Source organism: Phlebotomus papatasi, chromosome 1 (genome assembly GCF_024763615.1).
Source record: "Phlebotomus papatasi isolate M1 chromosome 1, Ppap_2.1, whole genome shotgun sequence".
Taxonomy (NCBI): domain Eukaryota; kingdom Metazoa; phylum Arthropoda; class Insecta; order Diptera; family Psychodidae; genus Phlebotomus; species Phlebotomus papatasi.
In genome coordinates, this window is record NC_077222.1 from 45,309,858 (window position 1) to 45,370,805 (window position 60,948).

Sequence of the window (60,948 nt, forward strand, 5' to 3'; positions counted from 1 at the left end):
CACCTAAAAAGTGTAATATTTACACCAATTTTGGATCAATACTGTAGGGTTAAATTAACATTTCCGGAATGTTATTTTAACTTTTTCGGATTTCTCTCAGTGTAGGGTAAGTGTGCCAAATTCCGGCCAGCTTGCAATTCCGGCCACCCTTTTTGTTCTTTGAATTTCCATAAATTTTTACTTTTTACATACTCTAAAGATTATACAATGCGAAAGAATAGCAAAAACTGTAGCTTTAACAAACGAGAAGACGTGAAAAAGACATTAGAAGAATTCCCGAAGGGCAAGGAACTATGAGGATAAAGGTGGCCGAAATAGGGCACCAAAGCTATGTTTACATTTTTATTCATTTTAAAATGTATTACGAATGATTTTAGAGTAAATAAAAACGATAAACTGTCTAGAAGGTTCCAAGCAACGCTCCTGAAGAAGAAAGAATAAAAAAATCAATTTGTACTAAAAATATTACATTTCAAATTTGAGACTTTTTCGCTTGCATGCAACTATGCCGAAATTTGGCACACTTACCCTAGAACCTTTTTTATATCATTTAATTTAAAATGTGAATATTAAAATAATATTTAAATTCAGCATTTTTCTGAAATTGTTAGAATAGGCAAGGAGGGGTCTTGTGGATTACTTGATAAGAGTGTTCGGCTCTTGAGCGATGAGATCTGTCACCTGGCTGTCAAAGTCGCGAGTTCAGGTTCCTCCAGGTGCAAAAGATTCAAGCATTTTTTTTAGACAAATTGAATACCTGAATAAGCCTTCAAAATAAATAAATACATAAAGATTAGGCGAGGGTAGAATAGGTTTTTAAAAATTTTCAACAAAAAAGTAATTTAGTGGTGCCACGACTCTTAAAGTTCTGATCATTTATTGTTTGCATTATTCAATTATATTAAATATTTAAAGTATTGTTAAATTTACTACATACATAAACTGTCAAAATTTCTTCAAACTTTTGAAATATGGACATAAATTTGTCTAGTGTGTAGAGGTAATAAGGGAACGGACATTCTACTTAAATCAAGGAGCTGATATTAGCTATGTAAAATGTCACAACTTCTAATGAAAATTTTAATTCTTATACGCATATTATGTAATATGTTTATAATTAACTTGGTTAATAAATTAGCGTTCTTGTTGTAATACTCCTCAAATTTAACTTGACTATCACTTTATTACTATTTGTATTATTCTTTTTTTTAATAATTAACATTAGGATAAATAAAATTAGCTAACAATCTAAAAGAGTCTTTGTTTTAGAACGATAAGTGTAACTATTAAAACACTTAGAAAAGGGACAGATAATCCTAACCGGCTTATGTGGGTGAGATTCTTAACATAAGCTAACTAACTTGGAATGCATGCAAATTCGATTTGGAGCTGAAGTTGTGGGACGCCATTCAGTTATCTTGAATCAAATTCGTGAAATTATACAAATTTTGTATTTAAACCAAAATATTAAAGATTTGGATGGAGTGACAGAAAAGTTATATATGGGTGAAATGTAGACCAGAATGATCTCTATAATTTTGCTGTAGAACTTGATCTCATTGATTAATCAGAAGCCGAGATAATCGAGGTTGTTTGTTTCTGAACTCGTTTTTCGACGAGAGCGCCCCAAGTGTTCATTTGATGAACTTCAACTATATCAAAGAATTGTTGTATTTTGTGAGACTTCCCATTTAAAACTCTATTTTAAGTGTCTTGGTCGAGTAGAAGCAGTTAAATTGGTATCTGAGTGGTTTCAAAGCCTTATTATGGGAAAAGTCCATTTTTTTCACACTTAAACGGTAAAATCGGACAGATTGCATTATCTGATCGAAAAATAATGTATGGACGAAATGTAGACCAGAATTTTCTCTACAATTGTCTCGAAGTAATCATCAAAATCGGCTTAGTGGCAGTCGAGATAATTGAGGTTATGTGATATTGAAATTGGTTTTTCGACTGTGGCGCCCCTGATGTTGGTCCCACGAAGTTCAAATGTTCTAGAAAGTTGTAGCATTTGGTGAGATCTTTCGTCAAAGCCCTCATTCATCAAAATCGGTCAAATGGAACCAGAGATATGATTTTTTAAATTTCTTGAAATTTGACCCCTCATATCTCCGGTTCTACTATAACCACAGCACACATACGCACCATTTTGGAAACGTCCTTGACTGGACTATAACACTCTAAAATTTCATTAACTTACACAAAGGAATTATTGAGAAAAATGAGTATTAATTTCGATGAATTTTGACGCTATCGCAGCGCCACCTGTGGTGACTTTTTGAACTTCTATCTGAAAGTGCTCATCGAGGCGAAACCAAAAAGCCAAAATTGAGGTCGATATGTTAATTAGAACCGGAGATAGAGGCCGGTCAATATTCGAACTTTGACCCCTTATAGCTCGGGTCAGGGGTTATGGATCGACTTAAGTATTTTTTTGTTTGGTAGGTATAATCAGCGGCTACAACATACTAAAATTTCAGTCCGATTGCATAAAGGAATTTTGAGTTATGTAACTTAGAAAATTGAAAAATCTTCTTTTCAAAAATAGCGCCCCTAGCGATAGTTTTACGACCTTGCGATGTTAGAAGGGGAAGTGTAATTTCACGAGAGCTTTCCAAAAAGCCCTCACTTTTTGAATTATGACAATTTGAACCGGATTTATGGCAATTTTAAGAAATTTTTTTGGAACCTTATAGCTCGGGTCAAGGGGGTCGGGGGACCTTAAGTTTGGTATTGATCGAAAGCCCTAAGACCTAGCTATAACATACTAAAATTTGAGCCCGATTGATGCCATAGGGGCGGAGGTATTGAGAAAACAAAAAATGGGGGTATTCAAAATGGCGGAAGTAGGGGGGGGGGGTTGGGGGGTAAATGCACCAAGTTGCAATTTTCACCCGATATATAACTTTTGCCGAAAACCGCAAGTCGATATCTCTTTTAGTTTAGGAGCTATTAAGCTCCAAAGAGCGGCCGGACGGACGGACGGACGGACTGACGGACGGACGGACTGACGGACGGACGGGAACGGTTTTTAGCCATCCATATATTCGTGATCAGGAAGTGTCAAAACACATTCTGGCAATGTTTGGGGCCGATCGGAGGACATGAGATTTTGTTAGAATTATAGTAGGTGAGATTGTTAAGAATCTCACCTAATATCATGCTTCTAATTAAAAGTATAATTTGACTAAATTTCCGAAATTTCCTAAATTTCGTTAAAGCGTTCACATTTTTTATGTGGGTTATGTAAAATTATCCTAATAATATCTGAGTGCGAGTTTTGGAAATATATTTCTTTACTAACTAAATTATCATCTATAACTCTCTCATAGTAAGCAGTAAACAGCATTTCCTCGAATTCTCGACACCCCTGAGGTGAGACATATTGAAAAGAAGAAACTGGGGAATGCCATAAAATTTGAGAATGTGCAAAAAACAGCAAAAAATCCTCTCATTGCTCTAGCTGTTTTTATTGCTCCATTGGGAGAAAAGACACAAGGAGGATACCCGACAGGAAGCAGGATGTATCAGCAGAATTTTGATTGATTGCAACACTGAAGAGAACACCCTGAGGGACTTGTTGCATTGTAGAATGTGTCATTGCTGATGCGCCAGGAAATTCAATTGGTTCCCTGAGAGATCTGGTATAGCCACTTCTTTTATTCCCAGTCATCACTTCGAGAAAATATCACGTCAGAGGCTTTTTGAAGGATAATAAACAACTCATAAATTTCTTATTTTTCCCCCCAAAAGAATTCCATCGTGTGAAAATTTCATACGAGAAGTTGATTTGATGGGGATGAAGTGCTTTGTTTTGGGATGATATTTTTTTTCTGGGAGAAATATTTATAAAGTTCCTGATGTGGAAAATTTTATTTTCCGAGAAAAAAATAACAACAAATGTGAACTTAATGGTTTTGTTTGTTTGTTTTGCGTGAAAACCCGTCGAAAGCTCATTTGGCAGTGCCATTTGAAAAATTCACCAACAGAGCCAAAAGGCCAAGGGTTATAGGGAATGGAAATGAACAACCATCGGATTAATAATGAAGCAATTGAATTTCCTCCATCCCTCAATGAGGCAGCCACAATTGAAAGCAATGAGCCATTTTTGGGAAATGGAAAGAGCACTCCCTCTCGCTTTTCCCAAAATCCATTAATCTGGCAACCTTCTGCGCTCTAAGTTAGGAAATTGATAGGAAAGGGAGGTGCCCAAAAAGTGAAAAGTCAAATATGGTTTGTTGGCGATATTGTATTATACTTTTGGTAAATTACCCAAAGCATACCCAATACCTTCATGTGTGAGTGGGGAAATTGGTGGACGATTAAAAAGCTCCGACGGGCGCGATATGAGAAAAATCCCTAAAACGTGCCTCAAAGCTGTAATTGCTCCTCCATGGGTGTAAAATTGCCCCGGAATATTATGTGTAGGCTTCTCGAGGAGTGGTGTATTTGGTCGGGTCGGGGAAATTTAATTAATTTTCATAACCCAACCAGTCACCACATCATATGGAAATATGTGAGGAGATTTAATCCATTATTCCAATCTCTCTCTTTCTCTCTCCTTTTCTGCTTTCTCCTATTAATTTCTCAATTGCCGCACGTCTATTTGGTGAGCTTTAAGTCAGAGAGTGAATTGAAATGGATGGGCATGATCATGGAAAATCTGCCACACTCTCTATATCCAAGACAATCATCTTATGCCCTCGAAGAGAACATTTACACTCATTTACTTATTTATGAGTGTATCTTCAGCGCAATATTTTCTATGCCCAATTTTTTGCGTGAAAGAAAACTTGAGAATTGGTCAATAACTTACTATATAAAACATGGAAATACTGTTATATTTCTTTCCAAGAGATGAGCCTTGATATAATTGAGTTGGAGATTTTACTGGATTTTTCTTTCCAAATTCATTTGGGATTTAATTTTTTCCTTATTTTCAAACATCGTCGCGAATCTTACAAAATTGAGTGGGATTTAACCCAAAAAAACATTGAGCTCAATGTGCTGAGTCATGATAAAATCCCAGAAACTGCCTCAAGAGGAAATGTTTTTTTCCTCATTCAATTATTCAACATTTCTGTCAGACACACAAGATCAGTTACAAGAGCAAGGGGGATTTTATTTTATAGCCGCCACACGACTGAAACTGCGAAATGAGCAACTTCTGACGATGAGAGATGGAAAAATGCGAGCTGAAGAACTGGGTCAGAGACAAGGGTTAGACCACTCTTTTATGGATGCTAATGAAAAAATAAAAAAAAGTTTCTGCCTTTCGCACCCTTGATATCAATTCAAGTTCATCTACGAAATGGAAATAGTTAAAACAATTGACCTTATGGTGAATATTTTATAGGTGTATGGAAAACCACAGATTTATGAACTTTATGTTAAACTCTTTTATGTCACAAATAAAAACAAGTAAATCATTTATAACCAGTAAATTTGAAAATTTAGGGGTCAATTCCCAATAACATGTGTTATGTGTTACCGTGTGTTATCTCGAGATAACACATAAATTGGTATTCCCGATAACACATGTTATAATTAAAATGGTGAATGTGTTAAAAAAGTCTCCAAACATGTGTTATGAAATATTGGTATTCTCCATAACACACATAACACATCAATTTGTTCTACGACATGTGTTATCTGTAACACAACCTCTCGAGGAGCATTTATGATGTGTTAAGAAGTGATTCAAGGAAAAAACTGTTGAAATAATACGAAAAAGGATAATTATAACTCACGATTATTGATGAATATGTTTTTTTTCTATTACTTAATAATAAGTCACATTTTTTACCCCCAAAATTTCCACTTTTTTGTCCCAGGCAACTATTTTTAGTTATTCAAATATATCGTTTCGTTTCATTTTTGAAATGATGTCTATTTTTCGTTTTTAAAAATTATTGTTAATATTTGGTTTTTTTTTATTTTCAAAAATATTTCATATTTTCGTGAAATATGCAGATTTATTAATTAAAGATTTTTTTCTATATTTTATTGTCCGAAAATGTTTGACAATATTCATTCAAGTCCTAGATTTTTTATTTAAGCACAAAATTTGAAAGTATTTCAGAAATTTTATACCAATATCAACGTATGATATATCCCAGCATCAGCTGCAAATCAAATTAGCATGCAATCGAGTTTGCTCATGTCAAAAGTCTCATCAACAACAAGCTGATCTAGGCTTATCTGTCCATTTTTCTCTCACACTACTATACTGCTTTTCCGTTGGCTATGTATATTTTTTGTTTGCGGATTTTCTAATAATTGGGCAACAAAATGCCACACCAATTCATCCCCAGTGCAAAATAAAGCATCTTGAGACAAATAATAATGCATCTCGCTCCTAAACAAGTCTCTTTTAATTAAAAATTACCATATTTTGGAAAATATAAACATAAAAATAATTTGCAATTGGGGCTGTCAGAGGCCAAAACGTACAATGGATGGCGCTGAATGCGGGAAATGCTCTACATTAGATGGCGCAGTCAACAAGTCTCCATGTGTTATCATAACACGCCATAAAATTCTCCAAAATCATTTATTGGGAATTGCTCGGATGTGTTATGAGCTTAACATGTGTTAAGTGTTATAATAACACATATTACCATAACACATAACACATTTTATTGGGAATTGACCCCTTAGTTAGTAAAAAATTCAAGTTTATCAGTAGTTCATCAATATTGGTAAGAAAATGCCATTTTGTAAGATTAAGGGTTGGCAAAGCGTCCGAGGCTTTGTGAGCACCTCGAACTCCCGAGAAGGAGATCTGCCTTATATTCCTCTTCGCAAGTTTTCTGATCTATAGAAAATTATTTTCGAATTAAATTTGTCTATAAATCATCTCAAAACCAGCTTGAAGTTTAAAATTATTCAAGAAGAGGGTTTCAAAAAATTATTAACCTTCTAATTAATAAATTGACCAAATCGGGTGCAAATTATGCTTTTGAACTTGGACAATTCAAGATGGCGTTTTGTCCGGTGATAGGTGTCTAAGGACGAAATGTTCAGCGGGACTACCTCCAAAACATTTCCAAAAATGAACGAAATCGTCAGGGCCATTTTTTTGCAAAGTTAGAAAAACCTCATTTTTGGCCTATTTTTGGGGGATGGGGAACGCATGAAGAGGGAGGGGGAAAACTAAAGAGTTTGCGTTCGAGATAAGGTCATTTTTAGGAGGGGTCATCGAAGACCGGAAGTTGATATCTCTTACCGTTTGAATTTTATATGGGTCAAAAGACTGAAAAAGTGCGACAAACAGTATTTATAAAATTAAGCTATTACCGTTACTTTCCCGATCCATAACCGATTGTGACCGATGCAGTCCAATTCAGAATTAGAGACCTTTCGAAAAAGTCCAAATTTAATCAAATCCGTTGAAAATTAGACCCTCCAGGGTGGTTGACCTTTGACCTTAAATAATTCAATATGTCGATTTTTCTGGTGATAGATGTCGAAGGACTCTCCTGGAGTTCGAGCAGTTAAAATGGTTCATAATTTCTTAATTTTTCCTTTGTTAAATACTTCTCTACTTGCTACACTTAATGAACATTTTTAGCAAAATACTGCCCTATATACTACAAAGGAAATGATATAAATGATAAGGAAACTAATGATATAAATGGATATTAGGATAGGAATAGATATTAGGAAATGATATAAATGACTATATAAATGATAAGGAAAAAATAAGATAGAATTATTGATTTCGGTAATGATTTCACCAGGACTTATTTGAACTGTCATTTTAGAGTATTTTATTGCATAAAGTGAAAAAGGTTTTTAAATTAAAATCTTAATATATACTCCTCAATTATAATGCTCAGTTGCCGACGGATTCACTACGACCGATCCCATCAGGTATAAACAGCAGAAACCACTGGATCGCAGATCGTATATGCCAAGATTTTTATAGAAATTTAATTGTTTAAAACATGGTGATCGTTGTGTGAGGAAGGGACAAAAAGCAACAATTATTATTATTCTTAATAATTTGAATTATTATTATTATTTTTATTATTCTTAATTATTATTTTTAATCTTATTATTATTCTTATTAATTTTAATTACAATAAATCACAAAAGTTGTATGCGAAGGTCCAAAGGATTTACAAAAATTGCTATCCAATTCCAAAAGAAAAATTTTAAAATAACAACTTTTAAACATAAGTGCATTCTGCATTGCACATATTCGTAGCATAATTGGATCGCACACAATTGCATTTCATTAAGGGGGTTGTTACAGCGGTCGTGACATTTCACAAATTTTAACTTCCAATTTGGCAGATAGACAAAATATTATTCCATGTCAAAACACTTTAATTATAATTATGATCCATTACTCATTGTACAAATAACATCTCTCTAACGATGAAAAGTACACATTTAACAAGTGCCCTAAAGGGTTTAAAAAATATTGTGAAATGATAACTAAAAAATGATAATGGGACAGTTTTTTTTTCCATCATAATGCTGAATTCTAGATATATCGTCGGTTCCATCGTTCAATGTCCTAACTGCATTTGGTTTATATCTACATTTGGTGCAAATGAGGATACAAACGTCAAGTTTTGCATGAAATGCTGACACAAAAGAAACGCAGATACGATATTAGTCAATGCAACCAACGATATATATATATATATATATATATATATATATATATATATATATATATGTATTATACATACACAATACGTATTCTATTTTACTAACGGCAATAATAAATTATGCAGACATGGGAAAATCGCAGATGTCAGCCTCTCATATGAATTACAACCTTAAAACTAAAATTGAGTGAAAAATACATGGACTGGAACATTATGGAAAGCGTTTTAAATATTAGGAACAAACGTACACTTTTACTAAACTCGATGTTTAGCACTTCCTATAAAAGAGACAAGATGGCCAAAGCATCTGTAAAAATTTTTATGTCTCGACTAATAATTTAATATATCCAACTTAATACAGTTGATAATAAAGTAAAATTTCTTAAAATACATCTCACTTTAGTATCAACTCTGTTATACTTTGAGGATGTATAAAATCCCAGAAACCAACAAGTGTTTTGCTGATGAAATCGATACCGCACTAAATCGATGTGGTTTTGAAAATGAAATCTGTAAAATAACTGACCTAATTTGCTCACAACTACGTAGGTCCACAGTCTACACAGGTCTTAGTATATGAATATTAAAGTTTGAATTCGACGAATTTAATTCAATATATGTAGCTAACAATATTTCGATTTAGTGACACATAAAAAGAATCAAATGAGAAATAAAAAATAAAAAATTAATAATAATAATAAAAATTGGTCAGTAAAAACCTTATTTAAATCTATACAAAAATATATCTCATTATTAATTAGAAGCTAAAATACTTGAAAGTAGGGTAGAGTCAGTACTTCTTCGCCACCTAAATTAAAATCACATTTTAAGAAAATTATGAGTTCGTGGAACTAGGAAATGAGTGTTATTTCGTGACTTGTAGCCAAATGAATCAGAAAACCATATCAGATGCTCCACCGACTAGATTATTTGCAAGTTAATTAAAGAAATTGACGACAAGGTGAACAGTCACCAAAAAAATATAGAGTTCTTAATAAACTTGTCAACGCTCGGACAAATTGTCTTGCATTATTTTATGTTTTTCAGTACAGTATTCGATATTTTTTCACTGAAAATCAATCCGTTATTAACTAAGCTTTGTTCTAGTATCATTTTTTAATAATGTTTTCCAAAAAAAATAAAGAAATACGGATGTGGTGAAATAGGGCTTACTTTTTTCGGATGTGTAAGTACTTTTCGCCACTCATTTTTCCAAGCATTTTACAAGTAGCGCACCTCGCGGAATTTAGTTGAAACAGGCGTAATTTTCAATTGATTTTTGTCGCAAATAAAAAATGTACAAAAAATCATTCGAAATACTCTAATAATTAATTGTCTAATAGCGGTGTTAAATAAGAAAAGTACTATGCCGTGTACTTTTGGGAGTTTTCGAAAGCTGCTGTTTCTTAAAAATCACTTGAAAACAAGTGGCGAAAAAGTGTTTACAAGGTGGCGAAAAGTACTGAAACATGCATTGTTGAAGGAAATGTACTTTTTCAACCAGATACTCAAAAGTTCCCGGAAAGTCTCCTGGTTCAATAGGGAGACAATGCTTCAAAGCACTTGTACACAAAATTTCATTTTATTTCGACAAAAAGTGTAAGAATTATAAGAGTGTCAAACCTTAAGGTGGCGAAAAGTACTTACTCTACCCTACAATGAAAAACTTTTTATTGACTCTTGCCCAAAAATTGCACAATAGGGGAAGGTGGGGCTACATTGAGCTGTGGGGCTACATTGTTATACGATTTTTTCGCATATTTCTAAATGAAACTGGGTTTTAACATGATGTAAATTGGATAGACAAAATAATTCTGCATCTAAATAAAATAATTGCAAGGACCAGTTTCATTTAGAAATATGCAAAAAAGTCGTATAACAATCTAGCCCCACAGCTCAATGTAGCCCCACCTCCCCCTACTTTTACTGTTATTATTTATTTCATTACAATAGTAATTTTTACTCAAATTAATTAGTTCATGCTTATCAAGGGAATTAAAAGAAATGAATGGTACGAAACTTTCATAATTCAAAGCTTGAAAGCTTATTTTCTGGAGTATTTAAATATTTAGTGAAGCAACTAATGGCCTCATCATATTACTAAAGAAATTTTTTGTGCATATTGAAGAAAATTGTTTACACTTGTGTACAAAAAAAATTTGTCAAATTATGTACATAAATTTCTCTAATGAATAAGGCAATAAGGGAGTTGTCTTTCAAGAAATATAAATACTATTGGAAAAGGATTTTTTATCCATCGAGGAGCTGGATATACTTACGTTTTTACCCAAGAGGCAACTAAGATCGTTCATAGCCAAATCAATTCCGTATTATAGCCTCTACATACTAGAGCAATTTCGTCCATATTGAAACGAATTGCCTACGCTTGTGTATAGTCAAATTATGGTCTTAAATTTCTCTAATACGCAGATGCCTATTAGAGCACTCCTGTTGTTCATACTAAGACTGTTTGTCAAGACTGTTAACGAATATGAAATAAAAGGTAAACCAAATTCTTATATATTATTTTCATTGCGATATATGTGGAACTCAAAGGCAAAATAACACATATCCTATGGCTAAAGCATAGGATATGTGTCATTTTGCCTCTGAGTTCCACATATTAGAATACCAGTCCTGAAAGTTCAATAAACCCCCAGGTATATTTCAAAAATTGAATCCACTATCCACATATCCTATCCACATGTAACGCATTTTAATCCCATTGCGTTCTCCGATTGACTAAAGTTTGTAAACATTTTAAGTTCTCAAAGCTCTATCCAATAAAAGGACGTGATGGGACTAAAACATCTTGTAAAAGTGGCCATGAACACTTCGTTCAAAATTATGAAGTGGTTGCAAATTTATGAATATTCTGAACAAATTCTCAAATTTGCTCCGAAATGCAAGTAACGAACGCAATCAAAATCCTGAGATCATGGAATAGCATCAGGATTTTTTTCCAATCACAGCTCTTTCATTTCTATTTCGAGAGAGAGGTGGCAAATCGATCCAGCTTTCTGAAATATTATTTTTACTAGAATTTTATTATTACTAAATTTCTTTAGAGGTTCAATTCATTAGGAAAAATGTAGTGTTCATAAGTTCATGAGGATTTATCAAAGTTTTTTCCGCTGCGTAATTTAATTTGAAATTTACCAGTAAAAAATCGTTTTAAACAGATTTATAAGTCACTTAAAAGAACGCTCAGAACAGCTTAGGAGTCATACAATTGAATTTTGGATAAAAGTTGCTTATTGCTCCATCATGGGTCACAAATGTTTAATATTGCTTCAGATTTTTAAAAACCTTTGCGCTGAGCCCAAATACCCCATTGTTTGAGAAACATGAAATTCAAAGAATAATTCTTAACCTTTGACCTTATAAAACGGTTAGATGGAGGTGTGGGGCACTTTGAGCTGTGGGGCTACATTGTTATACGATTTTTTCACAAAATTGTCTTGTCTATCCAAATTGCATCATCTTAAAACCCAGTTTCCTTTAGAAATATGCGAAAGCTGTAACTTGGGGGTTTTCATTAGAATGTTGAAGGGCACAAATAGACCAAATGAGGTGAAGATCGTGCATAGGGTGTAGGCAGGAGGCGAAGTGGTCCATCTCTCCCACTGCACTGTTCCAACTCTCCTCGAATGACTATATACCGGGATGTGAGCAGACAAAACTTAACCATAATTTTTTTTTTCTTTTCTTCTTGGACCATAACTGCCTCAAAGTGAAAACATAAAAGCGTGTCAAGCATCTCAATAACCCTATGACAAAGAGTTCGAGCAATGAAAAACATTAAATTCTTTAGATGATATCCTAAAAGCAAAACCAAATTCCAACCTCGTATGCATGAGGTAGATGTATGAAATGTAATTTACTACTTGCGTGTATATGAATGTTGCCCCCGTTGCCCCTTTTGCCGATTCCATTGAAATTTCGGAGAGTATTTTCAATTTCCTGATGTATAGTAAATTTTGATTGACTCCAACCAGCTTTCAATCGTGTTATAAGCTTTTTTTTAACTCTTGGGGAGAAGGAGAGTAAAGTCAGTGACATAATGTTGATTTACATATGTTTCTATTTTTAGTCATGGCGTATCAGTTAAAAAAAAACATTGCCGGTCAATTGTTATTTGATTAACTAACAATACATATGAAACCCTTTTTTGATAGATTTTAGACTGGTGTTACAAATGCTTTAGGTCCTCCTGGCTCAGTAACATTCACCAGAAAATCCAAAATCAGAAATAAATAAAAATAAATCGCAACACAAAAAAATATTTAATTTAATTTATAAATTTAAAAGATCTTAGCAAAGACTTCTTGACCTACATTTCATTAATTTTGTTCTGCTGTTTTGTCTCTGTCATGGAAATGTTATTTCTGTGAACTTTCCAACTCGTAATGTTTGGTATGTGGACCAAATGTGAAATTTTAATTAAAATAATTGAAATGCCACTATCAAATTGCATTATAATGACTAGATTATTGAATTAATACATAATTTTGTGGATAAATTAACAATAATAATGATAAATGCTCATTATTTTAAATGACTTTAAGGTAATTTAAAAATTTTCTCTCGTCGACAATATAAATGAGTTTTTAATCTTCCAACAATGATTTTCAATATAAATAAATGAAGATATAATATACTTTTCGTTCTGAATTCTTTAGCCACCAATAACTTCCGTTGAAAATGAATCATATTTTTTACAGGTCCGTATTGTACAGTTTGGTGAATTAACTGTTGAGGATTATTGATGGAAAAAATGCACAAAATTGGTGAAATTTATGGTCTTACACTGCAAAAAGTTCAAATGCCAAGAGAGCTATTTGATAAAAATAGCTCAATAAATATATAGCTTCTAAATCCTCCGAATCTACGTGTAGGTGGATTGCCACACTTGAAAATTAGTAGCATGGCTATAATACCCTTACTCTTTAGTTTCCATAAATCTTCAGTGAAGCACTAGAAGTTCATTGGAATACCTAATCCAGAATTTTGTTACATAAGTGAAATTTTAATTATTCTACTTCACATATTTAAGCTTCACGAAAAGTAATACTCCACTTGTCTAAATAAAATTTACATAAAAGGTTTCTTGAGACTCCTTCGTTAACGAAAATACATACTAGAAAAATAAAATAGATCATACAAGTTTGAAGGAGGTTGAAAAGTAAAGTTTGGGCGTGTTGAAAAGTCTTGAATTTCTGACAAGTTTGAACTGTATCTTATCGGTTATAAATATAGACAATGAACCAGTTACGAACCAATAACTATATTCTTATTTTAAATTCAATTGCTATTTTAGTTGGTCTTTTGATTGATTCATAAATCGGTTTAAATCGGTTATCAGTAAGTAAATCTTAGAAGATTTTACGCACAAGTGGAAAAAACTTTAAGAAAACGTCAAACTATTGAATACAACGCTTTGCCTTTTGAATGAGAACAATAAAGAACTTAATATTAAAATAATAATAATAAACTTAATAAACTTAAAACCAATGATGCGATTCGCGTATTTCGCATCATGCTAAAGTACTTTTGAGGTACACCAACCCAATCACAATTTCAAGCTCTTCGCAAACCATGGAATGCTACCGCCTATTCGCCCATAAGGATGTTTATATCTCATTTGACTTTGGCCTCTACACACTATTAGAATTTTTTAAAAAAAATGCCTTTTTTAAAGAAAATTTCCCCTATCCTTATAGGCATACACGTCAGATTTTTTTTTTTTTAAAAAGGCAATTTTTGACGAAAATTGCTTCTAGTGTGTAGACACCAAAATTTAATTTCTTTCAACTTATCATTTAAATTAAAATGAATGAGTTTCACTCAGAAGCTCACCCATTGGAGTATTTTAAATAACATTTTACTTTACCTTTTTTTGTATAGTTGCACCCACATGACGAGTTCTCCAACCTCTTCCTTTTCTGTTTTCTAACACACTCCGTCAATTGATTGTGGGAATAGAAATGGAAAATTGTATTTGAAAATCAAGACGCTCTTTCAGCACTCGCCATGTGCATGAGAGATATGGAAATTTTCAAGCCCTGAGCAATCTCATGAGAATAACCATGGAACCGACACTGTTTGAGAACGTGTTTCTCTACCACTCTGCCGCTACCAGACGACGAAGTGACACCCTTATTTTCATAAATTACCCCACAATGATGGAATTTTATGTGAAATGGAAAATTCAAGCACACAAATAGATATCTCACTAGCCAAACTAAACCCCACACTAAATTTCCGCCCATTTCTGGATGGGAGTCCTCACCACTGAGAATAGTGTTACATTCGTTACAATGCTGTTCTGTTTGCCAAAGTGAAAATAAATCAAAAAGACAACGCAACCACAATTTGTGGGGACATGGTAAGTGAAAATGTTTGAGTAGCTGTTAGAAAGGTAATGTTAACATGATCAAAGCATTTTGTAAATGTATCAAGTCAACTTGTTCATATAACGTTTGGTGGAAAATGTTTCTCAAGAGCACTCATCCTAACATGAAAATTTAATCTTTCAATGGATGGTGAAATGAATTTAGGCTCTTACCGGTTTCCATTCAATTTAGGGAGTTTTGATGTGAGAAATAAATATTTAGTGGTTTTATATATAATAATATATTTATAAAACTCTGTATGGTTAAAGGGCTTATTTATATTGTAAACGGGTACGATTTCAGTCAAATGTCATTACTTTTGGGGAGGGGAGGGGGCAGTCTACCGAAGGTTCTAAGTTGCTATCTCACACCGCTTGGCCTCGAGATCTGATGACGTCTAGAAACATAGTCACAGTCATTGTCAGATAGACAAACAGAAAAAGTTTTACGAAGAAAATAATGTTAATTAGTTGAGGGACTATATAACTGCTCTCTCGATGGATTACGAGCAGTAAAAATAAAAGACATCACCGCTGATTCAAACTAATTTTTCCTTAAATCCGTGTTGTGCAAGTTGATTAAAGTAGTAGTTTATGCTGAGTTGTATCCAAAAAGTGATGTGGGTTTCCTGTGGTTTCAATATAGGATTAAGGGATGTAAGTTATCAAATTTCACGAAATTGAGCACACGGAAGTCCCAGGTTTAATTTGACCCAATCTAGTGATAAAGGTCGAAAATGAAAGATCTCACAAAAATACAACTTTCTAGAACATTTGCAATTTGTCAAGGGGGAGATATTTGGGTGAAAATGTGTACACCACTTCCAGACACTTCCATAAATTGTATGGAAGAGGTCTTCGCACTTCCAAAACTTTGCAACACTCTCAAAAATGTTGCAATACTTCCAGTACTTCCTACACTTCATGCACATCTCATACTTAGAAATCAGTAATTTATTTAATCTGATGAAAAATCTAATAAGAAATATTCTTAAAGAATCTCAAGAAATTTATTTTTACACATATTTTTTAACATTTTGCTAATATTTTGAATTTCTAGCGCCAGATATTCTTGCATACTTTCAATATTTTAATATTATCTGCGTTTTACGAAGGGCTAAACATATTTTAAACTTTCATAAGAAACCAGTGAAGCTACTTTTGGAAAATAGAATTACAAAAAAATGTATTGTCATTTGTAATAATTATTGAAACTGTGCTGGAAAGCCTGAAAGAGTTTAAAAGTACGAGTGCAACAAGTAATTCAGCATTTCACACGTATCTTCACCGTTTATTAAGCTTGATTCTCTCCCTACTTTCAAAAGCCTTTAAAATTCAAACATTTTGTACTCTTGGGAAAGATTTTTTTTATATTATTGTTAATCAACTTTTGCAGCAAGTTTGGCTATTTTTCCAAGACATTTTTCGCTATTGTTGCATTAGATCAATTCCTCATCACCTGTCGCCAATCGATCCAGAAAAGATTTTTTATCGCAACATATCAGGAGAAAAATGACCACATTCACAAAGTTCCCCTTATTTCTTTCAGTGAAAGAATGTGGCACCCATGTATCGATAGGGTTGGTAAATACACTAAAACCTTTCCAGTATAATGCAAAAAGGTAAACAAAAAATGGTGGAGTTAACCTATGGGATCCTTCTTAACGACATTCGCGAAAAAGTTCCACGAATACGATAAATTAGAAAAAAAAATATCAAATTGATTTAAAGTCAACTGCAATAGCTATGTAATTATTTGCGAGCCACTACATGAATTTGAAATTCTTGTAAAAATTTAGGAAAATTATTATTCAACTGAATATTTTCCTCGGAAAAATTACGACACAAATTAAACTATAATAAAATTAAGCGTAAGACAAGTGTGCAAAATTCCGGCCAGCTTGCAATTTCGGCCACATATTTTGTTTCCCGAATATCCATGAATTTTTGTTTTTGCATACACTAGGACCAGAGATTATACAATGCAAAAATAACAAAAAATGTCGTTTCGGCGAACAAGATGATCTGAAAAAACATTGGAAGAATTCCAGAAGGCCAAGGAACTATGAGAATGAAGATGACCAGAATAGGCCGCCAATGCTATGCCTATATTTTTATTCATTTTAAAATCTATAAAAAAATTTTAGAGAAAATAAAGATGATAAACTGTCAACAAGGTTCCAAGCAACACTCCTTATAAAAAAGTAACAAAAAAACAATTTGTATTAAAAATATTCCATTTCAAACTGGAGACTTTAGCGCTTGCATGCAACTGTGCCGAAATTCGGCACACTTACCATATTTGCTCCAAGCCGAATTTGAAAATTTCAACAAACATTTTCAAATTTTATACTGCCGCCAGAATTAAAAATCTCAACTAAAAGTAATGCAGTTTGAAAAATACGGAATTAGACCGAAAAGACTTTATATTCTAGTACTCCCACTTCCAAAGACTTCCAAGCAATTCATTTTTAGTTGTACACCACTTCCGACCCTAATATCTCCCCCTTGCAATTTGTTTATGGGCGCTTTAGTCAGAAAAATCAATTGCCATTATTACATATACATATATGTGCTTGATGAATAGAACTAGTCACAATCCTAATTACTTATTTACTTACTAGGTGACTGTAACGTGTTTTCAGATGGCATCCCTAGCCAGCTGATTTGGCGTGCTGTGATGTTGTCCATAATACCTGGCTCCTCATAAAGGAGTTCCACCTTATGGTTCGTCCGGTTACGGTACTCTCCACTAACTGTTTTCCTCACTGGGCTATAGATACGTCCTAGCATTTGTCTCTCAAAGATCAGTAGTGATTGTTCTTCGGCCTGGATCATCGGTACTACCTTTAAATAAACCATAAATATGGATCTCACGGGTTTCACTATGGTGTTAGATATTATGATCTCCGATGACAGCCTACCTATTCCCAGCTTCAATTCGCTCATTGACCTCGATCTTCACATTATTATTAGAGCCAATCGTGGTCCTAAGTATTTGAAGCTCTTAACGACTACAAAGTTCCAAAAATCGACTGTGAGATCCTGGTGGTATCCTAAGTGCCGCATCAGGCTCTGCGTTCCCTGCAGATTGCCTTGTACTCAAAATAAGTCAAAATAAGTTTGTTATAGTAGCGTTTTGACCATAGACGTACATGTTTCTTTTGACGTAAATTCGGTTTCAACGGTTTCTTGCACACCTCTGCAGTACAGCGTTTATCAAAAATAAAGGAAAATCCAATTGTTGGAGTCTCAATATCTTATTATAAAGGACACTAACTTGTAATGATAGAGGAAGAACGAAAATGTTGAAACTCCTTTTAATATTTTAATGTGGTTTAGATGCCAAAAGATTCCACAAACGAAGACACATCAACAACTAAGAAAAATTGAAATATTGATATTTTTAGTTTTTCATAGAGTTTTGATAAAAAAGAATGTGAACCTATTTGAATCTCGTAGAAATCTTATCCAACTGTAATTAAAATGGTTCTCGTGTATTAATGAATGGTTATGAGCGCAATTGACTACCACAGAAGTTGTTCTTATGGGTCCCGGTCAAAATCCCGAAAGTCAAAATTCCGAATAGGCCAAAATCCTGAAAACCAAAATCCCGAAAACCAAAATCCCGAAATTTTAAAAGTGTCATAGCTACTCCCACGATTGCATCCGTGCTTGCTGAAGGCAAAGGGAAATCTTCTGTGTTGGGAAATTATTCTGAACATTTTCCTCCATATAATTTTGTCCCTTTTACATTCGGGATTTTTGCTTTCGGAATTTTGGCTGCCACCTGTTCTTATATAGTCCTAATACAAACAAAATTTAGGCTGATCGGATTTATACACCACCCACTTCACAGGTTGAAACTATCTGAATTTCGTTACGTGTATAATTCTACTGAAGAATAATTTTTTTGTTTAATAAATGGTTTTATTTTTAAGCTTTTTTGGGCTATCTTTTGAGTTCTACAAGTGCACTGAAAAGTAACATGGCAATAAAAAATGTTCTAATTGCTTAAGGTTATGAACAGTTTGTTTTTGACAAATAAAACGAAAATATTTATAGGACGCATTCTAAATCACGAGTTCGATCATTTTCTAAACCTAGGTCGATTTCCACCTCATTTTCACACAATTTCATTTATATAACAATAAAACCACAAATTACAGCTCTGCCAGATTTAATAGTTAATATTTAATTATTGAACAATATCCACAGAAATAAAATCGATTGTGATGAATTATTCCCACCAAAGAGTTATCAATTTCGAAGAACTGCAAAATTTTTGAGCTTTACACACAAAAATTTCCCAGTGTTGAATTTTGTGTTAGAGCGTTTTCTAAGGGATATGGAGACCCAAAAAAAAGTATCTGCAAACAGCCTTGTCATGTTGTATGGGTTGAGGGAAAAAATTCTGTTTACCCATGGTTAACCCAACAATGAACGATTGGTGAGCTTTTCATTCCCCATGTCACAACACCAAAAAAAAAAATAATATTCACACTGGGGACTCAGAAATTGACGTATGATTTATAGTCTAGAACCATTTACAGATTTGGGAATTTTATTTATGGATATGCGAACGGAGATACGAACTCACTTCAAGACTAAGGGATGCGAGGGAATTGAACTAGAATCTCTGGCTTTTTCAACATTCGTAACGCATCTGCAAAATGCTCAAAATGCTACTTGTTTGGATTCACTCGATATAATATTGAGTCTGAAAGGGATGAGTTTCAGTCAGATATAAATCTTGAGGGGATTCTGTCTATTTACTTCAGTATAATTTTCTAGCAAATAATCCATTTTTTTTCTTCATCCTACAAAATCCTAAAATAACATCCTACCCAAGCGAAGTCCACAAAATACTGAGATAAACCAACAAATCGATACATTTTACCATTGCTCAACCAGATGACATTGGAGGAGGATGGTGAATTTTTACACTTACCCCTTTCTCCTTCAGTTTGCGATTGCGGCAAGACGTCGAAAGTCACGTGATACGAGATAAGAAGAAAATTAATATTTAACGGAGTCTTGATTGTCGCAATTGCTATGCTCATTTTAGGACTAAAGACGGGAAAACATTAGGAGCAGATGTGATATTCGTCAAACCCTTTTCAGGCTCAATGCTTTAGAGTTGGTTGGGATCCTTCTTAAATGTTTTTCGTGCTGTAAAGGCAAAAATAGTGTTTTTTTTTAACTTAAAAAGGGTGACTAAATGAACAATACCTTTCAGAAAGCTCGTGTAAGCCATTTTAGCTGAGTTTCTGATTGGTAAAAAGTTTTCTTTCGGCAATTTTTTGTGAGAAAATAAGAAGTGTTGAAAAAAAATCGTTACTTCATTTTATGTTTTTTTAAGTCTCATTTGTTATTATTATAATTATTACTTTATGGTTGCGGTGATTACCTACTAAAAGTCATAATATGAAACTGTGACAGTAAAAAGATGTTTTCTTCTAAGATCTCTATGTGTAAATTTTACCATCCTAGTTTACTTGGTGTACTTTTGGGGTATAGAATTATATATAAAATGAGATAGAATATTTTGCAATGCTGAGATGCTTTCCAACCCCTTTTTATAAAAAAAAACTCGCATTAAGTTCAAATTTAGAACTAAAAAGGAGTCTTGTTCTATAGGAATTCTCTAAAGGTTACAAAGTATATCTGACCAGTTTGTTACATAAATTGTTGTTGTTTTATTGATGATTTTCTAATGGAATATTCAACTGATGTTGTACTAGGAAAATGCTCGGGTGTTCAATTGATAAAGTTGAATGTAATGCATATTCTAGTAAATGTGAAATTTGTCATGTAGATGGGGAAATTGAGATGTGAATAAGTACCGGAAATACCTGTGGTTTTCTCCAGTTGCATTTAAAAGAAACTCTCCACACGGGGAATGTGGTGCGATTGTGGGATGGACCTTGGGGCCGATTATGGTGTACTTCGTGTTTTGGAGTACAAATGGAAAATTATGCTAGTGGGAGCATTGTTGAGTGTTTTCGCTGTGATGAACATGAAATTGTGTCACCAACCCGTAGAGAGGGTGTAAATTTGATTACATCTGTTCATTCGTGTGCCTCACTCTTCTCACGCCAATGTCTCTATCCCTTTTACTAACAATGCAAAACATTACCTCATGCTTCCCACCCGAAAACATAAATCACATAGATTGCAAGACATGAAACCAACAAATGCACAAACCACTTCAATCGAATCAACTGTATGGGGCGGAATATTGCATCTCATCCGGTAATTCAACAGTTGGGATGGACTTTAATTAAAAGGTTGACTATATTTTTTTACCTCAATCTCTTGACAGAGAGAATGATGAGCTCAACACTCTATTTGAAAAGTTTGTGAATATTTAATAGAAACGTATCTCAGTTTGATTCAGATATAAATTTATTATTAGAGTATAGATCGTATTGTGCTATCAAAATGTCAGACTTGAGTAAATAAATTTAGAAATTTTATCAATTCAGTTGGTTCAAAAATACTCCTCGCTTCCCCAGAAACCCTTTCACAAAACTTTTCATATAATAATAATATCTAAAAAGTTTTCCTTCTGCAGGAAAAAACATGCATGGTTGTTTGTTATTGGAAAATCGCGTGTAAAAGTTACTCATCCTGGGACAGTGCCAACAACTTGTTACACAAAAGGACACTGTTGCATGTGTCATTGTTGGTGTTATTAAAAAAAAGTGGATAAAATTGTAAATTAATACTCCAATAAAACTACCATACATGCTAAAGAAGATATTTTGAATGATTGACTTATAATTTATCAGAAAGCTGCATTTGGGTAATACACTAATTATTGCATTATTTATAAAGATATTCAGCAAAATTTTAAGAATCTTATGCTTAACCCTTTAACGACGAGACACTTTTTACGGACTGAAAATCAACAATGAAAATTAAACTGAGAAACATAATCAATGATAAGTCTTGCATCTAACCTTGGAAAGTCCAACAGAGTCTGATTCGGTGTATTTTGTGCTTCTATGAACGATAGGGACAAAAATAGCCCAAAAATTTAAGTAATTTTTCTGACAAAACCAATGAATAACATTTTTCGCTTTAATAAAAAAGGGACAGATAATCCTAACCGGCTTATGTGGGTGAGATTCTTAACGTGAGCTAACTCGGAGTGCATGCAAATAGGATTTAGAGCTGAAGTTGGGAGACGCCATTCAGTTATCTTGAATCAAATTCGTGAAATTATACAAATTTTGTATTTAAACCAAAATATCAAGGATTTGGATGAACTGGCACAAAAGTGATATATGGGTGAAATGTAGACCAGAATGTACTCTATAATTTTCCTATAGAACATGATCTCATCGATTACTCATAAGCTAAGATAAGCGAGGTTTTTTGTTTCTTAACTTGCTTTTTCATCCAGAGTGCCCCAAGTAGTCATTTGTTGAACTTCAACTATATCAAAGAATTGTTGTCTTTTGTGGGACTTTCCATTTAAAACCCTATTTTAAGTGTCTTGGTGGAGTAGAGGCAGTCAAATTGGCATCTGAGTGATTTCAATTCAAAGCGTTATTATGGGAGAAATCAATTTTTTCACACTTAAACGGCAAAATCGGAGTGATAGCGTAGTCTGATCGGAAAATGATGTATGGACGAAATGTAGAGACAAATGTCCTCTACAATTGTGTCGAAGTAATCATCAAAATCGGTTCAGCGACAGTCGAGATAATTGAGGTTATGTGATATTGAAATTGGTTTTTCGACTGTGGCGCCCCTGGTGTTGGTCCCACGAAGTTCAAATATTCTAGAAAGTTGTAGCATTTGGTGAGATCTTTCGTTTAAGCTCTCATTCATCAAAATCGGTCACATAGAACCGGAGATATGATTTTTTGCATTTCGTGAACTTTGACCCCTCATATCTCCGGTTCTATTGAAACCACAGCGCACTTACGCACCATTTTGGAAATGTCCTAGACTAGGCTACAACATACTAAAATTTCATTAACTTGCACAAAGGAATTTTTGAGAAAAATGATTTTGAATTTCGATGAATTTTGACGCTATCGCAGCGCCACCTGTGGTGACTTTTTGAACTTCCATCTGAAAGTGCTCATCGAGACGAAACCAAAAAAGTAAAATTTATGTCGCTATGTTAATTAGAACCGGAGATAGAGGCCCGTCAATATTCGAACTTTGACCCCTTATAGCTCGGGTCAGGGGTTTTAGATCGACTTAAGGTTTTATTTGTTTGATAGGTATAATCAACGGCTACAACATACTAAAATTTCAGCCCGATTGCATAAGGAATTTTTGAGTTATTTAACTTTTAAGATTTAAAAATTTTCTTTTTAATAATAGCGCCCCTAGCGGTAGTTTTACGAACTTGCTATGTTAGAAGGGGAAGTGACATTTCACGAGAGCTTTCCAAAAAGCCCCCATTTTTTAAATTCTGACAATTAGAACCGGAGTTATGGCCATTTTAAGAATTTTTTTTTGGACCCTTAGGGGGGTCGGGGGACCTTAAGTTTGGTATTGATGGAAAGCCCTAAGGCCCAGCTATAACATTCTAAAATTTGAGCCCGATCGATGCCATAAGGGCGGAGCTATTGAGAAAACAAAAAAAGGGAAGGTCTTCAAAATGGCGGAAGGAGGGGTTGGGGGTGGGGGGTCAATGCACCAAGTTGCAATTTTCATACGATATATAATCTTTGCCGAAAACCGCAAGTCGATATCTCTTTTAGTTTAGGAGCTATTAAGCTCCAAAGAGCGACCGGACGGACGGACGGACGGGAACGGTTTTTAGCCATCCATATATTCGTGATCAGGAAGTGTCAAAACACATTCTGGCAAAGTTTGGGGCCAATCGGAGGACATGAGATTTTGTTAGGATTATAGTGGGTGAGATTGTTAAGAATCTCACCTAATATTACGTATGAGTATTGTAGTTTATATTGCCAAAAGGTTTTTGCTTAAAAAAAATTGAAAGTATAAAAAATAAATAAAATCAATTATGAATTTGAGAATTTAAAAATTCGCCATTTTTGAGCTTAAATATTTACATCATAGCAAACAGCTCGAGACTTGCAAAAAATATTCTAGATTCCTTCAGCCTTCTACTTTACAATTACGTACAGACATAAGAAAAAAATAACTTTAAGTAGTCAGGAAAAATTATTTTCTTTATGGGACACTGGTGTTCCAATCGTCCTTAAAGGGTTAAAAAGCGGTGGCAAAGCGTCTCTCAGGCTTTGCAAAATGCTCGAACTTGTGACTTAGAATGCTATACCCCAAAAGTACTTTAAACCTAATTATAAGGTCAAAAGAAATCTTATTTTTATCACTTAGATAGATAAAGTTTTAGAAGCCATTTTGGTATTTTCGAAGATGTAATGAAAGCATGTAAAATGCAACATGTAAAGTGAAGATGCAAAATGAAAGCAAAGAAGCGCAGAGCTGATTTGCAAACGCTCGAGCGAACATCCAAAACTTTGAAGTGTGTTTTCTCCATTTTGTTTTCACAATTTTGTGTAATTGGTGGGAAAGAATGCTAAAAAATTTATTGACCGATTTTAATAAATGCAAGCTTATTCTCATTGTAATTAAATTTTCTTTTATTCGAATTAAAGATTTGTTATAAACATATTTTTCTATTTTCTACAGCATGTTAAAGTCAAAATTTTGTATTAAAAATAATTGTTTTAAGAAAGAAAATCTTAATTTCACGATTTTTTTTTAGATTTTCTTTGTTTAAATTTCAAATACACTTATGAGAATTGAATTTCTTTTAAGTTACTTTTTGTTAAATTTGAACAACGAGGTGCAGATGTCTCACAATTAGAGAATACTGTGACGAAGAGTTCCAGTGAACTTTCATTAGTCCACCATTTTATAATATATTTTTTACAAAAATATGTATTTAATCACTTTAAGTTTTAAGTATGTATTATACATATACCAAAATATACACTTCAGTAGCGCAATAGGCAGAACCGTTAGGTCTTCGGCGGATGAGATCTCTGTCTCCACTCTCACAGTTGTGAGTTCAGGTCCCGCCCGGTGGAAATAACTGAACGTTAGAAAAAGACAATTTCACTGTGATATAGGGTAAAGTGATACAAGTTGGACATAGTGCTACAAGTTGGACAATTCGCCGGTACAAGTTGTACAGGGATTTTTTCTTGATAAATACAGTACTAAATTTTTTTTAAGCACAAGGAACCAAATTATGAAAATAAAGCATTAAAATATACAAATAAAAATGAAGTACTAAATTTATCAAGAAAAAAAGCCCTGTCCAAATTGTACCATTTTACCCTAACTTAATAATGCACCGCCTCTGCCCAAAAACTCCGGGGGCATGGAAGAAGCATCCACAGGTTCTTTCAACACGGGATCAACAACAATATAACATAACAGGATTACATTGTAACAAATATTCCGATACGATTAATAATAAATAAAAATAATTACGGGAACACCTTAAACCGATTTTTAAATCATTCACGAGATTGCCAAAATTTTTTTAAGAGTAATACAATTCTTTTGGGAACAAAAGTTACTTATCGGTTCAGAATAGTTTCATTTCAGTTTAGAACCGATTGAAATCAGTCTAGATTTTACATAAAAAATCAAAACCTTCCCAATCAGCCTAAGCACGACCAATTTCAATTGAAAAATGCGCTCTTTAGAGATTCAAAATTTATTAAAAATTATATTTCTGTTTGACGTGTTCTTTGATATTTTAGGTGCTAAATTTTTACAAATACATTTAGGGTAATTGTGCCAAATTTCGGAATAGTTGCATGCAAGCGTCAAGATCTCAAGTTTGAAATGTAATATTTTAAATTGGGGAATGTAGGCATGGTTCGCACAGAGTGAACCTTCAAACGATGCGAATTTTCTCTTTGTTTGCAAAGAGCTGACTTACCATTTCTTATCTCGTTTCATGAGCTTAATAATTATCTATCATCACAGAGAAAATTTTTCAAGTATCCAGATTCAATACCCATGGTATTGATTTTAATCCCACCATTTCAATACCAAAATTATCCCAAATTTTCTTGAAAATAGGTGCATATTGGGATTGATTTTAATTTCTAGAACAAAGTTAAGAAATATTGGGATTACTTTTAGGACATATTGGTATTAAATTTATGAAATTAATTTTTTGAGGAGGAAATGGTATTGTTTCTATCTCAATTTGAGATTGAATTTTAGAATTCGTGGGATTAATTTAATCCCATTGCAGCATTGATTTTTGAAAGTCGTTATTTATTAGGAAACAGTATTAATTCTATCCCATTCTGGTATTGATTCTATCCTATTTTGGTATTGATTCTATCCCATTTTGGTATTGATTCTATCCCACTCTGGGATTGATTCTATCCCATTTTGGGATTGATTCTATCCCACTCTGGGATTGATTCTATCCCATTCTGGGTTTGATTCTATCCCACTCTGGGATTGATTCTATCCCACTCTGGGATTAATTCTATCCCACTCTGGGATTGATTCTATCCCATTCTGGGTTTGATTCTATCCCACTCTGGGATTGATTCTATCCCACTCTGGGATTAATTCTATCCCACTCTGGGATTGATTCTATCCCATTCTGGGATTGATTCTATCCCATTCTGGGATTGATTCTATCCCATTTTGGGATTGATTCTATCCCACTCTGGGATTGATTCTATCCCACTCTGGGATTGATTTTATCCTACTCTGGGATTAATTCTATCCCACTCTGGGATTGATTCTATCCCATTCTATCCCATTTTGGGATTGATTCTATCCCACCATTTTGGGATTGATTCTATCCCATTCTGGATTGATTCTATCCCACTCTGGGATTGATTCTATCCCACTCTGGGATTGATTCTATCCCACTCTGGGATTGATTCTATCCTATCCCACTCTGGGATTGGGATTGATTCTATCCCACTCTGGGATTGATTCTATCCCACTCTGGGATTGATTCTATCCCACTCTGGGATTGATTCTATCCCACTCTGGGATTGATTCTATCCTACTCTGGGATTAATTCTATCCCACTCTGGGATTGATTTTATCCCACTCTGGGATTGATTCTATCCCACTCTGGGATTGATTCTATCCCACTCTGGGATTGATTCTATCCCACTCTGGGATTAATTCTATCCCACTCTGGGATTGTTTCTATCCCATTCTGGGATTGATTTTATCCCACTCTGGGATTGATTCTATCCCATTTTGGGATTGATTCTATCCCACTCTGGGATTGATTCTATCCCACTCTGGGATTGATTCTATCCCACTCTGGGATTGATTCTATCCTACTCTGGGATTAATTCTATCCCACTCTGGGATTGATTCTATCCCAATCTGGGATTGATTCTATCCCACTCTGGGATTGATTCTATCACATTTTGGGATTGATTCTATCCCATTCTGGGATTGATTCTATCCCACTCTGGGATTGATTCTATCCCACTCTGGGATTGATTCTATCCCACTCTGGGATTGATTCTATCCCATTTTGGGATTGATTCTATCCCATTTTGGGATTGATTCTATCCCATTTTGGTATTGACTACCCAATTTTGTTATTTTGGTGTGTACACTGTATCCACTGCAGTCCTTTTGCACTAATAACAAGGCAAAAGACAGCATACACTCAGATTTCACTTTAAATACAGAACACTCGCACAAGACACGTCATTACCATCCTCCTTCCCAAACCGATTCCAAAAGGACTATAGGGTATTGATTTTATCCCACTGAAGTATATATTCTACGATACTATGCTATCAGTTTTATATTATTAAGGTATCATTCTCATTCCCGATGGGATAGAATCAATCCCAGAGTGGAATAGAATCAATCTCAGAGTGGCATAAAATCAATCCCAAAATGGTATAGAATCAATCCCAAAATGGGATAGAATCAATCCCAGAGTGGGATAGATTCAATCCCAGAGTGGGATAGAATTAATCCCAGAGTGGGATAGAATTAATCCCAGAGTGGGATAGAATCAATCCCAGAATGGGATAGAATTGATCCCAGAGTGGGATAGAATCAATCCCAGAGTGGGATAGAATTAATCCCAGAGTGGGATAGAATTAATCCCAGAATGGGATAAAATCAATACCAAAATGGGATAGAATTGATCCCAGAGTGGGATAGTATCAATCCCAGAGTGGGATAGAATCAATCCCAGAGTGGGATAGTATCAATCCCAGAGTGGGATAGAATCAATCCCAGAGTGGGATAAAATCAATACCAAAATGGGATAGAATCAATCCCAGAGTGGGATAGAATCAATCCCAGAGTGGGATAGAATCAATCCCAGAGTGGGATAGAATCAATCCCAGAGTGGGATAGAATCAATCCCAGAATGGGATAGAATTGATCCCAGAGTGGGATAGAATCAATCCCAGAGTGGGATAGAATTAATCCCAGAGTGGGATAGAATCAATCCCAGAGTGGGATAGAATCAATCCCAAAATGGGATAGAATCAATCCCAAAGTAGGATAGAATCAATCCCAGAATGAAAATCAATACTACATTGGATAGAATTAATCCCAGAGTGGGATAGAATCAATCCCAAAGTGGGATAGAATTGATCCCAGAGTGGGATAAAATCAATCCCAGAGTGGGATAGAATCAATCCCAGAGTGGGATAAATTAATAGTGGGATAGAATCAATCCCAGAGTGGGATAAATCAATCCCAGAATGGGATAGAATCAATCCCAGAGTGGGATAGAATCAATCCCAGAGTGTGATGAATCAATACCAAAATGGGATAGAATTATCCCAGAGTGGCGATAGAATTGGCTAGAGGGGATAGAATCAATCTCCCAAAATGTGAGATAGAATCTCGGCCAGAGTGATAGAATCAATCCCACAATGGATAGAATCAATCCCAGAGTGGATAGAATCAATTTGCGATAGAATCAATCCCAGATTGGGATAGAAAATACCAAAATGGGATAGAATCAATCCCAAAAATAGAATCAATCCCAGAGTGGGATAGAATCAATCCCAAAATGGGATTAAATTAATCCCAGAGTGGAATAGAATCAATACTGGAGTACCCTAAAGTCAATACTGAAATTATATGAAATTAATCCCACAATGGGATGAAATTAGAAACTCATTGTGCTGTAATAAAGGAAATTCAAGCAGTCCCGTGGCGCAACTGGCTAAGGCGTCGACTCTCAAGTGAAGATTTGCTGCAAAGTTGTGAGATCGAATCTCGGCCGATGCAAAAAAATGGATTCTTGGTTGGACTTTGCGAAAATCAATACTACATTGGAATGGAATTAATACCAAAATGGGATAAAAAATCAATAATACTCCAAAATCAATACCGAAGGGGGATGAAAATCAATACAAAAAATAGGATTAAAATACCCTAAAATCAATACGAAAATTGGGATAAAAATATCCTGAAATCAATACGGAAAATGGGATAAAAACACCCTAAAATCAATACCAAGATGGGATAAAATTAATACCACAATACCCTAAAATCAATACTAACGAGGTATTGATTCCAAGGAATATTTTTTTAATCAATACCTAAATACCCTAAAATCAATCCCATAATGGGATAGAATCAATCCCAAAATGGGATAGAATCAATCCCAGAGTGGGATAGAATCAATCCCAGAGTGGGATAGAATCAATCCCAAAATGGGATAGAATCAATCCCAAAATGGGATTAAAATCAATACCAGAATGGGATAGAATCAATCCCAGAGTGGGATAGAATCAATCCCAGAATGGGATAGAATCGATACCAAAATGGGATTAAAATTAATACCAGAATGGGATAGAATCAATCCCAGAGTGGGATAAAAATCAATACCAGAGTGGGATAGAATCAATACCAAAATGGGATAGAATCAATACCAAAATGGGATAGAATCAATACCAAAATGGGATAGAATCAATACTCATTGCGATTGAAATTTAATGATTTTATGGTATTAAATCAATGACAGAGATTTTCTTGAATTTAATCCCAAAATACCCTAGAATTTAATACCACGAGGTATTGGAGCCCTTTTAATACCAAAAGTATCCCAAAAAAGTATTGATTCTAGGGTATTTTTTTTCTCTGTGATTATGGATAAGAAATGACGAACTAACTCTTTGCAAACAAAGAAAAAATTTGCGTTGTTTGAAGGTTCACTCTGTGCGAACCATGCCAACATTCCCCTACAAATTGATTTATTTTTATTCTTTCTTTTGTAAGAGTGTTGCTGGGAACCTCGTAAAGAATTTACCGTTTTTATTTACTCTAAAATCATTCTTAATACATTTTAAAATGAATAAAAATATAGACATAGCTTTGGTGCCCTATTTCGGCCACCTCCATTCTCATAGTTCCTTGCCCTTCGAGAATTATTTAAATGACTTTTTCACGTCATCTCGTTTGTCGAAGCTACATTTTTTGTTATTCTTTTGATTGTATAATCTCTAGAGTACGTAAAATCTAAAAGTTCATGGAAATTCGAAGAACAAAAAAGGTGGCCGAAATTGCAAGCTGGCCGAATTTGGCACACTTACCCTACACATTCATGCGTGAAACTGTAAGAATATTTGAAGGATCGAAAGGTGTATTTTGTATTTGTATGTGAGAAAATTTCACTGGGGAAGGGAAAGACTAAATTTTAATAACAGTTGGAAGGTGGTTGAGCAATATGTTGCAGAAGTAGATGAATAAATTGCCATCTCACGTGAAATTTGTCAGAATAAATCATGGCCGGAAGTATTTTCCACGTATGGAGGATTCTGCGAAATGGTGTTGCTTTCCCCAAACACTTTCACACTTAGCTGGGATTGTCTAATTTAAAATAAATTATTGCCATTCTCGTATCCTCACTGTCGTGAAATTCCTTCTCAATAATCTGAGAAAATATTCTCCTTTTGCTGCTTTGCACGTGTGATTGTGTATCTCATGATAAAGCTTCCGTCTTAAGCTTCTTGCTAACAGCTTGAGAGAAAAATGTCTGTGCGTTTTTTCATTTAACACTGACACTCTATTTCAGGTAAATGAACAATTCATCATGATGATGTATGAAAATTTTATGATGATTTTTTGAACAATGTTATGTATACTAAAACGAAAATAAGTTTTTTTCTAAAGTGTTTTTAGGGACTTGAGGTACGATAGGGTAATTTGAAATTGGATCCAGTTTGTTGGAATTTTTAGATTTTCTCATCAGTATTTCAAACTCACAAAAAAAAAACGTGAGTGAGTGTTCTTGGATGTACAGTTTGTATATCCTTCGTGGTCTTCTTTTCTCTTAGTTCATCTGAAACTTCGAGTAAATCTCAAAGGTTCGATGTTTCAAATTGTAAAAGCAACTAAACTGGTAAATCTTCAGTATTTGACACTTCGAACTTATCGAACATTGGCATTTAATAGTATTTTAAATCAGCTCCAGAGGTTGCAGAGTAAAAAATAACAAAAATAATTTGCAGGCGAATATGGAAACTGCTTTAAAAAAGGCAACTGGGAGATTCTGTTTCTTGCGAGGAAAAAGGACGTAAGATAATATTTAGCTACAGAAAAGGTAGCCCAAACGGCCCAAACTAAAAAGGAAGCCCTTTGATATTATTATTTTTACACTATTTCTACACTGACTCAGACACTATACCTCAGAAGTACTTTCACATTCAGGTGTGACATTCGACTGTCACAGTTGTGAGTTCGAGTTCTGCCCAGTAAAAATGATTGAAGCGTTTGAATGGACATATTTCTCAGATACATTGTAAACAAAATAAAAATATGTAAACTGAATTATGTACAAAATGGCGAAACAGCACGGTACATCAAAATAAAATAAATAATAAATTTTCACATCTTTTAACTCTATTTGAAGTCGTTTTTTGGATCAATTTATGTGGAAAGGAGTAGTGTTCACGAGTGCAAAGATATTACAGAGTTTTCGTTTTTTGAATATAGGTTCAGGCTTATCAAGAATTCCAAAACCTTTTCAAGGAGCCCAAACAAGATACCATTTAGTTGAGAAATACGTTCTCTAGGTAGAGCATTCTCTTTTGCTAGCAACAAACATTGAAGCATCTTCAAAATCATCAGAATCTAAGGGGTGATCTTTAGGTTTCATCCCTTACTTACAGAAAAAGTTCTGCTGTTCGGCTTCCAATAAGCTCCAATGCGACACGCCTGGTTAATTCTTTCACGACTGGCGAATTCTAAGCTGATTCAACATGAACTGTAGAATCATAGAGGAACAAGGGGATGGGTTTGTTTGGTAAGGCTTCACACGGCTATTGTATGAAACCTTTAATAGCCGAAAATCATACCTCTAGTATTAATATTAGTGTCCTCTTAGCTCAGTTGGTAGAGCATTCGCCTAGATAGAGAGGCAGGTGGAGGCAGGAATTTTTTCCTGTCTCTATTTGGGTTAAATTTGTGGGTTGGGTTGGAAATAATTTGTTCTGATTGTCGCTCTCTGTGCACAAACACAAAATTTCTTGGGATGACGTACCAAGCAAACAGAAGTCTGTTCAATCATTTTCTAATATTAAGGGGCATTTACCTCCTTTCTCCTGCTTTATCCTTTCTAATGCATAGAGTACCTTCACTGAGAAAAAAACGAGGGTGCGATTAACTTCTTTTCCTCAGAACTTTAACACTTTTTAGGTGTAAAAATATATCAACATTTTTTAATGTTAATTTTACACCTTTTTAAGGTAAAAATAACATGAAAAAGGGTAACTTTAACCCCTAATACACCTAAAAAGCATAATATTTACACCGATTTCGTATAAATACTGCAGGGTAAAATTAACATTTCCGGAATGTTGTTTTAACATTTTCGGATTTCTCTCAGTGTTGTCACTCAAATGCATACGGGTTGCCCTCCTGAAGTATAGGGATTTAGTGTGGAAATGATATCCAAGCTAATATACTACGGGGATTTGTCGTGAATAATTCACTACCCTAGCCATTTAAGATAACCACATTAAAATATAAATTCTTGAAAGCTCATTAGCGACAATTAAAAAAAATCACATTAAAATTTTAATGAGCGAGTGTGATAACCAGGTATACTATGAAAAGAAAGGATTCTGTCATACTGTGGATGAGAACTAATAGGTTTTGTCCCGATTGTGTGGTACGTAAAGGAGTAATTCAGTGGGCGGACGACGATTCACATCCCACATCCAGAGAAAAAAGCTTCACAATTTAACATCCGAGGAGAAAATGAAGACACAAAAAAGGCTACCCGACTATGGGGGTGCAAAACGTGATGTGAATTTTTCTTTACGTAGGGGAAAATTCCTTCAAGTTGTCGCTTATGGTTTTTCCATTTTACCAGGAATAATTGATTGGACATTTCCAACATATCTTTTGTAATATATTCTGATAGATAATTATATTTTACAAACAGATCAAAGATCATTGACTGGTAATATTATTTTAGCGAATATTTTTATTAGATTATCACCTCAATGGGCGTGAGTTTTTAAGGCACTTTCGCATGTTTTAGTGTTACTAGACTTCTTATTCCATTAATTTTCTTACAATTTCACAGACACAGGTGGTTTGGAATGACTTATAATACAAGGTATAATTTAAACATACATGAGCGTAAAATAATTATTTTGTCAAGGTTGAATTGTATATTCATCTTATCACAAGCAAGCCCTCAATGGCAATGGAATTTATTGTAGGGTAACAAAGTTTTCAAACTTTATATATTCGACTTACAGCGAGTAATATCCAATTTACGATGCAAAGGGTGTGTGTTTCTCTTCTTGGACCTCCAAAGCACCAAATCAATTCCATTCACGTTTCCATTTCGAATTAAAGTATCATATATTGTCTTTCAAAACATAAACTTTCTCAAACTTGGTAAGTATTTTCACGTGTTTTTTTATCTTCATTCACCCATTTATACACCCCAGGGAGTTATTACTGTTACCATTGTCGATGCTTAGCTTCTTGAGAGTTACTCTTTGGAGATTTGAGCACTAATAGTTTGAAAATGTTTCCATAACATCTAACTAAAGTAATCGTATTTTTTTCTGAGAGTAAAGTTCGAGACGAGATTTTATCGGATAAGAAAGATAGAAAATGTCAGAAAGAGACTTTTTTGTCCTATCAATAAAGTTCTAATTATACTTTTATTTCTACGCAAAGATACAATCACTCATATATTATAAAATATTTCAAATCATATATGTATTTTTTTATGTTATATCGAACTCTACCGAGATAGCGATATATAGCTGGGTCGACGTGCAAAACGCTCCGCAACGATTTGTCGGAGTAAAATAGAGTATCAAAGCAAATGCAAGTAATTCAATTGCTGATCCTCTCGATTGTTTTACCTTTCAAAATTTTTACCTCTCATTCCCTAGAGACCATTTTTCTCAAAATATCTTCGTGTTTTAGCCGATTTTCAAGAAATGATGTTACATTTTTGGTCTCTCTGGCCGCCATCAGGCCTCGAGGCCAAACGGTTAGAGATAGTGGCTTGAAACATCTGGCGAACTCTCCATAAAATTATGTTTTACGAGCAAGAAAATCAGAATTTGGAAAATGAAGAAGACTTGTTGCTTCTTTCAATGTCTATTTTAATCCCTTCTCTTTCTATTAATACATAATACTTACATGATTGATTGCTCTCCCTTCGATCTTCTTTATCTTTTATCAAATGTCTATTAGATTTGATTTCTTCTAATCACACCTTTTAGAATATCTCATGCTGATGGGAATTTCGCAAGATATACTAAAGTGAACTAAAGTAATATAAACATTATAATTTTCCGTACACAAAAATACAGTTAGATGGCCTTATACTGAAAAGATGTCTCAGGAGCGAAAAGCAACAAAGCTGAAAATATGTCAGGCAATTTTAAGGAACTGAATCTAGAAATGCAATAAATGAACGACAAATCACATATTTGACCAATTTTGACCACTATCGATGGAAATTATTATTATGGCCTTTATTATTTTTATTAAATTGTTTTCTAACCCATACTAATGTTCTTTTTAATGGTCTGAAAATTGGCCAAATTGAGTAAGAATTCTACTCAGCACAATTCAGAGAAAGTTCATAAGATTGGTAATAAAAATTCCGTCAAGGTGGACCAAATTCTACAAATGTTAGCGACAGGAAGCGTTAGTGAAAAACATATTTCGTTGGATGACTTGGAAGCCTTTCCTCAGAAAACTTCAGTCGAGTTCGAGGAATTAAAAAAAAATGTAGGATGTGACGTATCGCGCTAAGTTTGTGCATGCCATGAAGAATATTTGAGGAGTCGGGATAAAAGATTCTATTAGAATTGCCTACAAGTTGATGGACAAAATGTTTGACTGACAATTCCTGTAACGATACTCCTGGATAGGGTTTTACAAAAGCGACCCTAAAAAATCTTTTTGAGAATCTAAAAAATTCTCGAATGTTTCCTAGACATCGTCGAGGCAGCTAATACCAGATTCTCTGAAGACGATTGCGAGGACTTTTCAAAAACAAAGTACTGAAGCATAGTATTGCACGAGCTAGGCTAAATCAAAAAATTGAGTAAAATTCTGTTCCTTCACTGAGAGAAATCCATAAAGGTTAAAATAACATTCCGGAAATGTTAATTTTACCCTGCATTATTGACCCAAAATCGGTGTAAATATTACCCTCTTTAGGTGTATTGGGGGTTAAAGTTACCCTTTTTCATGTTAATTTTACCCTTAAAAAGGTGTAAAATTAACATTAAAAAATGTTGATATATTTTTACACCTAAAAAGTGTTAAAGTTATGAGGAAAAAAGTTAATCGCACCCTCTTTTTTTCTCGGTGTTCAAAGTTTGAGCTGGATTGAATGACGATGAATTGTCAATAAAAATAAACGAAGCTGTAAATGATTGAATTTAATTGATTATCGGAGATATATTTTGATCAATTTATTTTCGAATATAGCTTCTAATCTGGCCAGGGTTAGGGAAAAGTATACGACACTTCTTTGGAAATTTAATAAATAAATTAAAATAATTTAATAAAAATTAATTAAGAATATTCCACAAGTGCCATCTATACCTGAGGTCAGGGACTTCTAGGATTGCCCTCGTAGCTCTGATCATGGCTTTATGATTGAAGATTCCTTACAATCTCAGCTTTTGGGGTCTGAAGTCAAATTCACCTTAGTCAGAATGAAATCAATTTTATTACGTTTTAACACTTCAAGCAAGATCATAAATGTGATATCTGCTAAAAATCGATTTTTCCGACCGTCCGCCCGACCTTTTCTACGCAGTATAATTTAAACGTTTCTGGAGAAAAGGAACGGAAATATCGACAATTGGTTTTCGACAAAGGTCAACTATCCAGTGCGCGATTTCAGATGATGTTAAAAGACCCATTTTACCTACTTACTTCCTTCCGCCATTTTGGAATATCTCCAAATTTTATTGTCTCAATAACTCAACCCCTATACCATGGATCTGTCTTAAATTTTAGTACGTTATAGCTGGATCTGATATAACAGCTTCCGACTAAAAAAAATAGATAAGCTTGTGGCTGCGCTGAGTGGTTTAAAAATTTCAGAAAATTTACAAATTTGACCCGTGAAGAACTTCATAACTGTGAGGCGGCATTTATAGGGGGGACTTTTGATTCGAAACTGTTCTTTCGAAATAAAAATGTCTCACTGAGCTTTCTGACCGTGTCATTTTGCCTACTCTCAGGCGCACAAAATATCGCACTGAGCTTTCTCTGAGTGACAATTGCCTACCTTTTGACGCATAAAATATCGCACTTTTCATCATCCATTAATATTTACTTGGTAACCCTTTGGTTTCTATTAAATTACCACGTACCTCAAAGCAATTTTGAAACGTTTCGGAATAAAATAGAAAGTCTGCTAGACTTTCTATTTTAGTCGAGACACAAATGGGAGTATTATAACAGCTAACTGAGAGATTTTATTCAGACACAAACCTCAAGGGGAGATTTTCCAAGACTCGCCGGTGCATAGCACAGTGGGGTGCATTTTTTAAATACCCTCGTTTAAATGCAGGCTGATAGTCTACCCAGAGATTTCACCGCCCTTTTTACCAATTATACCACGAGACCCCCATTTTTGTAAATGCCTTCTTAATTTTATTCCCTGAAGTCGTAGCATTTTGTATATACAAATGGATATCAATTATTAAAATAATTATAAATGGCATTTAAGTTACGGATAAGGCATCTTGTCGAATATAATTTTGTTTAACACAACGAAAAATGTATTGTGGGTGGTTTTGGATTGATGAATGAGTTCTAGCTAAAGAATTTAACTCTGACAATGTCTGAGAAGAAAAAAATGAACGTGATGAAAAACGAATTGGACAAACAATTCATCATTTTGTAAATGTTCCTTCCCACACTCCTCACACAGATTAAAACAATTATTTCACACAGATACATTTTCGATATTTGTGTTTTATTTGCAATTGCATAAATTACATTCTCATTAGTCATTCTCGTGTCACAAACAATCTCCCAAACTACCCTTTTCATATCCCTCATTGCAAATTTGTTCTATATTCCGAGAGAATTCATACTATTTCTGCATGTGAAATGTCATTTATTTTGATAAACAAATTTGCGTGAACTTTTTTTGCCTGGAACATTCTGTTTAAAACCTCTAGCGACTCTAGTGAAAAAAAGCTTCATGATATGCTCTGAATAAAACCAGATAGAAATTAATCCAATCAACTCACTCAACATTTTGAACAATTTTCACTAATATTTGCTGAAATTTAGTGTGGAAATATTTATTGAAAGGTTTATTGAATTGCATCTCAAAGCCTCATATCGCTAAATTTAAAGTTTTAGAGAGCACAAACTTGTGGACATTTTCATTAGAGTGTACAAATTGTTGTGGAAATTCCACATTGACGAATGTTGAATAACTTTTCCAGCAGAAATACTAAAATCGACAATCCGTAACCAGTCAGTATTATCATGATAATGACATAGCAATCGATAAGACGAACACTGCCAAAATTTTGCCCTTTAGACGTGCATTCGGGTTTCTTTGAGTATATTTTTCCTACTTCACGTTCCTGTATACCGTGTTCTCGCATCTTGAATAGGCTGCAAAAGCGAAAAGTCAAAGTGAGTTTGAAACTTGGAAATGAGAATCTTCTATCTGGCAAATATGAGATAAATTAGATGAATACAAATACCAGTTTTATTCTGTTTAGGTATCTATACCTTTTGTTTTTCGATTTTTTTAGGAATACTTATATGATTAAGAATTTGAACTAAAATAAAATTTTATTATATTGCAAAAAAAAATCGAGAAAATCAGAAGTTTTCCAGTATTTTAACTCACGTAAACCCTTAGTACCTTTAATGGAATAAAATTTTGCTATATATTAGGTGAGATTCTTAGCAATCTCACCTACTATAATCCTAACAAAATCTCATGTCCTCCGATCGGTCCCAAACTTTGCCAGAATGTGTTTGCCACTTCTTGATCACGAATAGATAGCTAAAAACCGTTCCCGTTCGTCCGTCCGTCCGTCCGTCCGTCCGTCCGTCCGGCCGCTCTTTGGAGCTTAATAGCTCCTAAACTAAAAGAGATATGGACTTGCGGTTTTCGGAAAAGGTTATATATCGTATGAAAATTGCAACTTGGTGCATTGACCCCCTACCCCCCACCCCTCCTTCCGCCATTTTGAATACCCTCCCTTTTATTGCTTTCTCAATAGCTTCGCCCCTATGGCATCGATCGGGCTCAAATTGTAGTATGTTATAACCGGGTCTTGGAGCTTTCGATCAATACCAAACTGAAGTCCGCAAACCCCCCTGACCCGAGCTAACTATAAGGGTACAAAAAAAAATTCTTAAAATTGCCATAACTCCCGTTCTAATTGTCAGAATTTAAAAAGTGAGGACATTTTGGAAAGCTCCTGTGAAATACCACTTCTTCTTCTAACATCGGAAGTTCATAAAACTACTGCTAGGGGCGGTATTATTAAAAAGAAAAATTTTCAATTTTCTAAGTTAATTAACTCAAAAATTCCCTTGTGCATCATGCTGAAATTTTAGTATGTTGTAGCCGCACATTATACCTATCAAACAAAAAAAAATACCTAAGTCGATCCATAACCCCTGACCCGAGCTATAAGGGGTCAAAGTTCGAATATTGACTGGCCTCTATCTCCGGTTCTAATTAACATTTTGACCCAAATTTTGGGTTTTTGGTTTTGTCTCGATGAGAACTTTCAGATATAAGTTCAAAAAGTCACCACAGGTGGCGCTGCGATACCGTCAAAATACATCAAAATTCAAAGTCATTTTTCTCAAAAACGGCATTGTGCAAGTTAATCAAATTTTAGAGTTTTTTTAGTTTAGGCTATGAGATTTCCAAAAAGTGGCGTAAGTGCGCTGTGGTTATAATAGAACCGGAGATATGAGGGGTCAAATTTCACGAAATTCAAAAAATCATATCTCCGATTCTATTTGACCGATTTTGAGGAGTGAGAGCTTAAACGAAAGATCTCACTAAATGCTACATTTTTTTAGAACATTAGAACTTCGTAGGAATAACCCCAATAGGGCGCCACAATCGAAAAATCAATTTCAATATCACATAACCTCAATTATCTCGACTGTCGCTGAACCGATTTTGATGATTACTTCAACATAATTGTAGAGGACATTTGTCTCTATATTTCGTCCATACATCATTTTCCGCTCAGACTGCGCTGTCTCTCCGATTTTGCCGTTTGAGTGTGTAAAAATTTACTTTTTCACACTTAAGTAAATCAGATGCCAATTTGACTGCTTCTACTCCAATAAGACACTTAAAATAGGGTTTTAAATGGAAAGTCTCACAAAATACAACAATTCTTTGATATAGTTGAAGTTCATCAAATGAACACTTGGGGCGCTCTGGGCGAAAGAACGAGTTCAAAAACAAACAATCTCGATTATATCGGCTTCTGATCAATCGATGAGATCAAGTACTATGGCATAATTATAGAGAACATTCTAGTCTACATTTCACCTATATATCACTTTTCTGTCAGTCCATCCAAATCCTTGATATTTTGGTTTAAATAAAAAAAATTGTATAGTTTCACGAATTTGATTCAAGATAACTGAATGACGTCGTGTGAGTTAGCTCACATTAAGAATCTCTCCTACATAAGCCGGTTAGGATTATCTGTCCCTTTTATTTATGAAAATAAGTATAACTGGGAAATAAAAAAAAAATCTTGTATCGTTTTTCAGTTCTTATTTGCCCTTTTTTCTAAAGAATGTTTAAGTATGAATCAAAATTCTCTATAGTAAAGTATGGACTCACCTTACTTTTAAAATTTCCTTATACGGTGAAAATTTCTGTATGGCATACCAGGGATCAGTTACTTGGATAAATTCAATTTCCATTAAACCACACTTTTCATGCTCATAAAAAGTTTCCTCGACCAATTTGTATGCTGTCGAAACCTCGGCATGAAAGGCAAAGAGACCCTCTCGCATCTTTGCAACCCCCAGGCTCTTCTCCATGAACCGGTCCTTCTTGTTCGGTGGTGCAATTTTAGTCTCATATACGGCTTTCCTGATGGGTTCAGTAGCAGTTTTAAAATAATAGCGATTATAAACAATATCCTCAACTCCAAAGTTTAGGTTAGATTCCAGAAGATCCTTGAGAGTAGAAATACTACTTGTTGTGGATTGAAGAAGTGCAACGATATTGGCTGTATATGATGTGTACAAAAAGAACATAGCCAGAAACATAAAGAAGGAAGCTATTCTACCTGGTAGAATGTCAATGTCCATATGTTGCCCTTGTTGTGTTATAGCTCCCATTGAATTCATGACAACATCGCTCAACCTTGGGATGTCGTCAGGGCGATAATCTTCTTGCATTTTAACACTAGTTTTCCATACAAAGAAACAGACTAAGGTACAAACCACTACGAGAATCATTGCTGAAATCCAGACCAAGTCTTGATATGGCAGGTAAAAGATATTTGCGACATACGAAAGTGGAGGTGGACGGAAGATAAAGGCTGCATGGGTAGGGACTGTCATAGAAATGTAATCTATAATGGGGACACGTTCTGTGGTCATAAACAATGATGTTCCCCCTAAATCTGCCTTATCATCCAATAAATCGCCAACCATTCCGTCCCAGTGGCCGTTGCTCCTATTCTTAGTGCCCCAGACGGGTTGATATCGGAACCTTCGGGTCGCGTTCACGATGTCGAAAAGATAATTAGTCAATACATAATTCACCTTTGTGATGGAGTCAATGTGACGGTTCCTGAAAAGGTGAAATTGCTCATGAAAATCCTACTTAAAAGCTCAAATTAAGAGGTTTTTTTTATGTTTCTTGTATCAAGGGGCTTATAACTATTTAAAAAAAAATTAAAAAATATTACGTGAATTAAATTTTAACTTTACAAAACTGATTGAATCTTTTATACTTCATTGTAATACTTAGTGGATAATTCACCTGTAATCAGTGAGATGATTGAAGGTATCATTGTTTGTAATAACAATTGATGCTGTAAGAGGATTTCTATGGAGATTCATACGGCTCTTAAACAATACTACACCGGGACGACTAACATGAATACCATGGGAAACACTCCAGTTGCCATAATCCTCAGATATTACTTCCAACGTGGGTTTAATCTTATAAACTGCACTCGGAAGTGATTAATATAAAGTAAATTAGTAACAGAAAATACATTTTTTTACCATGTTTCATAGAAATTGCGGATGCATTCATTGCTTCAGCAAGGATAACGTTGCTATCAAGTCTCAAAGGTATTTTTTCAAGGAGTTTCTTGTGATCATTAGCACCGTTGAGATTTGTGAAGAGGAGCCAACGTGTTGGATGAGCCAATATGATGTGATGAATTTCTAAAAGGATATCTCTCGCTGAAGGACAATCTAAATCCACGATATTGAGAATATCATTCGTCCTATACGTTGGTTCAAGGAAAGCTTTTGGATTCACTATAATCGAAAGGTTAGAAATTTTTGCAATTCTAACCAAAAATTCTGGGCGACAATTTAGTAATGAAATTGTTGTAGGTATTTTTTCATTTAACAAAAAATCCTTCAAGAAACGTTCAGAAATTTCACATTTTACTCTACCAATCCATAGAATCAGAACGAAAACCAATAAAGAAACTACATTCAACCTCATTTTGACTGTATCTATATTTTTTCCCTGACTTACAAGACTTTTATACCGAAAACTATCCCTGCAGGTTTAAAGGGTGGTTATTTGCAAAATTGCTCTCATTTGCAAATAATGATACGTTAGATCGAGAAACTATGATAAAGTCTAGAAAAATATTGACAAAATTGCATGAGGTGATTTTTGCAAATACACTCTTACCTCTCTGAGCGGATTGAAACAATATCAACAATGTTTGTATTTGGAAGTAAATTGGAAATTTGTTGATTTAGCCAACATTGAGGGTTTATCTGTGACGCTAAATAATATTCTTTATTTACGAGAAAATTGCAGAGTGCGGAAAGTAAATTTACAGTAAATTTCATTAATAATTTCTCATTTTGGCGATTTCATTTCCATAGTATTCTATTCAAAACAAACGTAATTATAGAAGGGTCATTTGAAGTTGAAAAATTATGTAATACTTATTTTTTATCCTCCAAAGAATTCAATTTTTAATTTGTTATGTGAATATCGGATACCATACCTCGTTCATTTTATTTTTAATACCAGGAATAATACATCTTTTAGAATAAAACATTTCTAAGTTGACATAGCATAGTATGGAAAGAAGATATCAATGTTCTTCAGTGTTACCAAATTATTAATTGCATATTAAATTTATTATGTACCTGAGAAGATAGAAAATTTCAGAGAGAAAATCGCATTGTATTTGTACAAGAAATTCGAAAGGGTAAAAAATAATAATGTGCGGATGTTCCTTAAGACATTATTCTGTGAGGAGGAAAAGAATCCAAAGAACCTCACGATAGCATAAATGGGTATGCTTACACCAGAATATTCCATGTTATGAATAATTAATTTATATTCAAGAATATTATCTTCGTAATGATTGCAATGTCCTTTCCTCTCTGAGTGCTTCAATGACAAAGTTTTCGTTGTCATATCATTAATTTATATTTCTTAAGGACATTTGAGCAACAGTTATTTAACAATAAAGGTTTACAACATACAAATGGCTTTTGTTACTCTTGAATCACAAAATTTCACCAACATCTCAAATATGAAAATGATCAATGCAAGTCCATATCCACTAGCTATGATAAGCAATATAACGTGACAGTCTATAAGACGTACACTCTCGAAGTTCTTCCCTTGGGATGAGCATTCGGGCTTCCTTGTGTAGATTTTGTCAACTTCTCGTGATTGAATGCCGTGCTCTCTCAACTTGAAAAGTCTGCAATAGGAGTGAGAAATTATTCAATGAAATGCTAAAATTGGGTTCCAGTGGCAGACGAGTTTAGTGCTTTAGTAGAGAATCCAATCGATTAACCATCAAGATGACTTTCAAGAGGAAATTGCATTTTGAATATAGCTCTTCCTCACCATTGTCTATAGTCAGAGCGCTTGAGAGATTCACTATAAGTGGGTTGTGCTTTTTTTATTTCAGGGATTATATTGTCTTGGAAAACTAACTGATGTGGTAAGGAAGCTAAAAAGTATCGTCCTATTCACGAGATTGCGCATTCCACAATTTGTTGTATCAGGCAGGCTTATGGAGGAACTTCCTCTGTTCATATATATGTAATATACCAATTTAAAATAAATTATACATAGTGACAACAATTTAGGGGAAGTGGCCTTTGTATACCTTATAGGCGACGAAATTACATTTATTTAGGGGAAAGTACTCTCCCTTCGAACGTTCATGCCTTCGAATAATGTGAATTTTCTTTTATAATTACTAAGAAAATTTACTTAATTGTCACATAATTATTAATAATTGATAATAAGCTAACTAATATTTAATAGAAATGTGTAAGTCTCCTGGGAAAAGTAAAAGAAAATTCACATTATTCGAAGGTAGGAACGTTCGAAGGGAGAGTACTTTCCCCTATAGATATATTTTTTCTGCTCAAACTCCACAGAGAGATTCTGTGTAAAACCGTCCAAATGGTAACATCGTTCCAAAAAGTGTTATATGTAATTGTCCAAGTAATTCCCCAGAAACCTGATAAGAAGTTCCCTACACCTACCCCCTTCCTTAGTATGGAGATCCAATCTCCGAAGCCTAGTAAGAGGAGGAAATAGAGAAGTTTTAAAAAAGTCTATGCTGCGTCTTTTGACTTCAAATTATCCAAAAAAAAAATACCCAGAATACGATTTAATATATTTTTTTAGAGGCTTTGTTATATTTTTGAGTTTCTGGGAGCTTGGAATACGCGAAGGTCATAGCTGGCCTTAGTAAATTGTTAAAATTAGTAAGGCCTAATGCCCTAGTCACACTAACGACTTAAGCCGACAGAAACGACAGTCTATAATCTGATACTTTGGATTATATCTGGCGGAGTTGTATGCAGTCACAGCTTTTCCGGTGTTCGCCAGAGAATTCGTTCTTTTCAAATCAAAAAACTCCAAATTTTTTCCAAAGCTTTGGCGAACACTTAAGTCGTAAGTGTGTCTAGGGCATGACTCAATGGAGTTCTTATACACTTAAGGCTATTGGTTATGTTCTTTATATCAATCGATCCAATATTTTGAAGAAAACAACATCGACTCAAGATTACTAAAATAATTATGCACAACTTACTGTACTTTGACGATATCCCTGTATGGTGAAAATTTCCTTATTGCATACCATGGATAAGTAACTTGTAGATATTCAATCTCATTGAGGCCACATTTCTCATGCTCATAGAATGTCTCCTCAATCATTTTATATCCAGCACGTGCTTCTGTGTGGAAGGCAAACAGACCCTTCCTCATCTTAGCAATACCTTCTGTTTTATTCATGAATTTGTCTTTCTTTCCAGGTGGTGCGATTTTGGTGTCATAGATGGTTTTCCTTAAAGGTTCTGTCATCATTTTGAAATAATACCGATTGTAGACGATGTCTTCAACCCCAAATTCTAAGCTGGAGTCCAGGAGATCCTTGAGCGTTGAGATGCTGGTGGTTGTGGATTGTAGAAGTGCTACGATATTTGCCGTGTAGGCAGTGTACAAGAAAAACATGGAGAGAAAAAGGAAGAAAGAGGAAACTCTTCCAGACGCAATCTTAGACTCCATGTGAGCACCCTGCTGAGTTACAGCACCAGCTGCATTCATGATGATGTCGCTGAATCTGGGTATTTCATTGGGACGGACATTTTTACGGCAGTGAATGTTGATGCGCCAACTAAAGAAAAATATAAAGGTGGCAAGAGCCACAAGGGCAAAAGATGCCAACCACACGGTGTCCCGGAAAGGTAGATAGAATATGTTGGTTACGTAGGAGAGTGGGGGTGACCGAAATATGAAGGCACCATAAGTGGGTACTGTCATGGAGACATACTCTATGAGTGGCACTCGATCTGTGGTCATAAACAATGGTGTTCCTCCAAAATCCACTTTCTCATCTAATAATTCACCCACCATTCCATCCCATTTGCTGCTTGTTCTGTTCTTGATGCCCCAGCTGGATGTATAAGTAAATCTTTTTGAGGCATTCATGACATCCATTATATGATTGGTCAACACGTAGTTCACTTTAGTAATTGAATCAATGTGACGATCCCTGAAAATTCCAAAGGGATTAATTTCCACTTCGGGAAAATTTAACTTTTCAAAACCCCACCCATATATCTCAACTTTTGCAACTCACCCATAATCCGTTAAGTGATTGACAGAATTTTTATCCGTAACCACTAGGGACGCTCTTAAAGCTTTTCCATGGAGATTCATTCGTCTTCTGGTGGTTATTCTCGTTGGACGGGCATCTATAATACCACCATGAGAACTCCAGTTGCCATAATCCTCGTAAATTACCTCCATTTCCGAGTCAATCCTGTAAACTAGTAGTGATTGAGAAAATATATGTGAAATGTGAGGATTTTTTTATGAGAATTGCAGGTGATTTCCAGCAGGTTTTATAAACTAATTGATTACAAGAAGGGGTTAATTTTTACTATATTTTTTTTTAATGCGAAAGAAAGGATTAGAAATTGAAAATTTTTTGCTTACTGTTCTTGAGAAATAAAGTTGAGACATTCACTATTTCAGCCAAAATAACGTTGCTGTCTAATCTGAAAGGAAGTCCTTGCAAAAATTTTTGGTGATCCTCGGTACTGGTGAATTCAGATAAAAAGATCCAGCGAATTGGATGTGCAAAAAGCATAGGATGAATTTGTGACAGCATATTTTTAGCTGAAGGACAGTCGAGGTCCAAAATGTTTAGAATGTCGTTTTTTCGTGCATAAGGATCAAGAAATGTGTCTAGAAGTGCTTTTGGTTCTGACACAACTGGTAAATCACTGATTTTTGAAATCTTTGTGAGGAGATTGGGTTGACAGTTGAATAGAGATATTGCCGTTGGGATATTTTCATGTCTCACAAAATCCTTTAGGAAACCAAATATGTAACTATTTTGCTTGCAGTTGATTTGACTAAAGAATCCCAAAGAGAGAACATGAAGTAGAAATAAAGTGAAACACTTCATTTTAACTTTGTGGACTAGTCTTTAATCACTGACAAAGAAACATTAAGTCAAATTTCTTTTATACAATTGCAGGATATATGATTATATGGTTAATTCTGTGATTGAACCCTCTAATTAATTATAATATGTACTCAGAAAGTATTGCATGTTCTAGATTATAGGAATATTTTAGTGAGAAGGTAATATAATCTGAGATATTTGAAAGCTATGCTAATAATACTATTTCACAAGGAAATTCAATTTTAAACTGCTTTCTGGTTCTCGGAATTATCAAAGGTATCAAAGTGACTTCATAAGATGAATGTGCAAATGTGTTTCTTGGTTGTTTAAGTTTAACGCTTCTATTTATCTATACATGATGTGTTAATTACAATAGTTTCTATATTTATTCTCACATCACATAATTCCTTTGAACAACAAATTATATCATAAATTTATTGAAGATTGTAATTAACATAAAAACTTCTTTCATAATTTCGGAAATTTTGATATTGACATAAAATTCAGAATTATTTAAGAGTAACCTGATTGGACTAAATCGATTGAATTGAAATGCCTAATGACACTTAGAAAAGACAAAAACTCTCAGGTATACGAAATGGTCTTTTCTTTATCAAGTGCTCAAGCACAAAGATTATAAATGACATGGCATATCCCGACAATATTATCGTAATTGTCATATAACAATCAATCAGACGGACACTATCAAAATTTTGTCCCTTAGCTGAACAAACTGGTTTTTTCTGGTACAGCTTTGAAGATTCACGATGTTCAACTCCAAACTCCTTCATTTTGAAAAGACTGAAATTTTTGAATATTATATTTCGATTACTCTAATTATAAATATTTACATAACATATCCACCATACCTGACTTTCATGACTTCTTTGTATGGAGAGTTCTTCTGGATTGAAAACCACGGATCAGTAAATTGTAGGTATTCAATTTCCATGAGTCCACATTTTTCGCTTTCGTAAAAAGTTTCTTCGATTAATTTGTAGCCACGAGTTCCCTCAGTATAAAATGCAAAGAGACCTTGCCGAACTTTAGCTATACCTTCAGATGGGCTTAGAAATTTCTCTTTTTTTCCAGGGGGAGCGATTTTAGTTTCATAAATTGCTTTCCGAATAGGTTCATTCATTCGTGGAAAGTAATAACGATTATAGACAATATCTTCTACTCCAAATTCTAAGTTCGAATCCAGAAGATGCTTTAGTGTAGAAATACTATTGGTTGTAGACTGAAGAAGTGCAACAATGTTCGCTGTATAAGAAATATACAAGAAAAACATGGCCACAAACAAACAGAATGAGGACACCTTTCCTGACATCATTCTTGGTTCCCTTTCAGATCCTTGCTGAGTGACAGCCCCTACTGCTGTTAATACAGCATCACTTATCCTCAACTGCTCATTTTTCTGTTTATTTTCAGTAATTTTGAGGTTCCATTGCCAAGTGAGAAAAAAAATTGATGTACAGAGAATAAGAAGAGCAAGGCAAGAAAGCCATACGTATCCTTGGAAGGGCAGGTAAAAGATATTTGTCACGTAGGACAAAGGCGGAGGTCTAAAGATAAAAGCTCCGTGAGTCGAGACTGTTAAAGTGAGATACTCAATGATTGAAACTCTTTCGGGAATTATGAATAGAGATGTCCCACCAATTTCTGCTTTTCCTTCCAGAATATCCCCTAACATTCCGTGCCATTGTCCTGTTGTTTTATTTTGGAAGCCCCAGCTATTTCTATGAATAAAAGTCCTTGTGGCATTGAGCATGTCAATTAATAGATTAGTTGTCTTGTAGTTTACTTTAGTGATTGTGTCGATATGCTTAAATCTGTTATTCAAAAGTAAATAAAAAGTTTAAGTATAAGTAAAGTTTATTAATACAATTTTGAATTATCTCAAGCAAACACCCTTAAAGGACAAGTACATAAGTCATCCGCAATTTTTTTTCTCAATTTAAAATTATTATTTCTATGGACAGATATTTTTTTTTTGGTTAACCGGTGATCCACTCGTCTTTAAAGGGCTTAAGTGTAAAATTTCATTATGTATACAGATTCCGAATGCAAATGTTTATTATGGCGTTTCAAATAGGAAAAATTTTTTTTGGCACTATTCTCACGGTGCTGTATTTGATGAGACAAGAAAGTTTTTCTTCTACGACCATATGATCAGACGCTGTTTAGAGGTGGCTGAACGACCCTCTCTGTAGTGTAAAATCCGGTAAAATCAGAAATTTGTTCTACAGAGAGGGTCGTCCAGCCACCTCTAAACAGCGTCTGACCATGTGGTCGTAGAAGAAAAACTTTCTTGTCTCATCAAATACAGCACCGTGAGAATAGTGCCAAAAAAAATTTTTCCTAGTTGAAACGCCCTAATGTTTATGCTAATATTTAAACTAACTAGAATTATACCTCTGTATGAATATGCATTTTATATATATATTTTTTCCAAATATTCATTAGAACATAATTATTAGTATAATATTTAAGCTCAGATTTGGCATATTTTTCTCCTAAGTAAATTATTACTGAAAGTTATTTTGACTCGGAAAAATAAGAATTTTAGGCTCACGGGAAAAACTAAGGAGTTAAACTTACTTGTAATCCTCAAGGTGATTCACTGTATCTGGATTGGTTAACACAATGGACGCTGTTAAGTGAGTGTGATGCAAGTTTGATCTTTTTCTTGATAAGACTCTTGTGAGACGAACGTCTGTGATTCCCGTCTTCAAGTCCCATCCTCCGTAATCCTCGTGATTTATTGGTAAGCTCGGGTTTATTTTGTAAACTACACCAAGTGAAAAAGTTGAAAAGTGAAATGTGAGCTGGGAAATCCATTAGTTCAATCTGTGAAAATTTTTCCAACTCACTGTGCTTTAGTGAGATAGTTGAGGAATTGGTGAATTCAGCGAGAATAACATTGCTGTCCAGTCTCAGCGGGAGTTTCTCAAGGAGTTGCATGTGGTCATCGAGACTGGAGGTATCGGCCAGAAGAAGCCATCTCAATGGATGTCCTAGCAGAAGAGGTTGGACATTTAAAAGTGTTTCCCTTGCTGAAGAACAATCCAGATCCACAATATTCATAATATCATTTTTCCTGACTGCAGGATTAAGCAATGAGTCCAAATAGTGTTCAGATCTACCCACGATTGGACAGGCTGTGTATCTTGCAATTTTTATCAAAGAATTTGACTGACAATCGAAGAGTGAAATCGTCGTGAGAACATTTTCATGAATCACAAAATCCTTTAGAAACTCACTAATAAATTTCTTTGACTCACACTTACTCAAATTAAACAAAATATTAAAAAATAATAAGATTTCACATATTTTTGAAGTTTTCATTTTGCCTCTGTTCACTCTATAAGATTCTTAGACAATGTTCTTATTTAAGTAAGTAAAATTGCTTCTTATATTGCATTTTATGAAGTTAAATATTCACAATGAAGTCATTATAAAAGTTCCTCCTTGCAGAAAATAACATGGCATAGAATACTTTTGGATTGTATTATTGCAATATAATTCACCTTGTACAATATCTGTCTCTGGACAAAAGCTGCAAATTTTTAATGCAAATTCTACAGTTTCGAGTTGTTTTGCATTTCTCGTCAATATTTCTTCTACCATTAGTTTTCATTTATTATTTTCCCAATGATTTTCTGTTGAATCAGCAAAACCATAATCTTACATTACATTCCATTCAATTTAACTTTTCTCTCAATTCCTTTTCAATGTTGCATGTTAAAATACTTTGGAGTCCAAGTCAGAGCTTTGCTTAATGCTTGAATCGCACTTTTCTGTGCAAATGTAAATTCATTTTAACTGAAATTCTACTATAATAACAGCTTTTAGAATCCTTAATGTATAAATTTCTTTCTATCGTCTTAATATTATTACAAGGAGAGCTTCTGGGCTTCCTCTTTGCACACAAAATTTAACGAAGTTGAAAGTTCAGAATGTAAAGTGCGAAATTTGGAACATTTCAAGCAATAAAGAATTTATGTTAGCACCTAACATTATTTCTTTTTTGCTTTTAGTAAACTTGTCATGCCAAACTGAACGACTCATGCAAGAGTAGCTCATTAAATTTGTTGATTTTGAAAGATAAAGTTACCAATTTTACATAATCGTGCTCGTACAAAAATTTTGTATTACAACAATAGTTAATATGTTAAAAAAAATGAAATTTGTATGTTTCCCAAACAGCAGCGATTTAAAAGACTTCAGTTATTTCGTAGATGCTAGGTTTAATTTTATTTTTGATTTAATGGTGTATTTAGTGGCATTTAAAAAAAAATAAGTGTGCAAAATACCAATTACTTAAAAAACTTCGAAATGTGCTGAAATTTCAAGTCTGGTAGTTATCGAATGGGACAAGATTCAACCCAGAATAAAAGATTCTTTTCTACCGTGATGGTCGGGGGATTTAATTCTTTTAAATCGATAGCTCTTGTAGGACTACACTAAAATCCAAATTTAACCAAATCGGTTGAAAAATGAGCCTTCCAAAATGTTTGACCTTTGATCTTCAATAATTCAAAATGGCGAATTTTCCGGTTATAGGTATGTTTGGGCGAAATGTTCGCCTGGTCTAGCTCTAAAACATATCCAAAAATCATTGAAAAACTTGGGCCAATTTTGAGAAAAACCGAAAAAACATGTTTTATGGGGGGAGGGGAATAGGGGAAATAGGGGAAAACGTCTAGAGATATTGCTTTTTTTTATTGGGGGTCATCGGAGACCGGAAGTCGATATCTCTTACCGTTTGACCTCTAGCTCGAGAACAAATTTAAGGTCAAGTAAAAAAAAATTCCGAAAAAATTATTCGAAATCGGTACTTAATCGGTTCTTTAGCGACGAAGACCGATACATCCGGGTTCAGAATTTCAATACCTTTCCAAAAAAGCCAAATCGGTTGAAAAATGGGCCCTCCAAAGTAGTTGACCTTTGACCTTAAATAATTCAAAATGGCGAATTTTCCGGTCATAAGTATGCTTGGGCCAAATATTCGCCAGGACCACATCTAAAACATATCCGAAAATCATTGAAAAAGCTTGGGCCAATTTTGAGAAAAACCGAAAAAACATGGTTTTGAGGGGATCGAGGGGGGGGGGGGGGGCGTGGGGAGGAGAAAGAAAACTTCGAGAGATATTGAGGCCATTTACATCACCGCATTAGATTGGGATTTGTTTAATTTTTCTCGATATAAACGGCAAATCCAATACGACCCCTCGTATCGAATTGGATTGGATTCAAATTGTCCCAATTGTCCCAAACATTTTCGGAGCGCGCGAAGCGAAATTCGGAGTTGCATTTGACGTTAAAACTAACCTCCTTCATTTGTGTTGTTTTGGTAAGGAAGTCACACAAAATAAAATTTTCATGACTTTTTTTTGTGTATTGTGCAAGGATATGGGCAACAACAAGTTTAAAATAGATGGCAAAGCAAGGAGACTAAGCTTCTCTCCTAATTGATCAGAAGAAGGAGGTTGTTGTGACGATAGACTTTAAAAAGTCGCAACCAAAAAGTTTTTGCAGAGTTCCTTAAACAAGGATATGAACGTAATGTTAAGCAAATTGTGTAATTAAATTTAAGAATCTTAAGCAAAATATCCAACTTAAAAATCGAAAATATTATTTTTAACCTCACAAAACTGGCATCCCGCTAAAAATCCAATTCAATCTCAACAGTACGATGTAAACAGACAAGATTGGATTCGGATTTTGGGACAATCCAATCTCAATCTAATGCGACGATGTAAATGGCCTCATTGTTTTTTTCATTAGGGATCATCTATGACTGGAAGTCGATATCTCTTACCGTTTGAGCTCCAGAACAGTGAAAAGTTGAAAAAAAAATACGATTATATAATGCCTGATCTCTCTTTGAGTTCGAGCAGTAAAAATGAATTGTTCGAAGCATAAATCGTCCGAAGGTAGCGCTCTTTCCCTTACTATAAATTTTAAGTTATTAAATTATCTCCAAGTACAAGGATAGTATAGGATAGAACAAAAATTCGAAAATTGAAATTGCTTGTCCATCAATCCCTATAGAGTTTGTACTATGTGCTGTGAGTAGTGTATCAATGAGCATCATGTTTATATCAAGCGTTTAATAATTGATTAATTTAATCTCTTATGCGAGGGACTAGCACTAAAGCAATACACACGACACTATATTCTCCATTGTTGTGCAAAACAGTCATGTACAGTAGTCAATATTTTATTTATTCATTACTGCTTGAATTGTTAATTTCAACTAGAAAGTAAACTTCGAAACTTTCATTAATTTAATTACAATGATTTATTTTTCTTAAGTGTAACGTAAAGTTGGTTTATAAATAATCTTATGTTACAGTTTCACATACATATTAAAATTTTATCGAAAAATATTTTAAAGGCTAACACAATTGGCTATATTGTAATTGTTAAAAAAGTGGTATATATGACCCAAAAAAGAAAACAAACAAAAGAATAATTTTCGGATTGCTTCATCTCGTAAACCCGAGCATTCCACAAAAGCTGGGACGCTTTACCATAGATATTTTATAGACATTTTTCTTTGGAATTCTCATATTTATAAATACCTCATTTACGGTATTAGATAAGTGTGCGATCTTGTATTAAAATAGTGTAAGTATATTCGAAAAGCTTATGCAATGAACAGTAGATTTTCTTGACAGAAATTCATTTTAATTATTATTTGTTGTTTATTTATTTTTATAACTCTTAAAACTTTAAATCAATTTACATAATTCGGTGAATAAATTTCATGTGATAAATTGCATAAATGAATAAATTTCCTAAATACGTAAACAAAAATTAATGAAATACATTTATTTATTTTTGAATTTCTCTTGGTCGAAATTTAATGAGAGGTATCGATAAATTTATATTTGTTAGATTAAGTGAATATGCAGGCTTTTTGCGCTTAGTTGGACTATTAATTGTGACATTCTTTAAAGAACGTGATTGTAGATGAATATCTATGTTAGCTGCGAAAAGTGCAGCTATTGTTAAAATTTTTCGTATCCATGATCGATACAGGGCACACAATGGATTAAGTGGTAGAGTACTCGCTCCATGATGCAAGTGTCTCGAGTTCAAATTCCTTTTAAGTCACCAGGAATTTTTCTGGCGTTAAAGGTGTTCGGATTGCATTAAGTGAGCTTCACTGCACTTGATTCTACAGGACATGGGTTTGACAATCTCATCCGATATAAGAAAAAATAATAATGCGTGTCTAGAAAACCCATTGCGAGAAGGCCTAGTTCCTTCATGGAATGCTGTGCCAGCTTTATTATTATTATTATTATTATTAATTATTATTGATCGATACTATCGAAGAGAACTTATCATGTTACTCCAGGGTTGAATGATAAATTTTAAAGCTTAGATTTGTTTGTTAAAATTTTTAATATTCCCAAAATAAACGAAAAAATGCTTAAGAGTTCTAGAAAATCTGGAATCCATTGACATATCTATTTAGTAGCATTAGCAAAATGATTGGATTTAATACAGTATGAACTAATTTTCATTTTGTTCATTTCATTAAAGAATTGAAGCATTTTATAGATTAATATTTTATAATTCGAAAATAAATAAGTGATTTTGGAAAAGCTTTTTAGTTTTAAAATTCTTTAATGTTGAAGCTATGTCAAATAAACGAATAAGCTAGGATGAAAATATTTTCTTCTAATTTATGAGAGACAAAGTCTCTCAGATAGATTGAATGGTTGTCTTTTTATCAAGTGCTCAAGCCCAAACACTACTAATGACAGAATGTATCCTAATAGTATTATCATAATTGTTATATAGCAATCAATCAGACGGACACTATCAAAATTCTGTCCTTTAGCTGCACAAATTGGTTTCTTCATGTAAAGTTTCGAAGATTCACGACGTTCAACTCCAGATTCCTTCATTTTGAAAAGGCTATAACGAAAGTTTCATTTTCAAAACAAATTTCATACATTTTTATCTTGTATATTTTACAAGTTGATCTCACCTGACTTTCATCACTTCTTTGTAGGCAGAATACTTTTCGATTGATAACCATGTATCGGTGGATTGTAAATATTCTATTTCCATGAGTCCACATTTTTCGCTTTCGTAGAAAGTTTCCTCGATTAATTTGTAGCCACGTGTCCCTTCAATGTAAAATGCAAAGAGACCCTGTCTAACTTTAGCTATGCCCTCAGATTGTTCAAGATATCTTTCCTTTTTTCCAGGAGGAGCAATTTTAGTTTCATAAATTGCTTTCCGAATAGGTTCATTCGTTCGTGGAAAGTAATAACGATTATAGACAATATCTTCTACTCCAAGTTCCAAGTTGGAGTCTAGAAGATCCTTAAGAGTAGAAATACTGGTTGTTGTGGACTGGAGTAGGGCTACAATGTTTGCCGTGTAAGCGGTGTAGAAGAAGAACATCGAGAGTAGAAGGAAGAAAAATGATATTCTTCCAGACGTTAAATTGGACTCCATGTTGGATCCCTGTTGTGTAACGGCCCCTACTGCAGTCATAACAGCATCACTTAATCTAAATTGTTCCCTTTCCTGGGCATTGTCCTTATTCTTGAGATTTCCTTGCCATGTCAAAAATAAAATTAGAGTACAGAGAAAGAAAAGAGTGAGGCATGAAATCCATACGTATCCTTGGAAGGGCAGGTAAAAGATATTTGTTACGTAGGACAAAGGTGGAGATCGAAACATGAAAGCTCCATGCGTTGAGACTGTTTGTGAGATATAGTCAATGACTTGAAGCCTTTCGGGAGTTATGAATAGAGATGTCCCACCAATTTCGGCAGTTCCATTTACTAGATCTCCTACCATTCCACTCCATTTTCCTGTTGTTTTATTTAGATAGCCCCAACTACTTTGCAGTATAAACTTTTTTGTAGCATTGAGAGTGTCCATTAAGACATGAATTTGCTTGTAGTTGACTTTGCTGAGTGTATCGATGTGCTTATCTCTTTATCAAGAAAGAAAAAAATCTTCATATTGTGAGAGCAGCACACAAACTAGATAATAATATTAATTGTGGCATAACGTTACACAGAGGAACTAGGACTTCACATATGCAACATTTTTTGAGTCATCCACTATTACTTTTTATAGGGGAAAGTATTCTCCCTTCGAACGTCCATGCCTTTGAATTATGTGAATTTCTTTTGCTTTTCCTAAGAAACTTACACATAATTATAAATAATTGATAATAAGCTAACTAATATTTAATAGAAATGTGTAAGTCTCTTAGAAAAATTGAAAGAAAATTCACATTATTCGAAGGCATGAACGTCCGAAGGGAGAGTACTTTCCCCTACAGGCTCTACAGTGATGGGATCGTCAGTGCCATGCTGCATGGCATTAAGTGCAGTCAAGCTTATTGAATGCAATTCATCGCATACCTTCAATGCGAGAAAAATTCTTAGAGACCTAAAGGGGATTAGAATAAAGTCAGATAATAATTTTAAAGTATTATATAAAAAACTGTGTATTAAATTTTCTAAAGTATCATTTTAAATGATTACGAATGATCTAAAAGTATCACAAGGACACTCAAGAGGTAGAGCACTGGCTCTATTATGCAAGTGTCTAGGGTTCAAATTCTCTTTAGGTCACCAGGAATTTTTCTGGCGTTAAAGGTGTTCGGATTGCATCCAGTGAGCTTCACTGCACGTGATTACACGATTACACTTGATCACACATCCTCACAACTTCATTCCTGTGTAAGAAAAATTAATAATGGATGTACCGACCTCCCCTTGCGAGAAAGCTTAAGTTCCTTTATGGAACGTTGTTTTACCATTATTATTATTAAAAGTATTACAAATTCTGTGCATAAAAATCAATTACTCTAAAATTGAGGAGCATTACCATTCTTTGATAAAATCTGAATATATTTTTTTTTTAAATATATTTTTAATCTACTTTTATCTCTTATAAAGTAAAACTCACTTGTAATCCTCAAAGTGATTCACTGTATCTGGATTAGTTATCACAATGGACGCTGTTAGGTGAGTGTGATGCAAGTTTGACCTTTTTCTTGATAAGACTCTTGTGAGACGAACGTCTGTGATTCCCGTCTTCAAGTCCCATCCTCCGTAATCCTCGTGATTTATTGGTAAGCTCGGGTTTATTTTGTAAACTACACCAAGTGAAAAAGTTGAAAAGTGAAATGTGAGCTGGGAAATCCATTAGTTCAATCTGTGAAAATTTTTCCAACTCACTGTGCTTTAGTGAGATAGTTGAGGAATTGGTGAATTCAGCGAGAATAACATTGCTGTCCAGTCTCAGCGGGAGTTTCTCAAGGAGTTGCATGTGGTCATCGAGACTGAAGGTATCGGCCAGAAGAAGCCATCTCAATGGATGTCCTAGCAGAAAAGGTTGGACATTTAAAAGTGTTTCCCTTGCTGAAGAACAATCCAGATCCACAATATTCATAATATCATTTTTCCTGACTGCGGGATTAAGCAATGAGTCCAAATAGTGTTCAGATCTACCCACGATTGGACAGGCTGTGTATCTTGCAATTTTTATCAAAGAATTTGACTGACAATCGAAGAGTGAAATCGTCGTGAGAACATTTTCATGAATCACAAAATCACTCAAAAATCTTGGAAACAATTTTTTAACATCACAATTTACTGAATTAATCAGACACATGAGTAATATTAATATGATTCTACAAATTTTTCTGGCCTTCATGTTCTCTTTGAAACTGTTCTTTGAACTGACCGTCTTTAAAGTATTCAATCATCTTACAAGCTTGCAATTCTGTTGACAAATTTATATCCTATATACATTAAGTTACATCGCTTGCGATGTTTGTTTAATTATTGCACTGTGCTGACCAACAATTTTTAAATTTTCTGGGAATTGTTGTAATATAATTAAAATCTCAAAATTGAAATATTGAATGCAAATTCTACAGTTGCTACTATTATTTTTTAGTCTACTATTTGCCTTCGTGGAGGTAAAGCTATAATTATACATTTTAACTTTTATGGCTGACTAAAAGAGAGGAAAATCAATCCTTTTGTTTGGAATTTGAACATTAAAGTTTTATGAACGATATGAATTAATCATTATAACTAACAAAACCATCCAGTTAATACGTTTTCACCAGAATTTGCTATTAAACGAAATTATATACCGTGATACTTATATTAAATCTACAATTACTATAACATTGTGTAGGGAATATGAATAGGAAGATAAACGGCAACTTTTGAGGATGAAAGTATAAGTTGGGATGACCTAAAATTTTCTTTTTGTTTATCCCAACTAAAGATTAGTGTTTAACACTTGTGTTCCCTTAGTTTGCTTATCATTTTTAAAATCTCACATTCAAAAGGTTTTTAATAATTAACATTCTGTAATCTGAACCTGTAACTTGAGAACTACATTATGAGAGAAACGTAATTTCCTAAGATAAGAGTTTAATCAGGGAAACCCCTTTTAAGAAATTCCTAACATACCGAATATTTAAAAGCTAGTAGTAAGATTATCTTGATTAAAATAGCGAATTTTGCACGAAAGCTTGCAAGGAACCTAATTCAACTTCTATAAGAAAAAAAAGAGAAAAAATATCATCGACTAAGTTCATAGAATTTTTACCCCAAACGTTGTTCTCTCCACCTCTTTTACTATCTTTAAGAACGATTTATGATTTAAAAAACGTATATATACAATGCTGCTCCTGAGGGAAAGGGTCTTATAAAATGTAAAATAGGACGTGTTATAAGTTGCAGTGATTTATCGCATTAATTTTCCCGTAATTACGTGTCTAGCAGTAAACGCCTTAATCGTTTTACAGGCAATTTACATGAACAAGTGATTTACTCTATTACATTTTCACGCAGAGTTGATGATTTCCGGTAGTAAAGGAATTAGATAAGAGAAAAACCTTAAGTTTGTAGTATTTGCAAGTTGTACCTCTTCCTATCACGAAACCATACATAAATATTTGGTTGTTGCGCGCCAGTATAAAGGTTAAAGTATTTACAAACTCGTAAAGATGACTTGACTGACTACTTTTAGAATTTCGTACTATTGACTCATAATCGTGAAAAATCATAACTTCTGAAATTTTTTGAATATATTATATTTGAATCTTGGTTCCATAGCTCTACCATTTAAATCCTCCTTCTGCATAGGGTCAAATGTTAGAAGAATTGTGAACTTTTGAGGTAAGATATCGTATTTGTTTTTGATCATTTTATGTTAATCTATTAAATAAACTAAACAATTCGAAATAAGTTTACATTTCCAAATTCTATTAATATTTAATTTGCATTCTTTCTTTTAGGAAATATGGTTTTTTTTTTTTGGTAACGGACTACGAGATTAGATTAGATGAAAGAGATTAGATTTATAGCCAACCAATTAGACATATCGAATTAAATCTTAGTGAATTATTTCTTTTAATATATTTATAAATCTATTGATATAAGCTGGATAGATCATAAAAAATCGTTTTAAAATTTAAAACTAATTACATAGTACGTTTTACTCAATCCTTCGTCCTTTCATTTTGAAGCAGTCTTGTTCTATAATGTCCACACGAAATTTAACCATTTGACATTGAAATAAAAATTAAGGAGTATTGACAAAAATGTTTGTTCATAGTAAATACTATTCATAGTAAGTACAGTTTGAAAATTTCGAGACCTCTCAAAAATAATCCAAATTCGACCATATCAATATCAATTGAGAAATAACCTTGCAGGGTGGATGAACTTTGACATGAAAATTCTTAAAATTTCTAACTTTTCCATCATATATTAATAAAATGTTCATTTGGAAAATTCCAAAAACATATCCGGAAATAAAACAATTGATGGAGTATTTTTTTTTGTAGGATAGCAGTGATGTGAGAAGAGAATCGAGATAAAGAAAATCATCTGTCTTTGATTTTCCATGGCAGTCACTGAGACAGGAAGTTGATATCTTTTATCGTTTAATCTCTAACCCCGTAACATTTGTGTAAAAAAAAGACTGATAAGAATTTTGGTGAGGGAAGTTTTAGTTCTACAATTTAAAGTTATTTTTTTTTCAAAACTGCACGATAATTCAGCTAAAGCGGTGTCCTCTTCACAAAGTTTGCAAAACTATTTTAGGAAAATGTTGTAGTTGACCAATGCTACGGATGTACCGATAATATACTACGGAATGAAAAATAACATAAAATTGCGTTAATTTAAATATGCTACAAGTTGCGAGCACTGGAGTAAATTTGGTAGGGGTGACTCGGGTAGAATTAGCCACCAAATGAAATTTTTATTGCGTATAATTTGTACAAAAAATATTTGTACCAGGCTGAAAAATATTTCAATGAAAAGGAAGGGAAGTTTAGAATACAGAGTGGTTTCCTCAATGTTTCTTCGAAGGAAAACTATAAGATACCACTATCTAATACTATACGTAGTTAATTCTGCCCCGGTCTCCCCTGCCTAAACGTTGGGTTATTTAGAATAAGAACACCTCTTCGTAAATTCCATCCCGTTCTGGGATTTAAAGTTTGTTCTACATTGTGCAACTCTGTATGTGAAAGTTTTAACTCATAAGCTATAAGCCATACCTCAAGAGTTTAACTAAGACAAAACTCACACTTTAAAGTGATGAATTACCTGTAGAAATATTTTAATTATACTGTATCGACAGACTTGATACCTTAAGATATATGTCTACTCTTGTATGTGCATAAGCCATGGGAACACAAATTGTTAATTTTGAATGCACATCATGCTAATTAAATGTGGGGTTTGGGACAGAGGTTATGGGTCATGTTTCGATAGGATGGGGGCATTTGTAGGCCCAAAACAAGTGTCTCTGTAATTAACGTTCCTAATAAAGCACGGAAATAGCCAAGTTGTCAGGTCAACTATTCAAGTCACGTCTCCGTAATATTAAACTCCCCCTTACTTTATTCATCCTGAGAGTAAAATGTACTGTACAATAGGAAGTATAGCGGATAATATGAGACTGGTGAAGGAACCTAAAAAAAATTAAGAAAGTGCCCTCCAGAGTAAATAAAATGGCAAGAAAGCCCTCATCATGGGGCACAAGATTGCGCTGAAGAGATAAAGGAGAATTCATGTGAATTATACGTTTGTGTGTGCCTCCCATCGATGGGTTATAATGAGTGCTGCTCTTTTACGGTTAAGTGGTAATTATGTTTTTAGTATAAAAGTTTCTCTGATACCCCTTTTTTTGGGGAGTAATGGGGGCTATCACGGACGACTAAATGAATTTTATGAACGTGGAAACGGTGGTGTTATTGAAAATT

General features: G+C 34.1%; 4 protein-coding genes across 4 annotated transcripts; all 4 read right to left on the minus strand.

Moving 5' to 3' along the window:
* Positions 1 to 37,481: 37,481 nt before the first annotated feature.
* Positions 37,482 to 42,187, minus strand: LOC129799380 (glutamate receptor ionotropic, kainate 2-like). The gene is made up of 4 exons (XM_055843207.1): positions 41,734 to 42,187; positions 41,486 to 41,675; positions 40,331 to 41,293; positions 37,482 to 38,109 (listed from the first exon to the last, which is right to left on the minus strand). Exons 1-4 carry the CDS (start codon positions 42,185 to 42,187, stop codon positions 37,875 to 37,877), a joined length of 1,842 nt encoding a protein of 613 aa, XP_055699182.1. The 3' UTR covers positions 37,482 to 37,874.
* A 996-nt stretch (positions 42,188 to 43,183) lies between these two features.
* LOC129798818 (glutamate receptor 2-like) lies at positions 43,184 to 45,991 on the minus strand. The gene is made up of 3 exons (XM_055842236.1): positions 45,822 to 45,991; positions 44,772 to 45,734; positions 43,184 to 43,418 (listed from the first exon to the last, which is right to left on the minus strand). Exons 1-3 carry the CDS (start codon positions 45,989 to 45,991, stop codon positions 43,184 to 43,186), a joined length of 1,368 nt encoding a protein of 455 aa, XP_055698211.1.
* Positions 45,992 to 46,684: 693 nt separating this feature from the next.
* On the minus strand, positions 46,685 to 48,484 carry LOC129799381 (glutamate receptor 3-like). Its single transcript, XM_055843208.1, has 2 exons — positions 47,525 to 48,484; positions 46,685 to 47,456 (listed from the first exon to the last, which is right to left on the minus strand). The coding sequence occupies exons 1-2, from the start codon at positions 48,424 to 48,426 to the stop codon at positions 47,222 to 47,224; spliced, it is 1,137 nt and encodes a 378-aa protein (XP_055699183.1). The 5' UTR covers positions 48,427 to 48,484; the 3' UTR covers positions 46,685 to 47,221.
* Positions 48,485 to 54,358: 5,874 nt separating this feature from the next.
* LOC129798872 (probable glutamate receptor) lies at positions 54,359 to 57,101 on the minus strand. Its single transcript, XM_055842371.1, has 4 exons — positions 56,888 to 57,101; positions 56,616 to 56,805; positions 54,667 to 55,629; positions 54,359 to 54,593 (listed from the first exon to the last, which is right to left on the minus strand). Exons 1-4 carry the CDS (start codon positions 57,099 to 57,101, stop codon positions 54,359 to 54,361), a joined length of 1,602 nt encoding a protein of 533 aa, XP_055698346.1.
* Between the last annotated feature and the right edge of the window lie 3,847 nt (positions 57,102 to 60,948).

Coding starts and splice junctions, on each gene's coding strand:
- LOC129799380 (XM_055843207.1), bottom strand. CDS start 42,187: ATGAGGTTGAATGTAGTTTCTTTATTGGTTTTCGTTCTGATTCTATGG. Junction 41,676..41,733: donor CGCAATTTCTATGAAACATG/GTAAAAAAATGT, acceptor TTCCGAGTGCAG/TTTATAAGATTAAACCCACG. Junction 41,294..41,485: donor AATCATCTCACTGATTACAG/GTGAATTATCCA, acceptor TCACCTTTTCAG/GAACCGTCACATTGACTCCA.
- LOC129798818 (XM_055842236.1), bottom strand. CDS start 45,991: ATGGAGGTAATTTACGAGGATTATGGCAACTGGAGTTCTCATGGTGGT. Junction 45,735..45,821: donor AATCACTTAACGGATTATGG/GTGAGTTGCAAA, acceptor TGGAATTTTCAG/GGATCGTCACATTGATTCAA. Junction 43,419..44,771: donor AGGGATATCGTCAAAGTACA/GTAAGTTGTGCA, acceptor CTCCTATTGCAG/ACTTTTCAAGTTGAGAGAGC.
- LOC129799381 (XM_055843208.1), bottom strand. CDS start 48,426: ATGCTCAATGCCACAAGGACTTTTATTCATAGAAATAGCTGGGGCTTC. Junction 47,457..47,524: donor AAAGAAGTCATGAAAGTCAG/GTATGGTGGATA, acceptor CAAAAATTTCAG/TCTTTTCAAAATGAAGGAGT.
- LOC129798872 (XM_055842371.1), bottom strand. CDS start 57,101: ATGAATATTGTGGATCTGGATTGTTCTTCAGCAAGGGAAACACTTTTA. Junction 56,806..56,887: donor AACTATCTCACTAAAGCACA/GTGAGTTGGAAA, acceptor CACTTGGTGTAG/TTTACAAAATAAACCCGAGC. Junction 54,594..54,666: donor AAAGAAGTGATGAAAGTCAG/GTGAGATCAACT, acceptor CTTTCGTTATAG/CCTTTTCAAAATGAAGGAAT.